Raw genomic sequence first — 72,089 nt, 5'->3', positions numbered from 1 at the left:
GGTAATGCATATTAATCTTTGCATTAGTTGCACATCATTATGATCTTAATCTTGCTCATTTTAATCTTGCAATAGTATCATTTCATGATCATTATTATCTTAATCTTGCATTAGTATCATTATCATTGTCATGTCATTCTTACATCTCATAGCATACATCTCATTTTCAATAAACATCTCATTTTCAAGATACATCTCATTTTTAAGATACATCTCATCATCATCATCTAGTCACATTCATCATTGCATCCATCATGTGCATATCTATCACATCATCATGAAATCTTTCTTCACTTTCGTATTTTCATCATCCATCTATCAACATCAACTTTAACATGTCTTATGCATGATGTATCTTTCCTGAAACTAGACATTTTGATAAGGTCTTATATAGGATATATCATTCCAAAAACCAGATGTTTTGATCATCTTTGTCTTATACAAGAGGTTTCATTCCTGAAACCAGACTTGATCCCAATCTTATCAATTTTATTAATCCATTTTATCTGATCCATTCTATCATGTCTTATACTGGATGTATCTTTTGTGAAACTAGACATTTTGATCAAGTCTTATACAAGATATATCATTCCTGAAACTAGACGTTTTGATCATCTTTATCTTATACACGAGGTGTCATTTCTGAAACTAGACTTGATCCCAATATTCTAAATTATATTAATCCATTTCATCTGATCTATTCTATCATGTCTTATATAGGATGTATCTTTCTCAAAACCAAAATGTTTTGATGAGGTCTTATACAGGATATATCATTCTTCAACTAGATGTTTTGATCATCTTTGTCTTATATAGGAGGTGTCAATCCTAAAACTAGACTTGATCCCAATCTTATCAATTCTATTAATCCATTTCATCTGATTCTATCATGTCTTATATAGGATGTATATTTCCTAAAACCAGACGTTTTGATCACGTCTTATACAGGATATATCGTTCCTAAAACTAGACATTTTTTATCATCTTTGTCTTATATAGTAGGTGTCATTCCTGAAACCAAACTTGATCTCAATCTTATCAATTCTATCAATATATTTCATCTGATCCATTCTATCATGTCTTATAGAGGATATATCTTTCCTAAAACTAGACATTTTGATCATGTGTTATACAGGATATATCGTTCCTGAAACCAGACGTTTTGATCATCTTTGTCTTATAATAGGAGGTGTCATTCCTGAAACCAGACTTAATCTCAATCTAATCAATCTTACAAATCCATTCAATCTTATCAAACCTATGCATGTCATCAACTATCCACTCATCTAGCTTTCAAATATTATTCTTTGCCTTTCAAGAGATCATTCATACCTTTAGTGCATGAACAATCTCCTAAGGGGGCATTATCGAATCGAATCCCCATATCAATTTCATATCAGTCTCATATCGACACCGGCTTCATATCCACTTTTCATATCAAAATAATTTTTTTCATATCTGGGGCATAATATCGAATCTCGACATCAATCTCATATCAACTTTTCATATCGAATCAATTCTTCATATCTAGGGAATCATATGGAATCTCGGCATTAGTCACATATTAGCTTTTCATATTGAATCAATTCTTCATATCTGGGGCTAATATGAAAATGTAGCTAACATGATATTATGCAAGATATTGATGATATTAGCTTAGTATAATCATCTAGTTTTAGATCTAAATCTTTCACTATGATCTTAGTTGCATCAATTTTGATCCTAGAATCATTTAAATCTCGTTCTCTAGGTTGTCATCTCGAGGATCAAGTGCTCTTCCAAGTGAGGGCCACCTTGAATCTTAGAGACCTTTAGAGATAGAGGAGCATGGAATGATTTTAAGAGTTTTGATTCATTAACTTGCTTTGTTTTGTTTTTATTTCTAACTCCAATGCAATGTTCCATGTTTATGTTTGAAGTGTTCTTATCGATTGCAGGCTAATACCACATTCCAAGCATACAATAGCAGTTAATCATTTTACTAAATTCTTGTATTATACTTGTTGGTGTAAATAAATATTCATTATGGATATTATTACACTTTACTTAAGTTAACTTAGGATAATGCATTTCTTCATAGTTTGGATTTGAGACACTTAGGGAAGTGTGCACATAGGGATAGACCTTGTAGGAGAAATTTCACCTTTTGTGGTCTTGTTTTGTTGTTACACTCCACATTCGGTGGGTCATCCACCTCTTGTGGAATATTATATTATTTCTCCTACCTACCCTTGTTTCACATTGAGCCACATGTCATGATTGTGTGCTCGTACATCCATATGGCCTTGCCTATATAAGAAGGCCTATATTCATTGTATTGGGAATCCAGTTGATCATTTTCATATTGATGAGAATATAGTTTGTTCTTGTCATTCTTTTGTCTCTATTTTTATACTTTTCATTGTGCCCTTGATCTTTGCAAAATCTCACATGGTATTAGAGCCATTGGGGCTTCATTGATTGGTTTTTGGAGACATTGTGGAAGACTTCTATTTTTTGGATATGAGAAACTATGCTTTTTTTAGGCATCTTGGAGTGTTTCCGACCTCACCATTGCGTCTGGGAGGCCATTTCCATAAAATTGAGTATAAATTCAACCTATTTTGGTGAAAATCTATTTTTGGGTGTGGAGGAAATTTTCTACCCACTTAAGGCAGTATGGTACCGAATTTTCGGATTTTTTTCAAAAAAATAAAAAAAAAATTCTAAAAATTATTTTCTAGTTTGAAATTTTATTTTATTTTTTAAAAAAATTGAAAAATATTTTTTGGGATCCGAACCTTCTGCCCAGTCAGCTGCACCTAGTCAGCACCTAGTCAACATTTTCTTTGGAAATTTTTAGACCCCTCTCCGTTGAGCAGTTTGGATTTTTGGGTCAACTTTGGAGGCCCATAACTTTCTCAATTTTGCTCCTTTTTGGGTGCAATTTTTTTTTTATTTGGGCTAATTTTTCGTGCTCTTCATAGTGGTGTGGTTATTTTCGGGCTTTGGTGCATAGGGTTTTCAGAATTTTCAGATTCTCTCAGCTGTACTTGTCCAATCCTCAATTCTGCAACTTCAAAGGCCTTGTTTGAGCTTATACGACCTCCTTTTCAGGTGCCATTTTTTTGAAAGTGCATGTTTTTTCATCTACTTTCATAATCTATGATCAAATTTTAGAGATTTTAAGTAGAAATTGTACTTTCAGATATTGGTCTTATTTGGCCTATTTAGTACTTGTAAATTGCTTGGATCTTGGTTTAGATCTCTTGCATTATTAGTTTGAGTCTCTTTTGGCCTTATTGAGGTATTTGTAAAATTGAAATCAAAAGTCCACTTTGCCATTTTTTGCAAGTGGCCCATTGTACATGCACTAAGTATAAAGTGTCAAATCATCACTTTTCGGGGGTTTCTTTGATTAAGTGAATTTGGGGGGTGTCTTGTGTGATTGTGCTTCTCTTTCCTTGTCCTCTTTTATTTTTGTTGCAATGAGTCCTCATAAATTTCCACCTTTAACTCCACATAATTATGCATCATGGAAAATTAAAGTATGGAGCAAATTAATGGAAAAAGGTCTCACACATTACATAGATGGAACAATAGAAGCACCACCTGATCCTAAGGCAGATCCTAATGCTTAGTTAGAATGTCTCACTAAGAATTGCATGGCTCTTGGAACTTTGTGCAAGTATGTATCAAATGACCTCATCTTTCATATTGAAAAGTGTACTACAATCAAAGATGCTTGGGATATGTTTCAGAAATTGTATGGTCAAGTTTATGAAATCAGAGGTTATAAGATTGACAATGAGCTTTGTAACTTAGATCCCAAGAGTTTTGATACAATCCAAGATTATGTCACCAAAGCAAATGAGCTAAGAGCAAAGCTTTAGGATCGTGGAATTGACAAAAAGGATGCTCAGTTGATATTCAACTTGTTGGACAAGCTTGCACCAGAATATGTAGCATTTGTGTCTAGCTTCCAAAATCATCGTTTGACAATGGGGAGTTCCTATGGTATGCCTTCATTTGATGCTTTCACAGAAATGTTAATATTGGAACAATCTAAGTTGTTGAACATGGGGTTTCTCAAGTCTTCAAAGTCAAAGGCTTTGGTGGCTAATCAAGGGAATCAAGGAAGTCAAGGCAAAGATTCCAACAAGAAGAAGAAGCAATCTAAGTCACAGCCACAACGGGAAAAAGGACAATCATCCTCTCCATCACAAGGAGATTTTTCATCCTCTTCCAAGAAGGGGACACCACCTAAGAAGGAGAAGCCAACTTGTGCATATTGCAAGAAGTATGATCATGATGAGCATCGATGCCACACAAAGCAAGTTGATGAGTTAACTAATCTTCTTAAGAAAACAACATCAACTTGCCATCTGCCTACACAAAGAAGGATTCATCTCCTTCCTCTTCCTCACAGTCTAAGGGAAAAGGGAAAGCATTTGTGGGCACAACAAGTTCTTCATAGTAGTGGATACTTGACTTAGGTGCCTCATATCACATGGGTTCTACAAAGGAGCAGTTTTCTTCATTGGAGTCATCTAAGGTACCTCACATTTACATAGGTGATGATACACAAGTAGAGGTTGAAGGGAAAGGTTCAGTTGACATGGATGATGGAACATTTGAGAATGTTCTCTATGTTCTTAGCTTGTCTACCAACCTTCTCTCTATCTACCAAATCACTCGCTATGGGAATGGGAAAAAGGTTGAGTTTACACCAGATTCAGTTGTGGTAAAGGAACTTGATGATGATGCCTTGGTAGCAGTGGGACAAGTCAATGACAACTCGAGGCTTTATTCATTCTCCCACTTTATGCCAAGTTCACCTTCTAGGGCCTTGCTTACTCATTCAAATTCAGAAAGTAAGCTATGGCATGAGCGGTTTGGTCACCTCAACTACCGCTATCTTTAGTAGCTTAGCACTAAAGACATGGTCACAGGTCTACCTCGAATCAGTTTTTCAGAGGGTGTATGTTCAGATTGTTCCATGGGCAAGCATCCCAAGGAAAAGTTTGATAAAGGGAAAGCTTGGAGAGCTTTGGAAGTTCTTCAACTTGTTCACAATGATGTAGCAGGTCCATTTCCAACACCTTCATTTAGTAAGGCCCGCTATGTCCTCACCTTCATTGATGACTACTCCCTCTTCACTTGGGTCTACTTTCTTATTCATAAGAGTGAAGTATTTGACAGATTTTAGGACTTCAAGACTCGCGTGGAGAAACAATCCGGGAAAGTGGTGAAGATTCTTCGCATAGATAATGGAAGGGAATATGTGAACAAAAGACTTGAGGATTTTTGTACATTTGAGGGGATTGATCTTTAGCATTCAATCGCATACACTCCACAACAAAACGGAGTTGCAGAACACAAGGATAGAACTCTCAAAGAAATGGCTAGCTGTATGATACATGCACGTTCTCTTGATCCCGCCTTTTGGGCCAAGGCTATCAGTTGCGCCACACACATCCAAAATCGGGTTCCTCACAAAGCTTTGCAAGGTATTACTCCTTTTGAAGCTTGGGCTAGTAGGAAACCGATTGTGAGACATTTCAGAGTCTTTGGGTGTCCAGCATGGGCTCGCATACCTCCACAGAAATGCAAGGCATTGGAACCTCAGAGTCGGCCTTGCATATTTGTTGGATATCCTGAGGGTGTTAAGGCATATAGATTGATGGATCCTGAGACACATGAGGTGTTCATTGAGAGGAGTGTTCACTTTGAGGAAAGATCTCCTAGCTTAGCCTCTCTATCTCCTCCACCTTACTCCATTGTGGATAGTGATGCTAGTGATTTAGATGATGAGACTCCTTCAACTCCGACTCGCAGGGTTACACCTCTGCAGGGTCCACTTGCAGTTGAGGAGCCTCATTCTCCACCTCCACCTAGACCTCGTTGGGCTCAACATACACTTGAGTTCACGGGTTCTCTTGTTGGGGATCCTTCAAATACATGGAGAACTCGATCACAACATCAGGATCTTGCACATGCATTCATTGCTACTGCTTCCGATCCATAGACATTTCGGGAAGCATCAGGGGTTCCTGAGTGGGACCAAGCTATGGAGGAAGAGTATAGTTCCTTGATGAGGAACAAGACATGAGATTCAGTCCATCTCCCTAAGGGGAGAAAGATGGTTTGATGTAAGTGGATCTATCGGACCAAGTATGTTGCGGATGGTAGTGTGGATAAGTATAAGGCTCGGCTTGTTGCGAAAGGTTTCTCTCAAGTTGTAGGTGTTGACTATACTGAGACCTTTGCGCCCATAGCCAAGATGAACTCCATTCGCTTGACACTTGCTATTGTTGCAGCTCATGGTTGGGTTGTACATCAAATGGATGTGAAGAGTGCTTTTCTTCATGGTGACCTTGATGAGGATATTTATATGGATCAACTATAGGGTTTCATCCAGGATACTTCGTTTGTAGACTAAGGAAATCTCTCTATGGCCTTAGGTAGGCCCCCAGGGCTTGGTATGCTAAGATGGATTCCTTTCTTCTCTCAGCAGGGTTCACTAGGTGTCATTCTGATCTGAATGTCTACATTTTGCAACAGGATGACTCTCACTTGATACTTGTGCTCTATGTTGATGATTTGATCATTACAGGGAGTACCACATCCATCATCAGCAGGGTCAAATCTGCTTTGCATGACAGATTTGCTATGACTGACTTAGGTCTTTTGCACTACTCTCTCGAGATAGAGATTTCACAGTCACCTTCTGAGATTACACTATCGCAACCCAAGTATGCTCTTGATCTACTTACATGCTTTCATAGGGCTGATTGTAAACCTACACTGACTCCCTTTCTTTCAGGAGTCAAGCTTGAGGCTCAATGTTCTTCTCCACTAGTTGATGCCACCTTGTATCGTCAACTTGTGGGTACTCTCATCTACTTGACCCATACACGCCCTGATATTTCATTTGCAGTTGGCATGGTTTCCCGCTTCATGCAGGAACCACATGAGCTTCATTGGAAAGCCGCCAAATGCATCCTTCATTACATCCAGGGTACACATCACTATGGGATTCACTATGCAACAGGCACAAGACTTCGCTTGGTTGGCTACATAGACTCCGATTGGGCTGGCGATCTTGATGATCATAAGTCTACTTCCGGTTATAGTTTTCACCTTGGTTCAGGCCCCATTTGTTGGCAGAGCAAGAAGCAGCATGCTATTGCTCTTTCTTCGACTAAGGCTAAGTATCGAGGTGCTATTAATGTAGCGACTGAGACCATTTGGCTTCAGCAGATTCTCACAGAGTTTGGGTTCACCACTCCACGACCGATAGTTCTACATTGCGACAATCAAAGTGGTATTGCTATCTTGAAGAACCCAGTCCAACATCAGTGGACCAAACACATCGAGATCCATATGCACTATATCCGACAGTTGATTTAGGAGCAGGTCATTGATTTGCAGTATTGTCCTACAGTGGAGTAGGTTGCAGACATATTCACCAAACCTTTCACCGAGAGTAAGTTCTAGCAGTTGCAAGCTCTCTTGGGGGTGCAAGATGTGTCATTAGGGGGGGTCAGCTAACTTCTCATTCCTCTCTTATGGGGGGACTTTTTCCTCTTTGAGGTTTTGTCCTTCTTTTTTGAGAGTCTTTTGTACATTCATCTCTCTTTTGGGGGGAAGTTTTTTCCCCACTAGGTTTTCTCCTTTTCTCCGTTTCTGAGAGATTGCATTGCATGGTTTTGATTGCATTTGCATATTGTACATGGGTACCTATCATGGCCTAGTAGCCGAGACCCATCTTGTATTGTTGACTTGAGTCTTCATTCCCCTAAGTTGCACTTAAGGGGGGGTGTTGGTGTAATTAAATATTCATTATGGATATTATTACACTTTACTTAACTTAGGATAATGCATTTCTACATAGTTTGGATTTGAGACACTTAGGGAAGTGTGCACATGGGGATAGAGCTTGTAGGAGAAATTCCACCTTTTGTGGTCTTGTTTTGTTGTTACACTCCACATTCGGTGGGTCATCCACCTCTTGTGGAATATTATATTATTTCTCCTACCTACCCCTAGTATTTCTTGCCTACCCTTGTTTCTCATTGAGCCACATGTCATGATTGTGTGCTCGTACATCCATATGGCCTTGCCTATATAAGAAGGCCTATATTCATTGTATTTGGAATCCAGTTGATCATTTTCATATTGATGAGAATACGGTTTGTTCTTGTCATTCTTTTGTCTCTATTTTTATACTTTTCATTGTGCCCTTGATCTTGGCAAAATCTCACAATACTCATTCAAAGGTAGAAACAAAGTTGCTAAACCACCAATGCTATAGAAGTAGTAGTATGAGGTGGGTCATAATCATATTATTTCTACATATACAAAAAAACAATCCATTCGGGAAAGGCTCTTAGTTAGTAGGGACACCATCTAGATTATCCTTGTTATTTTGTACTTTTCAAGAGGTACAAAATTAGTCATTGTAGGAGAAATGACCAAGGTGCCTAAATATATTTTTTATTGGTTGGTCAACTTGAAATAATATTATTTATTATGGGCATGCATATGTATATGTATAGATATGTACGCAAAACAATCTAGTAATAGTTTAAAAAATATATATTAAAATTTAATATCCATATGGAAAAACTCTTCAAATAATATATATTTGTATATTGGAATGCCATATCAAGATTAAATAGAAAGTGATGGATTCCAAAGTGGGGTGGGTGGGACAAATATTTATTGGTAAGGGGTTAGTGGAAATAAGACATGTTGTATTGTTTCAGTTCTATTAGGTGTTAGCTTAGTCTTGGATTTAAAGATAGGTAGGTAGGTCAATGGATCAAGGGGTACTCAACAACCTTTCAATCGTATAAGAAGTAGTTATAAGTCTATTATTCAAGAATAAGAGTTTCAACTATAGAGTCAATATTTTAATGTGTGTTTCTATATTTCTTATGTAGTAGTCATTGTCATAAGATTAGGATATGAGAGATATGTTGGTCTAGTTTTTCATTGCATCAAAAGGCTAATATGTCAATGCTTGATACAAACTATAGAGATATGGATCACACGGGTGGTAGTTAGTCACTTGTCACGAATCCCAAGGGGAGTGCTGACCATTTTGCCAACAATATCCCCCTCATCGTTACCCGACAGGATTTGAACTCGTGACCCAATGCCCTGATAGGTCATTTGTTGGTCCAGTTTGTTGTTGCGTCAAAAGACCAATCTGTCAACGCCCGATACAAACTGTAGAGATATGGATCGCACAGGAGGTAGTTAGTCCCTTGTCATGAATCCCAAGGGGAGCGCTGACCATTTTTCCAACAAGATAATATTAGATATAGAAAATGTGAGTGTATATATGTAACATATATATAATGCACATATGTATATATAATAGTTTAGTAATTTTAAAAATAATTATTAAAGTTAAATACTCATGTTTAAAATAATTATTTAAATAAAAGTAAATTAATCTTAAAAAGGCCACTAAGGATTTTCTCACCTAACCTACTTTCAAGTTGAAATATAGGCTTTCTAATCATGACAATGAGACTTACTAGTTGGTTATCGATACTATCCCTTCTTATATGCATCACAAAAGTGTGATTCCTCAAACCTTGTTGGAAGGATTGGAAGTGGTATCCAAACACCCCCTTTTGGATATATATGCCCTCTCAAGGTTATTCTTGGTTGTCTCCACATTTGCATATGTTAGATCAACTCAATCTTCATTGATAGCTGCAATCATCTCAAGGGATATCCAAAAAAAGTGATTTCGAGGCATTTGGGCAATAGTGAGCTAGATCCCAAGTTGGTTCACTTTGTCTAATGCTTATTGTAGTAAGGTCTTCCTCTAGAGACTTGCCTTACATGGGTATTCCTATTCTTACCTGTTCCTTCATGGTCAACTTGACTCTCTTAAACATGTATTTTGGTTCTATACCCTAACTTAAGAAGCTTTGAATTGGATTTATGATTTTTTAGACCTTTGACTCCCTTCGCTTGGCACAAGGTTTTGCTTAGAACCTAGTCTTGTCTTCTACACAAGTATACCAAAATTGGGCATCCTTTTAGAGTAGAAATTCTCTTTAGTATTTGGAAAGATGAGAATGCTACTCTTTTTTCTCCCTATGCTATAATTTATAAACATTTTCATTTGTATACTAAAGAAATCATTTCCTATAACATTCTTATGTAGATTCAGGTGCAAGCCAGAAAGGTTGCAATTGAAGTTGTCCATCTCTAGGAGTTGTTAGACCACTGGTGTAATGCCCCTTGCACTATTGCTTGAGTTCCTCTTAAATCCATCTTCCCTCAAGGGTGGATTGAATGTAGTTACTCATCCCAAAGAATTCAAAATAGACTTGGAGATCGTGGTTCTCATTCCCATGGTCTTCTGATGGTCTCAAGTTTCATGTTTTCCATCTCCAAGGTGGGGCACTGGTTGGTTAGACACCAACAAGTTCCACTAAGTGTCACTCACTATCTCTCTAGTCCACACTCAACAACCTCTAGAAGACAATGAAAAATATGCTTCTACTCCCATTGGTTGGGAGTCAATTGATGATACCACCCTTGATGATGTTTGGGAGAAGTCTAATGATATTTGAGAGAAGCTTGATAATCAAGACCCTCCTCCTCTACCTAACATTGTCAGAACTACTGAATTATATTTTTGAACTTGACCCTTTTTATGATCCTTTTGTTAGACATGTAAATATGTCTATATCACTCTCTTTTTTTAATAGAATACAATTTAATTTTCTAATTATATAAAACTAAATAAATATATATATAAGTTGAAAACAATACCTTGACCAATTATATAAAATCGTGTATAAACCGAATTTTACTACTTTAACAAATTGTAAAATTGAATAAACCGGCCCAACGCCTACGCCCACAAAATTACAAAAGTTATGGCATTGGCTTTATCCATTCGTATTCCGGACTAATAATAGACGATAGTCACTAATTGAAGAAAAAGCATTTTTAGTTAGAAGAATATTCCCAAAAATATCGTCATACCATAATCCCCATTGGTCATTCCTCCATTATTGTAAGGGAATCTATCTGGACATCCAAATGTATTTGGTCATCTCAAAACCTAAACCTAATTATAACTCCACTAATTTGGCAAGGTAATGTATCTGGCCAATCTTATCATACCAGATACATTGTCCAACAATAATAGCAATTACCAGAAGCCAAGAGAAACTATTTATTCCTCCATAGCCACCCATGAAGGGCTCATCTCAAGGATGGCAATCACAGAGCAGTGTGAAGATAAGGAGGTTTCCTCACTGAAGGAGATATTTGAAAAGCTTGAGCCAACTTCCATGGCTCACACTCATCCTCTCACCACTCCCATCCAATCTTGCTTCAAATGGGATTCTCTCTTCACACTTCCTCCATTCACAAAGCAAAATATCAAGTTCTATGGTGTAGCATTCAGATCAGTCAGGAAATCGGATGGTGTAGATGATGATACTTTGCTCTATGCAGCAGATGCGGCAGCCTATCAAGAGGCCCTCACATCTGGAAAATTAATTCGGGTATCAATTCTTATGCAAAGTGATCTTATCTATCATCTACTCAAAACCTAAACTAAATCTCCTCAAGGTAAACTATTTATTCCTCCACTAATTTGACAAGGTAATGTATCTGGTCAATCTTATCATACCAGATACATTGTCCAACAATAGTAGCAATTTTCAGAAGCCAAGAGAAACTATTTATTCCTCCATAGCCACCCATGAAGGGCTCATCTCAAGGATGGCAATCACAGAGCAGTGTGAAGATAAGGAGGTTTCCTCACTGAAGGAGATGTTTGAAAAGCATGAGCCAACTTCCATGGCTCACACTCATCCTCTCACCACTCCCATCCAATCTTGCTTCAAATGGGATTCTCTATTCACACTTCCTCCATTCACAAAGCAATATATCAAGCTCTATGGTGTAGCATTCAGATCAGTCAGGAAATCGGATTGTGTATCAAGAGGCCCTAACATCTGGAAAATTAATTCGGGTATCAATTCTTGTCTATCATCAACTCAATTCTATCGTTTTTATTGTATTAATGCAGATGCTTCTGGATTAGATGCATCAATGTTTCTATTATTAGAATGAGAAAGAGAGCATAAAAAGATAATAGTGATATTTATTTGAATACAATAGTAATATAGAACGTTGAACGAAATGACCTGATCCATCAGCAATTCTATTCTACCGTTTAATTATAACCGACTTTTCCAATATACTAAATAGTGGTGATATTTATTTGAATGCGGTACTGGTATGGTTTAACTTTATACTCTTATTAAACATTAAATGGTTGGCTGTTAAAATGGTGAAAACTAACTCTTGAGAAAGTTCTTAAATCAGAAAATTGTGCAAACACGATTACAAAATTTATACTGATAGAGAAATTGAGGTGGAGTTTGGCTTCTCTTAGTTTAGCCTGCAAGAAACAGGTGATGAATGGTTATGGGTAAGCATCATGTAAATTTTTGGATAATGATAATAATAAAAGAATTAAAAAAAATCTTATCTCTTAGAAACACAATTTTTTACTTTTTTAAGAAAAAAATCTAGTTTTTTCCAAATTTGATGGTGGTTGTTATCTTCAAGATATTCTATATATCTTTTTTTGTGTATGAGATAAAGTTAATTGTAATACCAACAACTACATAATAACTTGGATATCTTATCTTGTGGATGTTTCTTTTGCATATTGTGAAGGTTTTACCACATAAACATTTGTCTTGTTTGATATTATGTTATTCCATTTTCTTTTATTCATTGATTATTTACAATTAAATTGTGTTTCTTTCATGCTTTCTTTTACAAAACACAACATGAATAAATACTTGATATATTTTTATATGATAGCAAAACAAACAAATAAATATAATGCTTTTACATATGTGGTAAGTAGCATGAGAAATCATACCTTGATCTAGCAAGCACCTTGAGATATAACTCATAAAGGATTTAGTACTAGTCAACCAAGGATGCCCAAAAGTTAAGGGATTTACCCCTAACTTTATTTTAGACTACAAAAATATGAGGTAATTGGGATAATAAAAGATAATAATACTCTTAGCCTTGTTTAATAAATAATCATCTAGCTTTCATTTGTTTGGAATGGTACTTAATGTATGCAAACTCATATTTTTTATAATTGTATTCATCATAATATTCATTATTGGACTAAATCAATATGTGTGTGAGGAATACATATTTTTACCATGGGTCTATAAGGATCTAGATGTTTAGGAAACAATATGTTTATAATAAAAAAATCTTGTACTTTTTCATTCTTCATATCACACAATTCTTGAACTATTAGTGTGTTAAATACATCTCTTATTGCATGATAAAGTTTAAGACACACATCTATGAGGTCAATGATAAAAATAAACTTATATTAGAGTGTTTCTTTCAATGTGTGAGTTCTTCCTATAGGTTGTGATAATTTCCTAGGCAAGCAAGAAGAACTAAGTTCAATATCTTTTAATTGATCATGTGATTCTTCTAATTCAATAAAAACACATCCTTCAGTTGTATTGGCATATTTTACTTATTAGGCATTATAATTTCTCTTGGTTACCATGTTGAAGGAGATGATTCAAGATGATATAAATGAAATAATGAAAATTGGTAGATTTTGGTAAATGTATAGATTAGGTGGTATTAAATACAATGCATATAGTGGAGGTGATGTAATTTTCCATGATTGTTTTCATGGCTAATATTATGGTTGATGTGAATATTCATTTTGCCATTTTTGGTAGAATGGGGGTTGTTTCTCTCCACCATACCTAGTAGTTTGAGAAAAATATTATTCCCATAATACAATAAATTATAAGACATTAAAATCATTAGGCATGTACGTAGATATTTTTTATTTAATGCTTATAGGTTGTGGTTGAGCTAAATAGAATACTTGTTCACTTCCATCTTATTTTTCTTGATGGTCACCTATTGATTATGTCTCTTTTTCTTGATAAATTTAATATCTCCACTTAGTTTCATCTTTTAGTTGCTTTTCAAAAATCAATTATCACTCTAAGACATTGAAATATTTGTTCACATTCAGTATCAAGAACATATCCGGTACATTCATTGGGTCAAGGGGTCATGAAAATGATGCTTTGTAGTAGTGCAATTTTATAGTCAATTTCTTCTTTAGGTTTAAAATTTGAAAGTGGGAGATTAGGGTTAGTTTGGGTCATTTTAAAATTTGAATTTGAAATTTTGGAACATAAATATTCAAAAAAATATTAATTTAGATCATTTTGAAACTTGTAGATTTGAATTGAGAATAAAAACTAATAATTGAAGAACCATACAAGTTTTTAGAACATGTTGAATTTTGTTTCTAATGATTAAATGTGAATTTGAGTAAAAAGATGTGAAATTCAATCAAAATTATGTAATTAAACTAAAGACTTAAATATTAATATTTATTTTATATTATAAATATTCACATAATAAATTATCTAATTACTCTGATCTCACTAACTATTTATAATTAGTAGTGCCTATCTTTAGCTTGTTAGTTCCTGCCATGACCATGGAAGTATTGCGAATTTGCGAGGGTTAAAACTTAAACAGTGATTAAATAATATGCCAACATCAAATCAAAATTTGTTTTTTTCAAGATTTGGTTTGCATCTACTAGTTCCTTGGCAAATTGCTATTCACCTATGTTTGCAATTGTAGAAGTTATGTAGGTTTTTAGAAGAAAATTGTTAGAAGTTATGTATCTTGTTAGAAGAAAATTGTGTCAATGGGCCCTTGGTCTAATGGTGAAGTTGAATGGTTCCAAATGAGCCCACCAGGGATCAAGTCTTGTTGAGTGCAAGACTCTGCAAGGCTCTGACATCATAAAGGATGAGGCTAGGATCGTGCCCCCATAGGTCTCAACCTCCATCAAAAATTGTATTAATAAATGTGTTGGCTAAATGCTCATTTGCCAATTTTTGCGGTGGTTTCTAAAACCAAAAAGGAAGGTGGCAAATTAGAATGAGAATTATTTAAATTTTGTGTGTTGTTATGCTAGTACAGTTATGAGATTTTGTTTAAATTAGGGAGCAACAACTACAATCCATATAATATAGTATTTAATAGGCTGCAATTATTGCTCATCAAATATGAACACTATGAGCTACAAATACTTCAGAAATTTCCTTTCCATATAGGATAGGATTCAGACTATTTAAAACAAATGGTTAAAAGCTAAGGTTTAGAGATCCACGATTTTAATGGGCGACTATCTTGTAGATACTTCAAAAATTTCTCTTTTATATGGAATTTAAAATATTTTTAAAAAATGGTTAGGGTTTAGAATATTTGAGTTCATTTTTATTTTTGACATAAATTTGCTATGGCTTGTACGTGTAGATAAAGAAGCTCTAGCATTTGGCTGGGTTAAATTGGTTCCAAAAAGTCACGATTTCTACATAACATGAAGCTTAGTAAACAATTGCAGATCTTGGTCATGCTCAACAGAACTAACTCTATCTTTCATTTTTTGGAAAAGTGTATAACACTAAGATTAGTGAACTGTTTTGGAGTCACATTAACCATGTCCTTGACATTTTATGAATTTGTATATTTAAATATTTTATTGTTGCTATTAATTCCCATCAACATCATAATCTTTGAGTACTTAGAAATTTCCTAAATATTACAAGGGTTTAGAAATTTGCATTAGAGTAAGACAATGCTATGCTACCCTTTTTTATTCTACGCTTTATTTTTTTTTCTTAGGTTTGTGTATTAATTTGCTTTCAATTTTGGTAATATTAAAATAATAAATATTTTGATAAGTTCTTTAATATTATAAGATTGGCTTATAATGGTGGGCTAGTGGCTCGTTTTCATTGGAAATATCCTTTTGAATGGTTGCTTGGAGGTTCTGCAGAAGATAGAAAAGAGTTGACTCAAATTCTTGAGTCTCGTGAGTGCACCACCTTGGAGGGGAATGATGATTTGGCTTGGGCAAGTAATGATTTGTCTGGAAAGTTTTTTGTTTCTACTCACTATGTTGAGTTGGTGCAGCAGACTTTTGGGGACATTTAGGTCCCTTGGTGGAAGCATGTTTGGTATAAGTTCTCTTTGCCAAAGTGTAATTTTTTCATGTGGTTGGTAGTCCACAACCGGTGCCTCACCTGGAATAATTTATGTAAGCGTGGTTTTCAGGGCCCCTCGATGTGTGTGTTGTGTTTTAATAGTGAAGAGAGTGTCTCTCATCTCTTGTTTCAATGTTCCTATACTAGACATATTTGGCACTTTTGGTGGGAGCTGTGCAACCAATCATGTTGGCATGTCTCTTCTTTGGCTGAGGCTTTTGCTCGTTGGAGCAAGGCCCCGACCAAAACCTCTTTTCTTAAAGTTGCTTGGTCTCTTGGCCCTTTTTTTTAATTATTTGGCATATATGGTTGGAGAGGAATCTTCAGATTTTACAAGATGTCTTGTTGGTGATGCACCCCTTGTGGTGGAAAATTCTCCACTCTTTGGGAGAAACTATTTCTACAAAATGTGATTTGTCTGAGGTTGTGGATCCAGGTGATGTTAGCTACTACAACCAGTTCCATCTTCCTCCTCCACAACACCCACTCATGATAAATAGATGTAGACACCCTCTTTGGAAGATAAATCAGCTAGGGAGGTGGTGTCCTCCTCAATAGGACATTCTAAAAATTAACACGGACGGGTGTTCTTAGGGAAACCCTGGTCCTGTTGGTATTGGCGGCATTGGTAGAGATAGCTTGGGGACCATTTAGTTTCTCTTTTCTATTTATAAAGGTTGTCACACTAATAATTTGATGGAGGCTCTCATCATTTTATTTGTTGTGGAGCGTGCTTGTGCTCTTTACTGGAGTAGGCTCAGTTGCGAATCAGATTCTCGGGTGGTGGTGAATTTGCTGACTCGACAACATTCTACGGATGTTAGCTAGCAATTGATTTTGGTTGTTAACCATATTCTTCATTTGTGTGATTCTTTGGTTTCTATTTCTTTCACGCATATCCCTAGGGAATGGAACGGTGTTGCCGATTGTCTCACCAAATGGGCTTCTAAGCACATGCATAATTGGTATATCGCACAGATAAGGGTCAATTACCTCTAGATTTGTCTCATGAGTTAGATCACCTAGTGGATCTTGACAGGGTTGTTTGATGCCCTTGCTTTGTACTTCTTCTACTTTGAATAAATGTTAACCCCTCCTTTATTTTAATCTTAGATTTGTATTTAAAATGAATATAGACTTGCTATTTCCTCTCTATTTTTAAAGATTAGATAGCTTTCTTGAATGAAACCCATAAGTCTCATGTTTTTCTTTGCTTTTATTTTATTTTTGGAATATTATATTTTAGTGCTCATAATTTTTCCAAATAAACATGTGCTATTTTATTTTTTATGTCTAGGATTTAAAGTATTTTTAAGTAACATGTGTCCTTTTTGTTTCATAGTTTAGGATTTAAAGTATTCTTACCAAAGCATCCACCTAAATAGGAACATTGGAGGAAGAACACCTACCAAACAAGAGATGGTCACAAGACAAAATAGGGAAAACACCGATACAAATAGGAACTAAAAAAGCACAACCAACTAGAATAAAAAGGCCACCAAAGAACAACCTCTAAGATTCTCCAACCCCTTGAGAGACCACACAAATAGATCCTCCAAATCCATTGAAGGGGCCAAAAAAGAAAGAATCAAGGAAACCAAAATCGAGGAAGTAAAAAGGCCATGAGAAAGACCATAGCCAAGAACCCTAAGGCACTCACACCCCTAGTAAAACTCAGCAACTATAGAAAAAAGGCCTTAAACTAGCACCAAGCTAGAAACCCTTATGCAACACCCTAAGAAAATGGTAGACCAACCAAAATAGAAGTCTCCTCTCCAATGACTGCATACACCCAACAACCTTCATGCAAATCCTTGAACTTACTCTCCACAAAGAGCATAGGAGAGGAGCCCACAGAACCAATGGAAGCAAGAGAAGAGCCCCTATCTCAAAATTCCCCACCATTCAAAACCTCCTAGGGCACACAAAATGACCAATAAACCCTCCACACATAACCAGAGCAAAAGAAAACAAAACCCCCATCATCATCCTCTTCATCTACCTTTGTGTCCCCCTAAAAAACATTCATGTATATATATATATATATATATATATATATATATATGAATGTTCTAGCCTTTCATTTCGTGTAGTTTTGTGGGAATTGCATATTTAGCAATAGTTACAAAGATAAATCAAATATGGATATGAAGAAATCATAAACAAAAAAGTTAAACAATATAGAAACCCTAGTGGCAAGTTCACTAAATTAAAATGTGCAACTTAAATTTCAAAATATTATTAGAAAGAATTAAAAATCAGAAATCATGCTTTGCATTTTGTAATTAGTTTGGAAACTTCTGTCAATTTGTCTTGTTGAATATTTTGTGATAGTTTTTTAATTATTGGGTATAGCTATAGCATCATAAATTGTTTATTCTAACAAAATCATGCTATATTTAGTACTTGTTTTAGTGTGCATTCACCTAGTTCATTTTAAGACCATTTATGCTCTATGACATCCTAAACTTTACTAATGATCCTATCCTTAATTCTTAATTAAATGCAAAATCCAAGACTAGGTCCCATGTTAAGGGGTTTGATACTTGGTTCTCCTTGTTGGAGGACCATTTTTGGGTGGACCCAAGCACCTAACACCCTAGTCCTACCAAAAGGGGTTGAAATTTGGGGTGTTGTAAGTGTTGGACTTTTTTTTATGATCCATTCTTGATCACTATATTTGATCATTCTTGTCAAGCTAACCTAAATTAACCTTATGATTCATATATAAATAGAATCTTTTATCCTTCATTATATCTAACGTAATTTAGAGATAAATCATATAGGAATTAGTTACTAAACTATATAGACCAATGGACTAGAAGCACTTAACATCTAGAATTTTATTATAGAAAAGATACACTCAAATATTGATTCATGTTTCTCATTTATTAACTTTATGTTATTACACTAACATTTGTAGGAATTTAGAAAGAGAATTGCATCAATACCATTATATTAAGCTCTGTGAGTGGGTTTCAAACCTAAGATACTCTTGTCATTTTAGAATTTATCATTTACTTAGCCTTTATCTCTATAGAGATAAGATTTCTCTTTCATTATTTCTATTTGTGGAGATGGAAACACGAATAGGGAGGCTGGCATAGGCAAGCCCTTATACGACACAACCTTTTTTTCATATATTTTTTCTGTGTGGATTTAGATCCAATTGCAATAAATTTGCAAATAGTTAGAGTAGACATTGACAGACATTGCTAGACTTTGGATCACACAAAACCTTAATACTAGGTCACCGAATACCCCTCTCTTGCTAAGTTGACCCAAATTTTAAAGAGATAGGTGCACATAGCTTCCTGATTTCATTTTTAACTATCCCCTAAGCATCCATTACCTTTAGACACAGGCACCTACTACTTATATCTAGTATACTCAACTCCATATTTAAGTGCTAGTTTTTTCTTTGTACCTACATTATAGATTTGTCTTACTATTTCTCTATTTCATGTTGCATTTGTTGTACTCTATCATACTTATCCATTTTAGCATTGTTATCTTATGATATTGCTATCAGGGTTCAATTGTGTAGTTTTTGAGTTTGAAATAAATTTATTCTAATATTATCTATTAATAATGAAATAAATTACGTTTTTGGTCATGTGTGAAAGAGTGGAAGTAGGAGTGGGATTCTCTTATAGTCCACAATTCCTAGTGACCTAATATGTAGGTAGCTTGTACCATACGAGACTACCTTATATGTTTATTGGTGTTGAAGGACACATCTTACTATGATTCAATAAAATTATTATTGTTCAAGAAGGGAAACTAAAAGTATAGTTGTTTGACACTTGAGGATATACATTTTATAGTACATGTGAAAAATGACCATTATAGCATATTTTTTGACATGTTGTCCATGTGATATTAGAGTACATATTTAGAAATGAATATTAGACTCAAAATTAGAAATATCAAATTCATGAGTTTTACTTTATCTTAAAGAAAAATATAATTACAAATCCATCTCTTGCTAATGGTAAATTATACTAACATAAACCACTTAGCTATACTTACATTGATCTAACAACATATGTGTGTGTGTGTGTGTGTGTGTAAAATCGGTCATATAAACCTAACAAATATCCATCTATCTAAAGTTGAAATAGAAATGATCTTGAACTTTTATAAATTTAACTCAACACTCTATAAACTTGATCTCTTATCGTCTAGTATTGATTAACCTAGCTTGACATGCATATGGATCCTCCTATTATTGGGACCAAATTATAATGATATTAAAATCAATAATTTTAAAAAGAATGTCTTAGAGCGAATAGAATTTTTCTCCAATGTATTCTTGGTAGTTAGATTTGTTTTATATTTTTATGATTTAATCTTTTTTTTTATGCATCTATGGTTGGATAGTTCCCCTTGGTGTCTAATCCTCTTGATAGTACACTAGAATAATCTAATTTTACAAATGTTGTAGTAGGAAAGAGATTGGCCAAATCATATTGCTTAATGTGGAAAATAGTAGAATACATGTTTCTATTATTTAATAAGTATGGGAACCATTAGAGCAAGGATTTGGCCTAATTATTCAAAAAAAAAAATTGAAATAAGAAAATTCTTATTTTTTTTATCAAATAATTACATCCATATGATACATTATTATATATTGCACATAAAATGGAGGGGGAAGATGAATGAAATATGAATCAAAAAATGAAGATATTTATGTTATCCTCTTATATTAATATAATATATTTTTCTAACATCATTCATGACCATTTACATCACATTTTGTTATGAGCAATATTTACAAGTCATATACATTTAATTATCTATTTCAAGTCAACTAACATAGTCTAAAAAGCATTGTCTCTTATTGACATGATTAAGCTAAAGTTCATCTAGTAGCACACCTTTGACCACGTGTTCCACATGCAATATGAGATAGATCTATTATTACCTAGCAATAACTACCATTGTCGCATTCATCCCTTATATACACAACTCTTAGGTGGATCCACAATTAGTGTCCAATTTTGTAGCCACATGTCAAGTAGTCACACTTTTCCTTAATGAGATTTTTAGAAGTATAAAACGACTCACTAATAAATCATGAAAAAACCACCCTCGCCCTATAAATTAAGAGGAGAATCCAAGGATATTATAATCTCATTGAATATGTTTGGCATAAAATTATTTCTTTAGTTCAAGAGACTCTTGTTGTAAAATGCACTTTTGATCAAACTCTTGCTCCTATTGATCTTTTGGTCATCCAACATTTGGATTTAGGTAATTTGCTTGGTTCTTCTAGTTCTATATATTGCACTCATCCTTATAAACAACCTTCTTAACATAATATTCATAGAGATGGTCATTGGGAACCTCTAAACAATGATGTTTTTTAAATTAACACTGATAGTTCCTCTCGGGTAATCATGGACCAGCTAGGATTGGCAATGTTGGTCCTAATAGTTTTTGTTTTGTGCAGTTCATTTTTTCTATAGCTATTGGAGTTGGGACTAATAATCAAATGGGAGCTTGTGCCCTTCTTGTGGCTTTGAATAAAGCTTGGTAATTAGGTTGGAAGCATGTTATTTGTGAGATAGACTGTTTGATTGTAGCCTCTCTTTTGAATAATTAGCATTCTGCAATTTCTTTGTGGCATTTGGCTTCTTTTATGCTCAAACTCATGATTTATCTCAACACTTTAATTCAATATTTTTGTTCATATTCCTTGGGAATGGAATGTTGTTGCTGATTTTCTTGCTAAATGGGCTTTAAATGCTCCCAATAAATGGAATGGTTGGATTGGGATTCTCTTTCTACTGAGCAAGTTATCCAATTCTTACATCTTCTTCATAATGGTGTGGGCTAATCATTGTTATTTTTCTTAGTTTTTCATGGGTTCATGAGCTTTCAGACTTGTTGATTTTTTGAGTCCTTTTTGGATCCTACTTGTTTTTCTTGTTGTGATAGCTATGACTATCTAGAAATATTTATGCATTCTCTTTGAATCTTTGAATTAATATATATTTAGCCCTTTGCAAAAATTTTAATAGGAAATGCAAATTCTCTCACCCACACTCCCTCTAAAGAAATGCATCCAATCTTTGGACCACTACAAGCTAATTAGGGATGAGAATCCTTCTTTTATGGGACCTTCAACCTCCTATTAGCTTTTAGAGTTCATGACCATCTTCAACAAAAATGTTGTCCTCTTCTTACTTCAAGAAGTAACATAATATGTTTAACAATTTTTTTCTTTGATTTCTTCTCTTATATTCATATACATTGAAATCATTTTATATACATAAAATAAACTAAATGGATCTTTTATTTTGAGTCTTGTTGTTACTTATACTAGATAAAGAATAATCTCTAAGATCATTTGGGTAATTGTGATGACAAAAATTCTTATATTTTGATCATTTAGAAGATTGTGTTTCTTTCTAAAAGGAGTAACATGTTCTCTTATAATTATGGAAATGCTTTTTTCCTTTACAAGTTGACATTCATGCTAGATAAGAAGGCCATAGACAATATCAAATTTAGCTTGAGATTTTTTGTCTATTTGCTAACATCTCTAAAAAAATTAATGTAAGTGGAATTGAAACCACTTAACACAGTAGTCTTTTTAGGCATTTTAAATCGAGAAATGTAATAAAAAACAATCCTCTGTCATTCAATTTAGTATTCAAACTTGAATCAACAAATCAATTTTATTGTGTGTTGGATGTTTATCATGTAATTTTTTTAGTTTTTCAAGCTTTCCATGTTTTTTTTAGTTTGATTCAATATGAACAATCACTTCAAAAAACTATACAATTTAATCAAGGTAAATGTTTCTCTATAGTTTTAACAAACAAATAAAATTTATCAGCATCTCGATAGATGTAATATAAGATTGAACTAAATCCTTAAAAAAAGTTAGAAAATAATATTAATTTTCAATACTCCATTCTTTATAATTTTAAATACTTAACCTTCTAATATCTAAAACAAAGTTGAACAATTTGACCATAAAATTTCACACTTTAGTGTGTGTCATTGACCTTTTGATTAACCACTTTTATAATAAATTCCCAACTAGTAGAAAATTCTCTATAATAAAACCTTTATATCTTTCCTTGCAATAGTTTCACTGTGTATGGAACAACAATCCAAATTTTGTGGAGTATAATAGAATAATTTAGCAAAATGATTTTGTGTCTGATTTTTTTGAATTATTATATATTTTTCACTAAAAAAAATCACTGAAATTTTGTAGCCACCATAGAAGCATCTTGAAGCAATTAAGTTTTTATAAATTAATAATATAGCTCTTGCACATAAAGCATACACTAGAGTACAAAACTCTGATAATCTATGTTGGAACAAACCAAATGGTATTACTACTAAACCACACAATTTCCAACTGCTAATTATCTATATTCAAACCTATTTGCAGAAAATATATAGATATTTGGGCATAACATAAACTCCTTGCATATACGTAGAGATATTCTATTGCAAGATGGTGTGATATATAGCTGAGAGTAGGCTTAATTAGAAGGAAGAGTGAGCGGAGGATCCAAGTGAAGCACAAGTGTCATGGCTGTAGTTTTGTTTGTCACCACTCCTCTATGCAGAGCAATTCTGTACTTACCTCTACTCACTTTCTACAACATCACAAATGTATTCAATCATCACTCTCCTTCAAATTCATAACTTACAGTACAATCAACTCGGAGCATTTAAAAAAAATAAAAATTAACTCACACTCACCTCAAGGGACTCGCCCAGATTGATAACAAGAGCTCCAGGAAAAGGAGCAACGGAGATCCAACCTCCACTTTTTTTCTGAACTTGTAATCCATCACACAAATGATCTTGAACAAGTATAGTGAATGCACCATGGTCTGTGCGTGCATGAGTGCCCAGCACCTTATCTGGATTGTAACCTGCAAATTCCTTGCCCAGACCCTCAGTGAGCATCCCCAAATCTTCCGATATTATACTCAGCAAATGCATCATAAGCTTGTTAGATTCATTTCCAAGCTCTTCTATTGTTTCTCTACAAATCAAAACCAAAAGAGCAAAGTAGCAAAGTAAAGTGAGTTGTTTACATGGATATCTGTTTATCAAGATTTGGCTTAAATGATATATTGTAAGCTTTGTCTGAAATTATACTAAATTTTATCAATAGGATTCACTTATGAATGCAATTTCAAATGATTGATTTCATTCATCCCTGCCAGCATCGATGCTTAGTGACTGCCATATCTATAGTTGAGTGTAGGGCTCCATCAGACAACTGAATATGGCTTGACTTCATAGTCACCATTCGATCTATTAGACTGGGTTATAGATAGTGTGGGCAGAGGATATAATTGATGGGAGGGATAAAGTACTGGGTGAGAGGAGTCACCTAAATAAATTAAAACTTAAAGTATGGTGTTTAAGTCTGATTGATGATCAATTAGAATTATAATTTCTATAAATATGATATTGAAAAGTTTCAAACTTTAAAAAAAAATATACTACCCACTAATATCTAAATACATATTATCATGTCTAACTGTGAAAATCTTAAAATCTTCAATACCATCATGAATTGTTAGTTTAAACTATTGCCTAACCTATAGTTTGTGGGAGTTGAGGGCCACAGATGGGGAGCTTTGAGTGAATCAGGACCAAGGAAGGCATAGAGCGAATCCATCCAATCAGTATGCTGCCCTCTGAAGCCCTCTGTACGTCCATAACCAGCAATCTGATCTGTTTTCCCTTCATCTCGAGCCCATTTCAATTTTTCTTCTACTGGAAGCTCAAAGAAGCTCTTGCTACTTTCCTTGTATTCTCCACCACATCTAGAGGAATACCATGATTCACCACCTGCAATCAATACACATGAATATTAAACTAAGCAATTTATAGCTCAAAATTTGTTGAGTAAACCCAACTGGTATTGATTATGTATATCACCTGGAAGAATCCCCATTCCTGACAAGCGGTAGAAATTTTCTGGATTATTTGCTCTGGAGGCTCACTCATGTCAACCAAGGGCAGCTCCTGAAACACACCATGTTGAAACAAGGGCCTCTCTTTGCCTTGAACAAGAAACTCCCGAGGCACTTGAGTGAGGTTGTGAACATAATGCTCTGCTATACTTGCCATCTCAGAAACTCTGTGAGAGCTATGAATTCTATAGGGTTATATATAGATGAAGAGTGTAATATTTAATCAATATTTAAGTAGAGTTTAGAAATAGAAATTAATTTTCCACTGTTCATGAGATATTAATTGATTGTTTCTAGATTAGATTGTGTGAATTTTTTGTAGATCAATGATTCAGATCACATTTGTGATCTATTTTTAGGATGAAAATAGATGACATGCAAAGTGAAAAATGTCCAAGAAGCAAACTATGGTTGCTAAAAAGAGGGAGCGAGGAGGCACAAAGATCATCTTGCCAAGGAAGAGTAAAGGGAATATCCAAAGAAAATGAAAAAAATAAAAGAAAAAACAACCAAAAAACCAAGAAGAATGAAGAAGACACTAAAAAACTACAAAAAACAAATATATATATATATATATATATATATATATATATATATATATATATATATATATATATATATATATATATATATATATCTGTGTGTGTGTAAACATATATATAAACATCAGTAAAACATAAAACAAAAGCAATTAATAGAAAATATAACAAAAAAAAACAAACGACAACAACAAAGATATATACTAAATATAAAACAAAACCATGTTTGTTTGTTTGTTTGTTTGTTTTCTCTTAATTGGTTTTATTTTATGTTTAGTTGAAGTTGTTTCATACATACATATATATTTATTTATTTATTTTTTGTTGTTGTTTTCTTTTTGTTATATTTTCCCTTAATTGATTTTGTTTTATGTTTTGTTGATGTTGTTATATGTGTGTGTGTGAATATATAAATATATATTTATTTAATTGCTTTGTGTATATTTTAGTGTGTATTCTTCATTCCTCTTGGCTTCTTGGTTGTTTTTTCTTTTATTTTTTTAATTTCCTTTGGATATTCTCTTTGTCTCTTCCTTGGTTTTTATTTTGGTTTGTTTTTAGTTTTTAGTTTTTATTTTTGTTATATTCTCTAGCTTCTCCTCTTTCAATGTTATTGGTCTTGTCATCCTTCCTTGATCTTTGTGCCTCCTCCCTCCCTCTTTTTAGCAACTATGGTCTGTTTCTTAGACATTTTTCACTTATGCATGCTTTCTATTTTCATCCTAATGATGGATCACAAATTGCAAAAAATTCACACACAATCTAATCCAAAAACAGTTGATTAGTCCAAAAAAAGTTGATTAGTAGAGTTTAGAGTTTGTATAAGAATTTTAATGACTAACTAAGAATGTGATATTTGAGTAGAAAATATAAAAAGATTTATGCTGAGTAATCCTAAAAGTGATATGATCCAATAAAAATAAAATAACTATCTATCATTCTTGAATAAGAAAAAAATATAACATTTTATATTTAAATAAAATCCTTGAAACAACAATGTATACCTTGATGAAGTTTTGTTTGACCTTCACACCAAGGTTTTAGGGTTTCATGTAGGATGTCTTCATAAAATAGTGATCATAAACTTGAACTTGACTTCACTTCTGCTTCAAAGCTTGATGAATGACTAATTTCTTGATCACTTGAATTGAATTAGGATCATAATTTTTTCTCTTGAAGAATTTAGGTTTCAAATGAGAGGCGTAGACCTCCTTTTATCCTCAAGTTCGAAAAAAATCTAAATTTCTGGAACAAGATGACATGAGATCAAATTTCCTACTCAAATCAAATATGACCATTGTGAGGCCCCAATTTAGGGCTTGATTATGAGGACCGAGGCATGGGACACCCCAGTATTGATTTGGGATCAGGGCGCCCAATGCCTCAGTCCTGCAAATTAAGACTTGAGAATGAGAGGGGAGATAGAAAGGTAATGAAAATGTGAGTTTGGAATGCGGTGTAAGCAAAATTAGCATTGTAATTAGGTATCAAAAGCTGAAGCACAAACTAAGGCCTAGGGGAGGATGAAATTGTAAGCGAGTACAATTTATGACGCTACACTAACTAAAAACAATTTACCATAAATATTTTTAGCATAATACATATATTAATGCTAGTACTACATTTCCATGTCTATCTAATTACATATGTTATTTTTAGTTATTTATTAAAATTTTATGTTGTACTATCACATGTCTTGAATTGTTGATTTGAAATTCAAAAACAAATTATATTTCCAAAACATACGCATGTCTTGAATCGGCTGGAGATTTTTGTTCATAAATTGGAATTCTTGGTCAAAACTTATAATTATGGTTGCGTTAGAGATTTATTTAGAGAAATATTGTATGATTAAGTTTAAGTATTTTGTTTCAAAAGAAACATTTCTTTTTCATTTTCTAGTCTTGTTGGCCTTCTTTAAACATATTGAACACTTCTAAAAAAATTATATTACGGGATCTTTCTATCCTTATTCTATATTAGAAATTAGGATTGACAATGTTTTCATATCAAAGAAAAAAAAGAACTTAAAGGCATTCAAAGATGTAATAGTCATAAGGCATGCATAGAGGATCAGTAAAATGGTGATATAGTGTTGCAGACCAGTAATGAGGAGTGAAGAATAAGGATTGTGATAGAAATCAGGGTCTAAATACAAAGGCACATGACATTAAGTTTGAGATTAGCCAATGCAACATGGAGATATGATCACCTTCTATGAGAAATGAAAGTGCAGTCATGATAGTATTTTTTAGTAGATTGGACTACCATAAACATGCACATGGAAATGACTAAAGGGTGGGAGTTTCAGTTAAGTGAACTTCAAGTTAGAATGCAAGTTCTTAGATTCATCAATTGAGGCATTATTTTTTAGAGAAAATGTGGATTTCTAAGTTCATCATCAGTTTGAGGCCTGAAAAGGTGGAGTTTTGAGGATAATTTCATTAGTTCTACATCAGTTAGAATACCCTCATAGGTCATACATGAGACAAGATGACTTTTAGATAATTTAACAACTAAGTTACTAATTCGGGTATGCATACGGATATGGAATCGGGTATGAATTCATGAAATCGGCACAAAAAAAAATCCTTGGGTATGGGTATGGGTACATCCGCACACACACACACACACACACACACACACACACACACACACACACACACACACACACACACACACACACACACATATATATGACATAAAATCTACTCCAATGATATAAAAGAAGCCGAGAGAAAATGTAATCTTGAATTTATTTAGTTTATGACAGACTGAAATGAAATCAAAGTAAACACTCATATAGTGAATTGCATAGATGCAGAAACTGATTTGATTAATGATGCTCAATTAGGTCCCGAAACCCTCAAAAAAATATTGACAATACTAGATCTAGTCATCAAGATAGTAGGATGGAAAAATCTAGTAATAAATAATGCCACTATAACTATTGTAAGATCTTAGAGCTGATTACTAATCAATTTGATAACCAGTTTACCAATAACAAATCACTAATAGCAGTTTCACATCCTTATGACAGTATGAAGAAATCAACAAAAATAGAAATAAAGATCAGATTGCACAAATGATGATAGGTTGTGTATTTATGTCAATTTCAATTTGAGTAGTAGTTTGGATTAGATCACACCCCTTACAAAAGGTTGCAACGTATATGAGATAGAAATTTAAATTGTACACTTTGCAGCCATCACTACTTTATTAATTTGCCCCAAAATTAGGCATAGCAGATGATGAATAATTACTGAGGACCCAACCACCTAAGAAGGACCTTGGAGGAATCCAAAGGGAATCAGGCTCGGACCAGGACCCAAGCCGAATCAGAATCAAGATCCAAGGGTTTTCATGAAGAATCAGTAACTTAGTTTAACAGTCAATTTCTAGCAATTCCACCTCCTTTTATGCATGCTCTTTCTTCAAATTTGACCCAAAATAAACTCAAAATGAACAATGAATGAACAAAATGAGGCATTGTGTCTATTCTAAACCAAAATGAACAAATATTAAGGAATGAATAGAGAAAGTATGTCTATTCTAGAACAAAATAAACTCACAAAACCAATGAGGCATGCATTCACTTGTAATGGGGAACTGTCTCATAAAAGCATGTTCACAACCTGCAACACTAAATATGTAACCTATAAACAAGATGCTTAGGATCAATATGATTAATAGTGGAGCATAATGAAATATTTAAAAGTGTGTTACCTTATTGAGCTTCTGTTTCTTTCAAGAATAGTTTAATATTCTCTACTTAACAGGGCCAATCACGTGAAGGTGGAAGCTCATTTGGGGCCTCCCAAACTAAGAAAAATGATGTCGCAAGTACAGAAATCTTCTTATAACTACTTAGAAAGAACTTGAAATGTTAGTTATTAAATGATGTTTAAGTATAATATACCAAATTGAAATACTTAAACATGGACAAATTGCAAATGGAACAAAATTCATTGAACATTTAACACAGTATCATCATGAACAACAGTCATTGACAGATCACAAGAGCAATAACTTTATTAAAACAATTTCAAAGCACTTTGATAAGATCAAAGTAGTGATAAGGTCAGGAAGGTTCACAAATATTTGAGGGATCCTATAGCCTCTCTATATCACCAAGATTCTCTAGAGTTTGCAAACTAGGCCAAGGAGTAAGTCAAGAGTAGCTACAAATAAAGTACCTTGAAGGTGACCAGCCGCCATTCATCTATCATTTGGCTCCTGTAAACCAACCATCAGCTAGGCAACTTGAAGAAACTAAAAGAAGGATATAGAAGTAGAATTGGTCATAATGACTCCACGGAGAGGGAGACAATTTGGTGCAAGGCACCTAACACTCCAAGTATGAAATTTTTGTTTTCTTTCAAGTTATTGAGTTATCTTTGTGATGTAATAATGGACCAACCATTTAGGACTCAGTAGATCCATGATTGAGGTGTCCAAGTTTTGGTTTGAGTCAATTGTGTTTAGGATGCTGACAACTTGAGAAGTGAGATGCTTAGGTAGTTCACATGTAAAGTACTCCAGATGATTATATTCATGTATTAAGGGTCAATTATGTTGTGTTTAGGTCTTATAGGGTGTTTGAGGACCTTCAGGAATCTTAAAATGCATTAGAATGCAAAAGTGCATTTTGGAGCCAAAAGATGTAAAAAGTTGTTGAGCAACATTTTGCAATTCCTTGAAAAAGTTGCATTTTTGGTTTAAGGCATTAAAAGTTGGTTGAACCAATTGAAACAAGAGCATAAAATCCCAAATTCACTTCATTGTGTGGGTTGGCAGATTGGAAATGCAAGAGCAAGTTTTTGGATTGTGAAACAAACTTATTTTCATTGCTTGTAAAGTCCAGTACAGACTAGATGGTGTAAACTCATTGTAGTTCATGAGTGTTCAGTGTATTTGTCTTCATTAAGTTTGATTTGTAGGTTTGATTGACCTAGGTTGTAGAGATTTCTTTCATTCTTTGCAACTAGGTGCAAAACCCTTGCAAGTAGGGTTTAAGAGCAAGAAAATGGCTCTAAACTAGGCAATCTTTGATGGCACCTGTTGAAATAATTAAGAATGCTAGGTTAGGGTTTGTACATAGATTTAGGATAGGATTTTTGGTTTTTCAGGTCCATGAGGAGGAGAAACAATGAAGCCCTAGGCTCACCATTGGGAGTAGGTGAGTTAGGACAACAAGAAAAGTGTGATTTATGAGCACATGGGGATTGGTGCAGGAACAAGTGACACATGAATGGAAATCCCTCTGAGTTCCCTTGAATATTACCAAATTGTTTTGAGCAGGAGTCTTGATTGGTGAAGATTTTTAGACCCATCTTGCCAAGTCACCCGATGAGGCCTAAACCCTTCAAAATAGTGCAGAATTGGAAACCCCACTTGTACAGATAACCCAAATGCACTTTTCCAGTATTGTCTGTAACTTCCAAAAGGGTACTTGAATCCATGATTTATTTCTAGCCTTTTTTGGTAATTTTACAAACTAAGACCTAGGAAGGGTAGGAAGCCCAAGCGATAGGTTTTATGACCCAAAAGCCTCAAAATTATTTAAAGACACCTGGTAGAAGCATTGTGAACCCATTAGAAGTGGTAGTGTGTTGAGATCCTTGCAGGAGTGGTTGGAGCCCTGGAGTGAAGTGTGTGAGATTGAGGTGGCAACCTCAGGGGGGTGGAGTTGATTGTCCAAAAAACATTGGCTATACCTAGGAGGCAAGCCAAAGAGGTTCAAACATTGGAGGTCTGATTAGCATAACACCTACTAAGTGCCAACGGATGGACTTGAGTAGTTGAAGGGTTGAGTAGGACAGGTCACTCAAGAAGGTGTATTGAACCAAGCTCCAATACTCTTTCCATTAGAGTGGTATCAAAGCCATTCTTTGAAATATTTGGTGTATGTCAGATTGTGAAGAATCAGAAGCAATTTCAATGCCTCCAAAGGCAATGACTCTAGAAGCCATCTGGCAGTTGGTGGTAGAGATGATAGAAGGATTGAAGGATGCAGAAGGAAGTAGAGGAACCAGATAGGTTAAGAAGGAGAAGGGGAAGGTTAAGACATAATGGGGTGATGAGACTGATGAAGAAGTGGAAGATGGAGAGGAACCAATAGCAGTATCCATTCCTCAAGACCAAAAACTATTCTTGGATGCAGTCAAATCCATTTCCAAAGACAACTTGGATGGATTACCTACCTATGGAGGAAACCTCAATGGAGAAGAGTTGCTAGATTGGATAGAGGCTCTCAATAATCATTTTGATTACAAAGAGGTAGCAGAAGAGAAAAGAGTAAATGTGGCCAAATCAAGATTGAGAGAATCAACATTAGTTTGGTGGAATATGATGCAAGAAGAAAAGATAGAAGAAGGCAAGAAGAAGATAACCTCATGGAAGTGTATGAAGATCAGACTTAAGGCACAATTCCTTCTAGGGGATTATGAGGTTCAAATTCATAAGAGATTGCAAAATCTAAAACAAAGGGAGTTAGATGTCAATGTATACACTGAGGAATTCCACAAACCCAGTTTGAGGGCTAGGAAGCATGAGAATGAAGTGGAGAAGTTGGCTGGGTACATGAATGGCCTTAGATAGAACATACAAGATGAGATAATTATACTCACACCAGAAACTATCGATAAGTGTTTTCAATTGGCCCTAAGGGTAGAAGAGAAGATCAAAAGGAGGAGTGAACAAAAGCAGAAACATAGGGGAGGTAATAATTTCAGACCTAGAGGAGGTTTTGGTAGAAGGAAGCAATCACCAAGAAATGAAGAGAAGTAAGGCCAAGAAGGTAGTGGGGACTCTCAGAGAGGAGCATTTAGAGGATCCTATAGAGGAAGGAGTAATTTTAGGGGTAGGTTTGGAAACTCAGGAAGGGGGAAACACAGTCTTCACTAGTAGGTTTTATCATTGCAATCAAGTTGGGCATACCATGAGTAAGTGCCCGGGAAAAGCCTCAAGCTCAACAAGCTTATACATGGGGGAAATAAGAACTCAATTGTTGCAAGAGGAGGATACTTAGAGTGTAACTTATTCAATAAATAAGGAAGGGCTAGTGATAGATGGAGAAAACTTAATGATGAGGAGAACAATGCTCAAGATACCCCAACAGCAAGAGCCACCATAGAGGAAAAGTTTGTTTAAGACCACTTGTAGGTCACATGGGAAGATTTGTAAGGTGATTGTAGATTCAGGTTCCACTAATAATATTGTCTCATTTGAAATGGTGGACAAACTCAAAGTGAAAGGATTACCTCATCTCACTCCTTACAAGGTATCATGGCTCAACCGGGGTCAACATGCCTTGGTTGATGAACAACCATGGGTGGATTTTGAAATTGGTGAGTATAAGGATAGATTAGTGTGTGACATATTGCCTATGGATGCTTGTCATTTTTTGTTGCGCCATCCATGGAAATATAATGTGAGAGCTACTCATGATGGAGAAAAGAGAAACTATCTTATCACCAAGAATGGGAATAAGTACCAAATGGATCCACTACCTGATCCAAAGGAAGAAAACCAAATAGGCTCAAGTGTGATGCTGATGAGAGGTAAGGAGTTTATCAAAGTGTTGAAACAAGAAGGTCATCAAGGCCATGCTATAGTGTTGAAGCCTAGAGATGAAGCTAAGGCAAATCCAATGAGTGAAGTACCTCAAGAGGTGCAAGGTCTACTCAAACAATGTGCAGAAGTGATAGGGGATGACATGCCTAATTCTTTGCCTCCAATGAGAGATGTGAACCATCAAATAGACTTATTACCAAGGGCCAATCTGCCAAACAAAGCTGCCTATAAAATGGCACCTAGTCAAAATGAAGAGATCGCCAAACAAGTACAAGAACTCTTGGACAAAGGGTTTATCAAGAAGAGTTTGATTCCATGTGTTGTTCTTACTGTGTTAGTGCCTAAAAAGGGAGACAAATGGAGAATGTGCACAAATTCTAGAGAAATCAATAAGATTACTATAAGGTACCAGTTTCCCATGCCAAGGATTGAGGACCTATTGGACAATCTAGGAGGTGCAAGCTACTTCAAAAAGGTGGACTTGAAGTCTGGTTATCATCAGATAAGAATCAGACCTAGAGATAAATGGAAGAAAGCCTTTAGAACCAATGCAGACCTATATGAGTGGTTGGTGATGCCATTTGGCCTCAACAATGCACCTAGTACCTTCCAAAGGCTCATGAATGAAGTCTTAGTTGAGTTTATTGGTAGATTTTTTATTGTGTATCTTGATGACACTTTGATCTTCAGTAGGTCCAAGGAGGAACACCTCAAGCATATGGAGATGGTTTTGAAGAAGTTGAAGGAGGCTCAACTCAAGATTAACCTTGAAAAATGTGAGTTTTTGAAAACAAAGCTTGTATACCTTGGTTTTGTTATTTCTCATGGATATTTAAAGATGGATCCAAGTAAGGTAGAAGAAATACTTAATTGGCCTATCCCTAGCCCTGTCTTGAATTAGCTTGAGATTTTTGTTCATAAATTGTAATTCCTAGTCAAAACTTATAATTATGGTTGTGTTAGAGATTTATTTAGAGAAATATTGTATGATTAAGTTTAATATTTTTGTTTCAAATGGAAAATTTATTTTTCATTTTCTAGTCTTGTTTCCCTTCTTTAAACATATTGAACAGTTCAAAAAAAAAATATTTCAAGATCTTTCTATCTTTATCTATCTTATAAATTAGGACTAACAATTTTTTCATAAGGAGTGGTCCATAATTTTATTTAGGCTATCTCTCAGTGGTAACTATCTGAAGCCTCTCCTCCACCCTAACCACTACTTCCTATAGGGATTGGATTCGTGTAGCCATATTTGGAGGTACAACTGAGCCCTCTCCTCTCTCATCCCTCTTTTGCATGTGAGGTCGCACTTGTCTCAGCATTCTCCTTCGTAGTCTATGTCCCTATGTGGGTCTTGGTGTAGATGTTAGGGCATCAACATCCATCTCCTAAGTCCCTGTTGTCCCTCTCCCTACCCTCTCACCTCCTTCCTCCTATCCCCTTGTCATGTCTCCTCTTCTAACCCTCCTTTGTCTCCTAGCTAGCATAGCCAGTGCGGTCAGTCTCCCCTAAGCCCATCTTAAAACTGTCATAGTTATTGCCTCTACTTTGCCCTTGGCTGGTTTATATGCATCTAATTTATTTCCTCTCGCTTGTGCTTATCTCCTCCTTCTCCCTAGTGGATCCAATCCTTCTCTCTCGACAATAATGGACCTATGTTATATAGGCATTAGTAACCCCTAGATCTGCTACTTATTCCCTTGGACCCCATGTTGTGGGCACCAATCTTGTCCACTCATCAATAAGAGTTTTCCTATCCTCTAAAAGTGCCCCCCACTCTACAAATTTCCCTCTCATGATCCTCCTAAATCTATGAGGCACCTCAGGAACGTCTTATAGAAAACCAAACTATCGTTGGATCCTCTCAGGTCTTTATCAATCTATCACATGCTCCCTCTTATTGATAATGTACATAGGTGTAATAACATAAGGAATGTGGCGAGGATCCTCTGGCCAACCTACTAATGCCATATATGGTCACCATGTAATATGAGCTACATCTAACCTATCAAAAAAGGCTCTCCAATAATCAGCATCCTTAGTCTCCTCATAATGCAATCCATCTCTATAATTATATACAACAAGTAGGTCTACTACCCTATCTGCCCGCCTTATTGGTCAAGTCACTACAAAATGCTCCAATGCCCATACCTGAAGCAAAGTCACATAACCAAAACTACGACCTCCATGGTAACAAATCTGATGGAGCTCTCTATATATCTCAGTCAAAATGAGTGTGCCCCAAGCCATCGATCGACTACCATATACATCATCGATGCATATCTGTATCATATTGAGTACAACTGATTTCCTTCCTCTATCCAACAAAATGAAGCTGCTAACCAATACACATACAAAAAAGTAAATATGTCAATCAAGTGATGCATGTTGTAGAGCCTAATCTAATGATAACTTCCTGTGGCATAAATGTACCCCTCTCCCAACCAATCTCTACATAGCATCATCTGGGGATGCTTTCTCTACGATCACCAAAACTCCTCTAATTGGCAATCTCAAAATGCAATATATGTCCTCGCCAATAATAGTAATCTCCCTAGGCGGCCGGTGGAAAGTGGCAGTGTCGCTCCTCCATCTCTCTGATGCTGTAGTCAACATGGTCAAATGAGATCTAATATGAGGCATGCACACCAAATGACCCAAACCAATTGCATCAATATGAGCCCACTCTACAAGTCTCAATCCATCAACTACCCTTAGAACCACTAAGTGCCTCTCTTGGCTCACCAAGATGTCTACACTCCACCGCACCCAAGAAAACCATCATGTTAGAGTCATTTCTTCTATCTATCCTATTTCCTCTTGTTTTCCTAATCCTTCTTTTTTCCTCTATTTTCCTTCAATTTTGTCATCTGTGGTAGTCTACTTCTTCCTGGATAGCACTATTGCAATCCCACTAGTCCTTAGATAGAGGGATCACAATCCCACTATTATTCTCCATAAACTCACTAGTGTGGGATTACGATCTCACAACTCCCTCATCTATTATTCTTTCCAATTCCCTTTTTTGGTGGCAAGATTATGATCTCACCAGCCTAATAATAGTGGGATTACATTCCTTTTATCACCTTTGGTGAGCTTGCTTTTGCAAGATCACGATCTCATTTCTACTTATTTTTAACCTAACCCTACCCAATCACGCTCTTGTGCATAAGCGGTAGGAACATGTTCCCGTCACTTTAGCATGCAATCCCACAGTTCACAAACTAATGGGATTATTGTTTTAACAATATTAAATGCTAATAAATGCATAAAAAATAAACCAAAGCTCAAATGTTTTGAGACAGACCTCACAATTGGGTCATCGGTTCTACCTGACACTCGCCACCATGTCCATGTGATGCCTCAGGATCTCCCTAGATGCCATTTCATCTAATGCTCTCAAAGCTCCCAATTACGTGAGGTAAATGAAAGAGGGCTCTAAATTTCTCTAAATTCTCTCTCATGCACAATAAAAGTGAACAGTGATTTTCCAAATTTGCTAATATAGGAATTTTCAAAGCCCTATTTTTCACTGTCTCAATCCCTTTGGGATTACTTTTCTTTCTATTTCTTCCTTCAATTATCTTTTTGAGCATCGTTCTCACATATTGAGTCATTTTCTTGTCCTTCTCTCTACCTTTTTGTTCTTCAAGTTGTTGGTGTCTTACTATCTTCGCACTGATGAGCTATACTAGCACCACTACAAAGACGGTAAAGTGTAGGCACCTAAATTTGATTAATTTAATTAATTAAATCCAATTATCTCAAGCACCTTTAATTAAATAATTACACATTATTTAATTAATTGGTTTCTCTTACCTCTAGCTAATCAATTCTATTGATTATGCTATGGTCTCTGCTTTTGATTAATTAATTGGTAGTTAAAATCAATTAATTAATTGAATTTGACCCTTCTTCTATTAAATATGTCAAATTTTACAATTTGATTATTTAATTAATGTTGACCTTTTCCTCTCAAGTTCTCTCATTGAATTAATTAATTAATTCGATTCCCCCACATGTCTCCTAATCTTAACCCCCCATCTAACTCTTCCTTTGACCTAACCTGTCTAGCTAACCAAGGGTTTTAGTCAACCCTATTCCTTTACCCTCACCATATGTGTGCACATTCCCAAAATATCTCAAATTTCCTAAAATTTGGGAAAATATCTCAAATATCCTAAAATATGGGAATATCTCTCTTTTGAAATCTCTTTTGGAGTAGAACCTTCCAATTTGGATGTCTCATTCCAAAATAGGCATGTGTCCTCAAGGACACATGCCATTCCTTCCAATGACACATGTCCTTCTCAAGGACGGATGTCATTCTCATCCATTACACATACCCTTCTCAATGACACATGTCTCCTCCTCATGCCTCTCCATCTCTCATTCAAGCCTATTTAAACCCCTCATTTTCCTTCCAACATCCATCCACTTTAATTTTCATACCCTCGTAATGCAAAATTGTTTACTCACTATTTTTCACATCCATCTCAAGCATTCCATTTTAGCTTAATACATCTTGTATTCACTGTCATGGAGCAAAATTAAGTATCTACAATATAGCTCAAGCACACATCAAATCAGGGGATTATCAAATCAAAGTATGAATATAGAGTTCCTTTCAATTTCTTTATTATATATAGATATATATATATATAGATAGACACCCATTTCTATCCACTTAATTAAATGAATATTTGATATTTATTTTTTTATTTAACCAACGTTCAACTATTAATTATATTAATATTTAAGTCCTAAATTATGTCATAATAGGTCCTATTATGACATAATTTAGGACCTATTATGACATAATTTAGTCCACCTATTAGGTCATAATAGGTGCTAAATTATTTCATGAGACCCCTTAAGAGGATCTATTACATGTCTTAACGGGTCTTATGACATGTAATGGAACCTCTACCTCTTATATCTATTATGTCTTAAAAGGGGTAGATTATTTCATTTTGGTTTTGATAAATTGGTCTTTTCAACATTTGCATTTTCATTTCAAGGTTTTGGTTTTAGTTTTTATACATTTTGGTTTTGGTTTTGGTTTTTGTACATTTTTGTTTTTGTACATTTTGGTTTTTGTTTTTGTTATAATTTTGGTTTTCATTTTGATTTTGGTTTTAGTTTTTGTTTTCAACATTTTCATTTTCATTGAATCAACAAAAAAAAGGAATTTTCCAAAAACAAATTCTTAATCATTAATTTTACCTAGATTAACATTTTAAAAAAAAACCTATTCTAATCAATTCAAAAAAAACTATTTTCATAATCAATTAAAAGACTAATTTTTAAACAAAAAAATTAATTTTAAAACTAAGAAACTAATTTAAACTATGGAAAATTGAAAAAAAAATACTAAAAACTAAAACTTCTTGAGAAAAATAGCAGACGTCATACTTATAAGGCTTGGTGATGGCTGGCTAGACACTCAAATCGGGATCCCACTTAGAAAAAATGAACTAGGTCCCATTTTGAAAAAAAAAAAAATTGAAACGAGATCACATTTCGAGGTTTAGGCTTGGGATCCCAAAGGTCACAAGATCCCATTAAGTTCTTTTGGCTTGGGATCTCGTGGCTAATCAAGATCCCATTTCACCTCCTATGCGCTTCGCCCAATTTCCACTTTTTTTTAAAGTGTAAAACTTCCACATTAAGTGGGCACAACTTCCTGCACTTACCCTAACATGCAACATTCATCAATATTAATTAACACGTATCATTCATAACCATTCACTAGCACATAATTACATTCGTTAACACATAAAAAATCAGTCATTATCAAATAATGTAGATTAAAATCATTTCTTTTTTTGTTTTTTATTTGAAGTTGTGTAAAGAATAAGTGGAGCATCGTGTTCTTCATCATTTCCCCCCTCTTCAATTGTTCTTCCCTCTACTGGTGATCTCAATGTATGCCTATTCCTAAACTGAGGACGAGGACACTAAAGTGAAGGGGGGTCCTCTACAATAACAAAGAAATGGGTTAAATTCAAAAAAAAATTATTATTGTTACAAGTATTTCATTAATTTAAAGAACATAACTGTGGTGCTCTTTACCTAATGGGGCCACATTATTTTGTCTAGCCTCCACCTCAACATGTTGAACACCCTCTAGATCCTCTGGAGTTGAAATACTAAAGGTTACATTAATGCTAAACACCAATTGCAATTAAATTTTTTGAAGGAATAATAGTGGTCCTCTTTACCTAATTGGGGAACATCACGTCCTTGATGTTGTGTACTTGGATCATGCTCCACTTGGTCACCACTGACTACATGGTCTAAAATATTAACAAAAAAGGTTACATTAATTACTACACTAATTACAATTTAAGATGTTTAATTGTATTAATAATTACATAAATAAATTTGAATCACAAATGAATACCTCCACTACTGGGATGCACATCTGGACCTTCATGTGCAGGTCATGTTTCACAATCAATAGGCTGCATTCTAATGTCATGTGCATTGTTATCATTGCTTGCTTATTTAAAACAAATATAGTCACTTTATGTTGGAACTCAACATCAATTAGATTATTGGTAAAGTATTCAATTTGAAACAATTTTCATTTAGCTTATTTACCTATGTGACAGATGCACTAGAATCTTGTGTTTACCCGGTCAATTCTCGTAGTCGTTCAGCCATTGCTGTATAGCCTTTCTGGTAGGCAATTCTCTTGTCATCTTCTGTGGGCACTCTATTGAATTCAAAGCCTTGCATTTTTGCTTGCATTGTTTGATAAAAAAAAAAAATCATTTGCAATTTATAAATATTTTTATAAGATATTTCATTTACTAATACTTACAATTCTTGCGACAAGTTTCATATAACCACCAGAGCCGAGTTTGTGTTGCCCGTGCTTTTCTTGTCTTTCCTTGGTTGCCTTTGACGTGCCACTCAGTCTATGAAAATTTTAAAATATGTTAGATTATATAAATATAAAGAGTAATTAATTAGTACATAATTACATTCTTAATAGTATCCCATACCTTGTTTTGGTGACTATTGGTGTATTTCCTTTTTTTCCTTTCAATTCTCTCCTTGGCATCCAAAATCAAGTCCTTCCACTCCCTCTTTGGAATCATGGGGGGACGCTCGTACTTTATGTTCTTCTCTAACTAGCTCCTGTATTGGTCCCTCACATACTTTAGATACGTGCCAGCTTTTTCAAGGAGCTTGGTTTTGTCGAATGTGTCATTTTCAAACAAATCAACCATATGGTTTGTCAATTCATCTTTTAACCTTTTTTCTTGGTCATTCCATCTTTTAAAGCAAAAACAAAACTGTTAGATTCATAAATGAACTAAAGCTACCTTTATTATGGTTCAAGAAATGGATCAAAGGAAAACTATTCTAGCAATGATATGAAATCAAAATAGTGGAATGGGTTAGTTCACATATGATGTTCCACCTTTTACATATGGTGGGCCCAAATATCTGCAATGCAATGACATTAATATTCTTATAAAAAATATCATTTCCTACAAAAAATCTATGGGATCATTAGTCCAAAACAAGTGATCAGTAAGTAAATTACAATTACACTATATATAATAATAATTTTAAAGTACCTGGAACCTTCTGTATCTTTAAGGGAATCAATTCTTCATCGCTCACTACCAATGTGGCCTGCAACGTTCCTGTACTAGAAATATGAGAAGATCCAGGAAATGATGGTATGTTATCAGTAGTAGTCTCCTCTAGCACATCCTCATGTGCATCTCCTACTACAAAAAATGAATCCACTATGAAATTCCCCCAAGAAAGAACGCTTGAAGGGAAATAAACACATAACAGAAGATAGAGAAAAAGAAGGATCTACCAACAGTGGGCGGGCCAACATGACGTGCAATAGAGGATGTCTGGATGCTGTATGTTGTCGATATTATAGTTGGCAATATAGGTGGGGCTCACCTTTGAGGAGGCAACATTTTCATAGGAACACTGACAACACCTGAAGAATAATACATTAAATATATAAAACATTAAATATATAAAAACTACAAGAATTGTAAACAAGGATGAACCTTTATTATGAACATTGACAGTATCAAGTATAATGTGTTTTGGGTACTCAATATCATAAGCCAAGGAAGTGATAAGCCAAGAAAATCGTCTACACCTGAACTACATGCAATACCCTGATCATGGCCACCAAGTTGATGAGGATGCATAAAATCCTGTAAAAACAACACGTACATATTTTAGTTAATGACATAAAAGAGAATAAAATATAACCATTATTGAACTTTTTTTATAATTAAAGATTTCAATATTGCTTACTTGCAAGTTTTGTATTGTCTGCAGCAAATGTTGCACCCTCCCTTTTATTTCATCGATCTGATGGCTCATGGATGTCAAAACAAGAATCTCTCTATTAATTTTTCTAATAGACATTTTCATCATTTCTATAGGGTTTTTGGTTGATGTGATGTCATCATTGCATAATACTGTTGAGTCCACATCCCTATAGAGGTGTTGATGTACTGCAGATCCCTTTTCCTTTCCCTAAACATCCATCTATGACAAGAATATTATTAACACTATCAAAATTACCCCAAAACACTTAAGAAAAGAACATAATAATGTAACAGTTTTCTTCTATCTAATTTGTACAATTACAATGAGGCTTACCTGCTTGGTAGAAGTGTCATGACCTACATCCCTATATGTGCTATGTGATAGATCCATGTCGCCCTGTGACAAAGAAAAAAAATAAAAACATTAGCGAAATGAAACCAATAGACTTAGCAAAAAAACTTAATAATAAAATGGTATATTGGAGTCATTAATTGGAGGTTGGTTAATTTAAATGGTATATAGTACATACCACCCCCATGATAGTAACTTTGTTTGTATCTATATGACTCAAATTATAATCGATTAGCAGCTCTTCCCCTACACTTATTGATTTTATTGTACATACGAATACATGATTTTCCTCACGTACCTCAAATATGCAATTGGGTTGCTTATTAGTTGACCCAAGTCACATGCTCTTTATAAAACCTGCAATATTCCCTATTGCTTTTGGCCTTCCATCAATTTATATAGCCACTCATTTACTTTGATCATTGTCTTTTTGTTGTATATAATTTGTTGACAATGCATACCTACGCATACTTTTTTATATCGAACAATCTGCATCCAACTTTTGTAATTGTAACAAGGTCTGACATACTCCATCAATTCAGAAACTTTGTTGTAATAGACCTTTATATCGTCCATGGAATATAGGCCCAAACCATGTAACGACGAAGGTGCTATGCGATATATCCTCTCGTTAACACAAAAATCGGTGTTTATTGGAGGAAGTTCCTTGGGCACCCATTGTTTCTCTAGATGTTTGTACATCAAGGGCACCTCGATGTCGCCTTTGGTCTCATCATCATAAGAACATGACCCCCTTGAGCAAGGAAAAATTCCATGCATTTATTGCACATTCTTCTGATCTTTTGACCTCTAGTTGATCTCCCTATTTTAGACCTACTACATGTCTCACTTTCATCGACTATTCCTACATTTCCCTCACTCGAGGAAGACACATCTAACAAATACCTATTTGGTGGTACTTGCACTCCATCAAATGAGAGAGTTAGTTGGTCATGAGAGATATTTTGCAAATTATGAGGGTGATTTTGATGAAGAAGTTGGCCATGAAGTTGACTTTAAGATTAAAAATTGAATAAGTCCAACTAGGGCCTCAAGTGTTGATAACTGTATTAGATTTGCTACTAATTTCGAGGTTTGAAGAACTGAGGAAGTTTGTTTTCCTAGTAATTTTTTTAAAATAAACTATTTCTATAGGGTGTATTAGCTTATACATGTCTATCCATGAGACTATGCGGGATCCTCGTCAAAGGAGTTCATGTTCCTGCACATGTAATTCAATTATCTTATGATAGATAAAAATTACATGATACGTATACTAAAAATTAAATAGTACACAACATGAACAACATGAACTTTGTAGAGAAGAAGAGTATTCAAAAAAAAATCTGATGTCATCATAATCATTGTAAATTTTTTAATTCCTTACCTTTACTTTATGTAGACTATGCATCATCCTCAATGAAAGGGTTGATGATGTCTGTAGTCAATTACCTATTTCCACCAAGGGTGATAATGTCACACAAAATATATACATGAAATCAGCACCATCAATTGAGCATCATAAGCATTACATTTATAAATTGGTAAACAATAAATACATATGTATCATAAGCATCACATATGTGTCATCATAAACATGTAATACATCACATATGTATCATAAATCACCATCCATCACATAGGTAATAAACAATCCACATTCTATAAATAAACACAAAGTTCAAAAAATGTCACATGTATCATCATAAACATGTAATCCATCATATAGCTAATAAACATACAAAATTCTATAAATAAACATAAAGTTTAAAAAATGTCACATTAATAGTCACTCTCCCTATCTCCATCTCCTTGGGGTGACATTGTTCTACAATTAGGACCTGCTAGAGGTCGACCATGAATTAAAAACATTAAAAGGTGCATCATGAATTAATTATGTAATGGTATTAGAATTATAAAACATAATGAATTAATTATGTAACCATATAGGTGAAATAAATTTCTATTAATAAATCAATATTAAATAGATAATATACCAATCGCATACCTCATACATTTCATTCATGTCATTAATCTTCTTCTTCATCCACCTCATCATCATGATCATCATGGTCATCATCATCATCATCATCATCATCATCATCATCATCACCACCACCACCACCATCATCATCTTCATCATCATCATCACCATCATCACCATCACCATCACCATCACCATCACCATCACCATCACCATCACCACCACCACCATCACCATCACCATCACCATCACTATCACCATCACCATCACCATCATCATCATCATCAGCTTCTTCTTCTTCATCATCAATGAGTAACTGTCAATAGTGATCATCATCTACATCATCTTCTACTTCTTCAGTATCTTCTTATTCCATCATATTATACTTGATCGACCTTCCTCTTGGATCATGTCTAACAACAAATGACCAACCTAGTTTATGTGGAACCTTTGAGTAAAATACTTGCTCACATTGGCTTGGAAGAACATAGGGCTCATCCCCAACTGGTTCAAACAGCCTTGTATTAACCATTGTAAAACCATTATCATGTTCAATAACAATTCTATTAGGATCATTTTTATTCAATCGTAGCCTGTACCATTTGATGACGAACAAAACTAATTTGAAGGAATTAAAGTCAACTCAAGTATATCATCCAAAATGTCATAGTGTCAATTTTGACACTCTTGAGGATGTATGTCATCGCCTCAAAGACTGTAGTTATCCCAGAATCACAATTTTTCTTCATGTCATCTATCTCAGAGCCCGTGGCACATATGGATGAACCATATGAACCTATGGGGTCGTGTGGTGCATGAATATAAAAACCTCTCTCATTTTTGGACAACTCAAATCCATTTGCTCATGGTCACATGTTTTCTGTCGCATAAAAAACTGTCAAATGCATTCAGTGCAAGATGGCAAAATAGCACAAATTTCATTCCACTCATCATGGAAATAAACCAGTAGCACGAGCGCATGCATGTGGCTGGGTTTATGCTATTTATGCCCTTTTTTCTCTCTCCAACTTCCTGATCATTCTGAGCCACACCTTAGTGACGCTTTCCTTTGAGCGCTCAAAGTGTGAAAACTATCAAAATTTGACATCGCGTATCTCGGATTCCATGGCATGTATGGATGAATCATTTAAACCTACGGGTTCATTGGGTGGATGACTACAAAAACCTCTCTCATTTTTGGACAACTCAAATCCATTTTCTCGAGCTTACACTTTTTCTGTCGCATAAAAAACACTCAAATGCATTCAATGCAAGGTGGCAAAATAGTACAAATTTCATTATGCTCAACGTGGCAACAAACTGCCAGTGCGAGAGCATCCAGGTGGTTGGGTTTATGCTAGGTATGCCCTTGTTTCTCTCCCCAACTTGCCTGATCATTTTGAGCCACACCTTAGTGACGCTTTCCCTTGAGCGCTCAAAGTGTGAAAATCGTCAAACTTTGACATCGCGTATCTAGGAGCCCAGGACATCTATGGACAAACCATTTGAACCTACGGGTCATGTGGTGGCCAACTACAAAAACTCTCTCTTTTTTGGACAACTCAAATCCATTTTCTCTTGGTCACACTTTTTCTATTGCATCAAAACCTGTCAAATGCATTTAGTGCAAGGTGGCAAAATAGCACTTTTGTTCCGCTCATCATGGCAACGAACCATCAGTGCAAGCAGGTCTAGGTGGCTAGGTTTACACTGTGTATGCTCTTCTTTCACTCTCCAACTCGCCCAATCATTCCAAGCCACACCTTAGTGACGCTTTCCCTTGAGTGCTCAAACTCTGAAAATCATCAAACTTTGATGTCGCGTATCTCAGGGCCTATGGCACATATGGATGAACCATATAAACCTACAGGGTCATGTGGTGGATGAATACAAAAACCTCTCTCATTTTTTGGCAACTCAAATCCATTTGCCCATGCCTAGACTTTTTCTCTCACATAAAAAACTGCCAGATGCATTCAATGAAAGGTGGTAACATAGTGCAACTTTCATTATGCTCATCATGGGCATGAACCATTAGTGTAATTGCATCTAGGTGGATGGTTTTACGATAGCTATATCCTTTGTTTCCTCCCCAAGTCACCTGATCATTCTGAGCCACACCCTAGCGACATTCTCTTGAGTGCTCAAAGTGTGAAAACTGTCAAACTTTCACGTTGCGTATCTCAGAGCCTATGGCACATATGGATGATCTGTCTAAAATTATGGAGTCAAGTGGTGGGTACCTACAAAAATCTCTCTCTCTTTCGGACAACTCAATTTCATTTGCTCATGGTCACACTTTTTCTATCGCATAAAAAATCATCAAATGCAATCAATGAAAGGTGGCAAGATAGTGCCACATTCGTTCTGGTCATCTTGGGCATGGATGGTCATGTGATTGCATCTAGGATGCCAAGTTATCACTAGGTATGGCATTCTTTTAGTCACCAAGTTACCCGATCGTGATTTTAATTTTTTTTAAATACGATGTGATCATTTTGTTTTTAGTGTGAATGGGTATCAATAAAAATTATTTGAATTTTGAAAGTAGTTTATAGGGTCCATATTTAATGTAAGATTTGACATCTAGCTTGTACTTGAAAGAAAAGGAAAAACCTAATTAAAAGAGTAATTTCTTTCTCAATCATATATGTAGACTAGTGCAAAATAAGACTTTCTAACTTAGTCTAACACTAATAAACCAACTCTAACTAAAGTGAAGAGACTAGTTATTGAAACTAAAAATGTAACTAGGATAATGTTACTACTGTTTGTCTCGATGAACTATGACAAAATAGAAATTCTACGCATGAAAATAAATATATGTACTAGTTACCAGGTTATGAAGTTGAATTATCGAACAAGAATTGATTTCAATTAATAAATACATAATAAGAATTGTAGACAAAACCTATACAATATATAATATTTCACATACAAGAATATTTCTACAATTAGAGAAACTCAATTTCAATCATCAAATTTATATGTGTGATTTTGGATAATAGTTGTAATATGATTTGAATTAACCAAAATAGTCATAAAGTCATAAAATGTTTCATATTGATAAGAGTATACCATATATATCTAATACAATGAGACGAGCTTGCCAAAAGCCATATGGCAATAAAATGTCACATATACATAATACGAAACATATGCTCAAAAATGCCATTCAGACATACAATAAAGGCGCCTAGTCTACTCATTTCCCACTAGAACCAGGAAATAGATCATGAGCTGCCTTCAACTATCGAGGGGATGGAGATATACATGATGTTGGCGTGTCTTTCGAATGCACTCACTAGTCCTCCTTTCTAGACTTCTCTGGAGCTCCAACTGATACAATCAAAACTATAAACATCAATATATAATACATATAAAAAATGAATTGTAGAATGACAAATATTAGAACAATTACTTACTGCAAATATATAATCACTCTGTTCATCCACAATGGGGGATAATCGGGCTGAGGAGTGACAAGGCCCTACAACAAGCATTATGATAGAAATTAAATTACATACAAGTATCATTATAATTGTCAATATAGACGATTAAAAGAACAATTGAAATGTACTAATTTGTCTCATACCTCTGTCAAAGCTTATGAACTTGCTACTGTTGCAGCAACACCATGATCCAATGTAGCTCAGACATCAGGAGGAGTATTTGATGTCAACAACCGAAAATGAAACAAAAACTATTATTCAATTATCAAAACTACTAAACTTGTTTCATCATATTGTCAATTAATAAAGGTTACCTCAATGTAAGTGCCTCAACAAACTTCAAGTGTTGTGAGGTATCAATGTCAAAGCTCTAGCACCAAACTATTTGACATCCAAAGTGACTTATGAGAAAACCATTCATATAATGTTGACTATTCACATGTAAAATTTGAATTATTTACAGGAAAACCTACTCGATCGCTCGATGGTGTCATGTAAAACGTGGTTGGGGGAATGTCATAGGTAGTAAAAACACTTTGACCCTACATTTTTATCACAAATATTGTACTAATTTAGTTATTCTAGCACTTCAAAATAAAATTTAAAAAACAAAATTAAATAAAGTTGTAAAAATTTACCTGGGTATCAATGTCAAATGTCTCACTTAGCAGAGACTTTGTTATGGCCATATTCTCTGTAGCAGATGGATGTTGTGTCTAGGTGCATGCTAACTACTATCAGGATGATATGTGCAAAGGGCCCCACATGAATGAAAATAGTGAGATGGAACTCAAGGCCTATAAGATTCATCTACATCAACATGTAGTAGAGGCTCAGCATTCTGTATGAGGGTCCGAGTCAATGAGCTAATGGACTCTAAGGTATCCACCTCGACATTTTCCTTCACAATGGAAGGAATAGTCACGTGCACCACCATAGGTCTACCCAAGGGTCTCGATGCTAGGTTTGGGTCATGTTGTGCCCCTGCTCTATCATGTGACGATCCCCCACCCCTACCTTAAAAATTTAGATAGTCAAAATAGTTAGGGATCTCATTGAGGACAAACTCACAATAGAGTTTCCTCAAAAAGTAATGAGGTATCTCATCATTATTACATGGCGCCTGATAAAAAACCATACACCACCTATCCCAAAAGTTATTCCTTATCCCTTGATGGTGGCACCAATGGATAGGGAGCCTCCTCACATCCAAGTCGTAAGGGTTGATTGGTCTCCTAGGGTCTATGAAAAGTGCACACAAGTCAACTTTGTTTATCTTATTTTTCTTTACTGCAACATATGATAACTTGTTTGCACAAAATTGTTTTTTCTCTTCTCTTTTGTTGGACCATATATAATTTGACCACTCACTGAACCTACATGAGCTACAATAGATTCTAGTGACTCTGCAAGGCTTGTCCTATGAGAGGTTGTGGAATTAGGATCTTTCAGCCTATTTATCAACTCCTCAAGTTGTTTTTTGTTGTTTTCAATTTTCCTTAATATGTTTTCTTGTGTTCCTGGGGGATGTCTAAGAATTGGGGGAGGGGTTCGCTATGCCTCTTATTCAAAAGGTTCTTCATGAGGAGGTGGTGGTGGGTTTTCAACATTTTTAAATGGATTTTGATTTCCTAAAATTTAAAACAACTTTCAATTTAAATACCTAATTTAATTCATATTTTAAACAAAAATTAGAGAGCAAACAAATAGAAATACATACCTCTTCAACCCCCTCGATATCATGGTGCCATTTTGATGAAGATCTAACACTACTGGAAGCCAAAACTACGTCTTTATTTAGCGTGTGCAATCTGGAAGGCGAGATATGCAAGCCAAAAAGTGGGATAGCAAAAAATGGTTTTCAAAATGCAAATGAATCAATGATAAAACTTTTCATTTGCATTTGGTGCACACCAAATAGGGCATGCACCCTATTTGATGTGTGCCAAATAGGCTTGGCGTGTCGATCCTTGTGTGCGTTATTTGGCGTGCACTAAATGGGCTTTTGGGGACCAAAAAGATTTTTGGCATCTTTTTAGTCCCCTATCTTAGAGCATACACCCTTTTATGAGAATTTAAATGGATAATTTTTTGAGTTGTTCTTTCATATAATTATATTTCACTAATCATCATTCAAAAGAAATTCAAATCATTTTTTCTTTACATTACTATATATTTTGTAAATTTCAATAAGCACATTTTCTTTCAATAATTGATAAGTTTTTAAACTTGTATTCCCTCTAAATTGTAACTAGTTATTATTATTAGTGTCACAAAAATTGTACTCCACCATAAATATTTATAGTTTATTTAATATCAATATGTTTGTAAAATCTATAGTTTTCAAAATTTATTACTTTTTAGTTAAGGTTGTAAAAGTTAGGTAAGATTATTTTAAAAATCTTTATGGACGATCAATTTCTAAGTTGATAACATCATATGATTTATTTCTTTTTGTGTGACTTATTTTAAAGAATACACTTTATTTAACTATTATTAATTAAAGTTACTACTTGTCCACATAATAATTGAAAAATAAATTATGAGAAACAAGCTTATTGAAGCAAGTCTCCTTGTAACACTTTTAAACTTAATTGTGAAGGCGCATCTAAAGGGGGTATAGGATTTGTTCTCCCTATTGGAGGCCCATTTTTGGGTGGACCCAAGCATCTAACACCCTAGTCCTACCAAAAGGGGTTGAAATTTTGGGTGTTGTGAGTGTTGGCCTTTTTCTTTGATGATCCATTCTTGATCGCTATATTTGATCATTTCTTGTCAAGATAACCTAAATTAACGTTATGATTCATATATAAATAGAATCTTTTATCCTTCATTATATCTATCATAATTTGGAGATAAATCATACAGGAATTAGTTACTAAACTATCGAGCAATGGACTAGAAGCAAGTAAGATCTATAATTTTATTATAGAAAAGATACACTCAAATATTGATTCATGTTTCTCATTTATTAACATTATGTTATTGCACTAACATTTGTAGGACTTTAGAAAGAGAATTACATCAATACTATTATGTCAAGCTCTTTAAATGGGTTTCATACCTCAGATACTCTTGTCATTTTAGCATTTATCATTTACTTAGCCTTTATCTCTATAGAGATAAGATCTCTCTTTCATCATTGCTATTTGTGGAGATGGAAACACCAATAGGGAGCTTGACCCCTATATGACACAACCTTTTTTTTCATTATTTTTGTGTGTGTGGGTTTAGGTCCAATTGCAAGAAATTTGCAAATAGTTAGAGTAGACATTGTTAGACATTGCTAGACGTTGGATCACACAAAACCTTAAGACTAGGTCCCAATACGCCTCTCTTGCTAATTTGACCCAAATTTTTAAGAGATAGGTGCACATATCTTCCCGATTTCAGTTTTAACTATCCTCTAAGCATCCATTACCTTAAGACATAGGCACCCACTACTTATATCTAGTACATAGTCAACTCCATATTTTAGTGTTAGTTTTTTATTTGTACCTACATTATAGATTTGTCTTACTATTTCTCTATTTCATGTTTCATTTGTTGTACTCTATCATACCTATCCATTTTAGCATTGTTATCTTAGCTCATTTACACACACTCAATAAAATCCTAATCACATACAATCAATAGTAATGTGATTCTAGGATAGCATGACTCTTACTTGTGGGCAATAAGCCAAGCCCAACCATATCTCTAATTTTTTATGAGAGAAGGAATTGATCCAAGATTAATGAACATGTTGCTATATGATCATTTTTCCTACACATCAAAAACTTGTATAAATATATGCCTATTTGTTGAACATCTTGTGATCTCAACAAAAAATTATTCTAATATTATATTTTTAATAATGAAATAAATTATGTTTTTTGTCACGTGTCAAAGAGTGGAAGTGGGAGTGGGATTCTCTTATAGTCCATAATTCCTAGTGACCTAATATGTAGGTAGCTTGTAGCATATGAGACTACCTTATACATTTATTGGTGTCAAGGACACATCTTACTATGATTCAATAAAATTATTATGCATCAAGAAGGAAAATAAAAAGTATAGTTGTTTGACACTTGAGGATATATATTTTATATTACATGTGAAAAATGACCATTATAGCATATTTTTTGACATGTTGTCCATGTGGTATTAGAGTACATATCTAGAAATGAATATTAGAATACAAATTAGAAATATCAAATTCATGGGTTTGACTTTATCTTAAATAAAAATGCAATTACAAAGCCATGTCTTGCTAATGGTGAACTATACTAACATAGAACACTTAGTTATACTTACATTGAACTAACACGTGTGTGTGTGTGTGTGTTTGTGTGAAAAGTTTGTTCATATAAACCTAACAAATATCCATCTATCTAAAGTTGAAATAGATAAATGATCTTTAACTTTTAAACTTGATCTTTTATCGTCTAGTATTGATTAACCTAGCTTGACACGTATATAAATCCTCCTATTATTGGGACCAAATTATAATGATTTTAAAAAGAATGTCTTAGAGTGAATAGATTTTTTCTCCAATTTATTCCTAGTAGTTAGAGTTTTTTTATATTTTAATGATTTAATCTTTGTTTTATGCATCTATGGTTGGATGGTTCCCCTTGGTATCTAATCCTCTTGATAGTACACTAGTATAATCTAATTTTACAAATGTTGTAGTAGGAAAGAGATTGGCAAAATAATATTGCTTAATGTGGAAAATAGTAGAATACATGTTTCTATTATTTTATAAGTATGGGAACCATTAGAGTAAGGCTTTGGCCTAATTATTCAAAAAAATAAGAAATCTTGAAATAAGAAAATTCTATTTTTTTATCAAATAATTACATCCATATGATACATTAATATATATTGCACATAAAATGGAGGGGGAAGATGAATGAAATATGACTCAAAAAATGAAGATATTTATGTTATCCTCTTATACTAATATAATATATTTTTCTAACATCATTCGTCACCATTTACTTCACATTCCTTTATGGGCAATATTTGCATGTCATATACATTTAATAATCTATTTCACCAACTACCATAGTCTAAAAGGCATTGTCTCTTCTTGACATGATCAAGCTAAAGTTCATCTAGTAGCACACCTTTGACCATGTGTTCCACATGCAATATGAGATACATTTATTATTACCTAGCAACAATTACAGTTGTCACATTCATCCCTTATATATTACACAACTCTTAGGTGGATCCATAATTAATGTCCAATTTTTTAACCATATGTCAAGTAGCCACACTTTTCCTTAATGAGATTGTTAGAAGTATAAAACACTCACTAATGAATCATGAAAAACCCACCCTCACCCTATCAATTAAGAGGAGAATCCAAGGATATTATAATATCATTGAATATGTTTGGCATTAAATTATTTCTTTAGTTCAAGAGACTCTTGTTGTAAAATGCACTTTTGATCAAACTCTTGCTCTTATTGATCTTTTGGTCATCCAACATTTGGATTTAGGTAATTTTATTGGTTTTTCTAGTTCTATATATTGCACTCATCCTTCTAAACAACTTTCTTACCATAATATTCATAGAGATGGTCATTGGGAACCTCTAACCATTTATGTTTTTTAAATTAACACTGATGGTTCCTCTTAGGTAATCATGGACCAGCTAGGATTGGCAATATTGGTCATAATAGTTTTTGTTTTGTGCAGTTCATTTTTCCTACAGCTATTGGAGTTGGGACTCATAATCAAATGGGAGCTTGTGCCCTTCTTGTCACTTTGAAGAAAGCTTGGAAACTAGATTGGAAGCATGTTATTTGTGAGATGGACTCTTTGATTAATTGTAGCCTCTCTTTTGAATAGTTAGCATTCTGCAAGTTCTTTGTGGCATTTGGCTTCTTTGTTGCTCAAACTCATCATTTATCTTGGCACTTTAATTCCATTTTTTTCTTCATATTCCTTGGGAATGGAATGTTGTTGCTGAATTTCTTGCTAAATAGGATTTAAATGCTCCCAACAAATGGAATGGTTGGATTGGGATTCTCTTTCTACTAAGCAAGTTATCCAATTCTTACATCTACTTCATAATGATGTGAGTTAATCATTGTTATTTTTCTCAATTTTTTATGGGTTCATGATCTTTCGGACTTGTTGATATTTTGAGAGTAGTTTTTGGCTCCTACTTGTTTTTCTTGTTGTGATAGCTATGACTATCTAGAAATCTTTCTGCATTCTCTTTGAATCTTTGAATTAATATATATTTAGCCCTTTGCAAAAATTTAAATAAGAAATATAAATTCTCTCACCCACACTCCCTCTAAAGCAATGCATCCAATCTTTGGACCACTACAAGCTAATTAGGGATGAGAATGTTTCTTTTATGGGACCTTCAACCTCCTCTTAGCTTTTAGAGTTTATGACGATCTTCAACAAAAAAAAATGTCCTCTTCTTACTTGAAGAAGTAACATAATATGTTTAACAATTTTTTTCTTTCATTTCTTCTTTTATATTCATATACATGAAAATTATTTTATATACATAAAATAAACTACATTGATCTTTTATTTTGAGTCTTGTTGTTACTTATACTAGATAAATAATAATCTCTAAGATCATTTGGGTAATTGTGATGACAAAAATTCTTATATTTTGATAATTTAAAAGATATTTTTTCTTTCTAAAAGGAGTAACATATTTGCTTATAATTATGAAAATATTTTTCTTCTTTACAAGTTGACATTAATGCTAGATAAGAAGGTCATAGACAATATCAAGTTTAGCTTGAGATTGTTTGTCTATTTGCTAACATCTCTTAAAAATTAATGCAAGTGGAATTGAAACCACTTAACACAATATAGTTTTTTTAAGCATTTTAAATCTAGAAATGTAATAAAAAACAACCATCTGTAATTCAATTTAGTATTCAAAATTGAATCAACAAATCAATTTTATTGTGTGTTGGACGTTTATCATGTATTTTTTTTTAGTTTTTCAAATTTTCCATGTTTTTTTTAATTTCATTCAATATGAACAATCACTTCAAAAAACTATACAACTTAATCAAGGTAAATGTTTCTCTATAGTTTCAACAAGAAAATAAAATTTATCAGCATCTTGATAGATGTAATATCAGATGGAACTAAATCCTTAAAAAAAATTGAAAATAATATTAATTTTTAATACTCCATTCTTTATAATTTTAAATACTTAACCTTCTAATATCTAAAACAAAATTGAACAATTTGACCGTAAAATTTCACACTTTAGTGTTTCACTCTGTATGGAACAACAATCCAAATTTTGTGGAGTATAATAGAATAATTTAGCAAAATGATTTTGTGTCTGATTTCTTTGAATTATTATATATTTTTCACTAAAAAAAATTCACTGAAATTTTGTAGCCACCATAGAAGCATCTTGAAGCAATTAAGTTTTATAAATTAAAAATATAGCTCTTGCACATAAAGCATACACCAGCGTACAAAACTCTGATAATCCATGTTGGAACAAACCAAATGGTATTACTACTAAACCAGACAATTTCCAACTGCTAATTATCTATATTCAAACCTGTTTGCAGAAAATATATAGATATTTGGGCATAACATAAACTCCTTGCATATACGTAGAGATATTCTATTGCAAGGTGGTGTGATATATAGTTGAGAGTAGGTTTAATTAGAAGGAAGAGTGAGCGGAGGATCCAAGAGAAGCACAAGTGTCATGGCTGTAGTTTTGTTTGTCACCATTCCTCTATGCAGAGCAATTCTGTACTTACCTCTACTCACTTTCTGCAACATCACAAATGTATTCAATCATCACTCTCCTTCAAATTCACAACTTACATTACAATCAACTCGGAGCATTTAAAAAAAGAACAATTAACTCACACTCACCTCAAGGGACTCGCCCAGATTGATAACAAGAGCTCCAGGAAGAGGATCAACGGAGATCCAACCTCCTCTTTTTTTCTCAACAAATTATCTTGAACAAGATTAGTAATTGCACCATGGTTTGTGTGTGCATGAGTGCCCAGCACCTTATCTGGATGTGGGCATGGCGGGTAATAATTCGCCCTGTAGAACAGATTGTAACCTGCAAATTCCTTGCCCAGACCCTCAGTGGGCATCCCCAAATCTTCCGATATTATACTCAGCAAATGCATCATAAGCTTGTTAGATTCATTTCCAAGCTCTTCTATTGTTTCTCTACAAATCAAAACCAAAGGAGCAAAGTAGCAAAGTAAAGTGAGTTGTTTACATGGATATCTGTTTATCAAGATTTGGCTTAAATGATATATTGTAAGCTTTGTCTGAAATTATACTAAATTTTTTCAATAGGATTCACTTATGAATGCAATTTCAAATGATTGATTTCATTCATCCCTGCCTGCATCGATGCTTAGTGACTGCATAGATAATAGAGCCCCCACGCCATATCTATAGTTAAGTGTAGGGCTCCATTAGACAACTGAATATGGCTTGACTTCATAGTCACCATTCGATCTATTAGACTGGGTTATAGATAGAGTGGGCAGATACTAAAACTTTAAGTATGCTGTTTAAGCCTGATTGATGATCAATTAGAATTATAATTTCTATAAATATGATATTAAAAGTTTCAAACTTAAAATAAAATAATAATACCTACTAATATCTAAATACATATTATCAATACATATTGTCATGTCTAACTGTGAAAATCTTAAAATCTTCAATAGCATCATGGATTGTTAGTTTAAACTATTGCCTAACCTATAGTTTGTGGGCGTTGAGGGCCACAGATGGGGAGCTTTGAGTGAATCAGGAGCAAGGAAGGCATAGAGTGAATCCATCCAATCAGTATGCTGCCCTCTGAAGCCCTCTGCACGTCCATAACCAGCAATCTGATCTGTTTTCCCTTCATCTCGAGCCCATTTCAATTTTTCTTCTACTGGAAGCTCAAAGAAGCCTCTTGCTACTTTCCTTGCATTCTCCACCACATCTAGAGGAATACCATGATTCACCGCCTGCAATCAATACACACATGAATATTAAACTAAGCAATTTATAGCTCAAAATTTGTTGAGTAAACCCAGCTGGTATTGATTATGTATATCACCTGGAAGAATCCCCATTCCTGACAAGCAGCAGAGATTTTCTGGATTATTTGCTCTGGAGGCTCACTCATGTCAACCAAGGGCAGCTCCTGAAACACACCATGTTCAAACAAGGGCCTGTCTTTTCCTTGAACAAGAAACTCCCGAGGCATTTGAGAGAGGTTCTGAACATAATGCTCTGTTATGCTTGTCATCTCAGAAACTCTGTGAGAGCTATGAATTCTATAGGGTTATATATATATATATATATATATATGAAGAGTGTAATATTTAATTAATATTTAAGTAGAGTTTAGAAATAAAAATTAAGATTCCACAATTTATGAGATATTAATAGATTGTTTCCGGATTATATTCTGTGATCCATCATAGAATGAAAATAGATGGCATGCAAAGTGAAAAATGTTCAAGAAGCAAACTATGATTGTTAAAAAGAGGAAGGGAGGAGGCACAAAGATCAAGGAAAGATGACAAGACCAATAAAATAAAAGAAGAGAAGTTAAAGAATATAACAAAAATAAAAACAAAAAACAAACCATTTAAATAAAACCAAGGAAGAGCAAAGGGAATATCTAAAGAAAATAAAAAAAAATAAAAGAAAAAACAACCAAAAAAATCAAGAAGAATGAGGAAGACACACTAAAAAAATACAAAAAGCAATTATATATATATATATATATATAAAACAAAACCAAGAGAAAATATAACAAAAAAACAAACAGCAACAAGAAAGAAAAATATATATATATTAACACAAAACAAACAACAAGAAGAAAGAATATATATATATATACATATACATATTTACATACACATACATATATATGTATATGTATACATATACATATACACTAGAAACATAAAACAACGATTTTGTTTAATGTTTAGTTAATGTTGTTTCATACATACATATATATATATTTATTTATTTCTTCTTCTTGTTTGTTTTTTGTTATGTTTTCCCTTGGTTTTGTTTTATGTTTTGTTGATGTTGTTATGTGTGTAAAAACATATATATATCTTCATATATATTTATTTAATTATTTTTTGTATTTTTTAAGTGTGTATTCTTCATTCCTCTTGGCTTCTTGGTTGTTGTTTTTTTTTTTTTCATTTCCTTTGGATATTCCCTTGGTTTTATTCTGGTTTGTTTTTTAGTTTTTAGTTTTTATTTTTGTTATATTCTTTAGGTTCTCCTCTTTTTAATTTTATTGGTCTTGTCATCCTTCCTTGATCTTTGTGCCTCCTCCCTCCCTCTTTTTAGAAACTATTGTCTACTTCTTGGACATTTTTTACTTTGCATGCTTTCTATTGTCATCCTAATGATGGATCACAATAAAAAGATATTTGACAAACTAAGAATGTGATATTTGAGTAGAAAACACAAAAAGATTTATGTTGAGTAATCCTGAAAGTGGAATTAAAAAAACTATTTATCATTCTTCTATAAGAAAAAAATATAACATTTTTCTTGACTTTTTAACATTAAAAGTAATATATTAAAATAAAATCATTGAAACAATAATGTATACCTTGATGAAGTTTTGTTTCACCTTCACATAAAGGTTTTAGAGTTTCATGTAGGATTTATTCATAAAACATTGATCATAGACTTGAACTTGACTTCACTTCTGCTCCAATCTTTGATGAATTACTAATTGCTTTCTCACTTGAATTGAATTAGGATCATAATTTTTCCTCTTGAAAAAGTTAGGTTTCAAATGAGAGGGGTAGATCTCCTTTTATACTTGACCATTCAAAAACAAATTGAATTTCTGGAACAAGCTTACACAAGATCAAATTTCCCGCTCAAATCAAATATGACCATTGTGAGGCCCCAATTTAAGGACTTAATATGAGGACCAAGGCATGGGATGCCCTGGTCTTGATTTGGGTTCAAGGCATCCAATGCCTTGGTCCTAAAAATTAAGACTCAAGAATGAGAGGGGAGATAGAAAGGTCATGAAAATGTGAGTTTGGAATGTAGTGTGAGCAAAATTAGTATTGTAATTAGGTATTGAAAGCCGGAACAGCAAACTAAGGCCCAGGTGAGGATGAAATCGTAAGCGAGTACAATTTATGATGCTACACTAACTAAAAACAATTTACCATAAATATTTTTAGCATAATACACATATTAATGCTAGTACTAAATTTCCATGTCTATCTAATTACATATGTTATAATTAGTTATTTATTCAAATTTTATGTTGTACAGTCACATGTCTTGAATTGTTGATTTGAAATTCAAAAATAAATTATGTTTCCAAAACATGCACATGGGCATAAGTGAAGTTAGAAGCTTTCATGGAATGACATCTTTTTATAGAAAGTTTGTTAGAAACTTTAGCCATGTTTGTGCTCCTATTCTCAAAGCCATTAAAGGAGGGATTAAGTGTCACTTTAAGTGAAAAGAGGAAGCCAATAAGGGGTTTGAAATGTTGAAAACCAAGATAGCAGAGCTGCCAACCTTTAGATTGCCTAATTTCAATTAGTTGTTTATAGTAGAATGTGATGCAAGCCAAAGGGTGATAGGGGCAGTTTTAAGCTAGGAGGGACATCCTATAGCTTTCTTCTCAGAAAAGTTAAATGAAGCTAAGAAAAGGTACTCCACATATGATTTGGAGTTGTATGCAATGGTTCAAGCATTGAAAACATGGCATCATTACCTAGTGCCCAAAGAATTTGTAGTCTTCACTGACAATCATGCCCTTAGTTTCCTCAATGGGCAAGAGAAGTTGAACCAAAGACACCTAAAGTGGGTTGAGTACTTACAATCCTAAACATTCACTACCAAACACAAGAAAGGGACAACCAACAAAGTAGTTGATGCACTAAGTAGGAGAGTCATGACTATGCAGGAGATACAATTGCAAAGTGTGGGTTTGAGTGAGTTAAAAGACCTCTACAAGGATGATAAGGAATTTGCAGAAATATATAATGTTTGTTCTAATTTCTCTAATGCCTCACATGTCTCTTATTCAGAATACATGTTACAGGGGGGTTTGTTGTTCAAAGGACATCTTCTTCGCATACCTCAATGTTTTGTGAGGAAAAATATTATCCAAGAGAAGCATCAAGGAGGTCATTTTGGCATTGATAAGACTTTGGAGCAGGTTGGTAGGTTTTATTGTTGGCCCAAGTTGAAATAAGAAGTGAGAAGGTTTGTAGAGAAATGTACCATTTGCCAAAGAGCAAAGGGAACATCAAGTAATGCAGGTCTATATCAACCCTTGGTCACACCTCAAAGGCCTTGGGAATGTTTGAGCATGGATTTTGTGTTAGGCTTGCCTAGGACCCCAAGAGGATTTGATAGTGTGTATGTGGTGGTAGATAGGTTCAGAAAAATAACACATTTCATACCTTGCAAGAGAACCAATGATGCCACCTATATTTCAGGCATCTTCTTCAAGGAGATAGTTAGAATTCATTGTCTTCCAATCAGCATTGTTAGTGATAGAGATGTGAAGTTTTTAAGCCACTTTTGGAGGACACTTTGGAGGAAGTTGAGCACCAAGTTATCTTTTTCATCTACCTATCATCCTCAATCAGATGGTCAGACAAATTTTGTCAACCAATCATTGGGTAACTTGCTAAGATCTCTTACAAAACAACATGGGCAGACTTGGGATCTAGTACTTGGACAAGCAGAATATGCATATAATGACTCAGTGAACCATAATACAAGTAAAATTCCTTTTGAGATAGTGTATGGATTCCATCCTAGGGGCATATTAGAGCTTAGAAATCTCAGTTCAATGGCACCCAAGAGTGCACAAGGGGAGAACTTTGCAGTTGGTATTAAAGAAGTACATGATAAGTTAAGACAGTCCTTACAACAAAAATCCGAGCAGTATAAGGTTCAAGTTGATAAAACAAGGAGGAAAGTACAATTTAAAGTAGGAGACTTAGTGCTAGCATACATTAGGAAGGTGAGACTTCCAAAAGGGAAGCCTAGCAAGCTCATGATGAAGAAAATTGGGCCTCTCAAGGTGGTGCACAAGTATGGGTAGAATGCATATGAGGTTGAACTTCCCCCTACCTTGGGGATATCTCTTATTTTTAATGTATGTGATCTCTATCCATACAAGGGAGAGTCACCAACAAATTAGATAGACATGCCAACACCGGTTCATTAAGATTGAATAAAGGATTTGTCACCTAGTCAACCGGTTAAGTTGGAGAGTATCTTGGATACCAAGATAGTAAAGAAGACAAGGAAAGGAGTCTACAAGCACTATATTGTCAAGTGGGAAGGGTTACCTAATTAAAATACAATGTGGATTTCAGAGGTAGATATACTTCAGCATGGAGTGGAGATTGCAAACCTTATAACTCAAGAGACTTGAGTTCTTTGTCCCAAGGGAGTATGGTGCAAGGTACCTAACACTCCAAGTATGAAATTTTTGTTTTCTTTCATGTTTGTGAGCTATCTTTGTGATGTAATAATGGACCAACCATTTAGGACTCAGTAGAGCCATAGTTGAGGTGTCCAAGTTTTGGTTTGAGTTAATTGTGTTCGGGATGCTGATAGCCTAAGAAGTGAGATGCTTAGGTAGTTCACAGGCAAAGTACTCCATATACATGTATTCATGTATTAGGGGTCAATTGTGTTTTGTTTAGGTCTTCTAGGGTGTTTGAGGACCTTCAAGAGTCTTAAAATGCATTAGAATGCAAAAGTGCATCTTGGAGCCAAAAGATGTAAAAAGTTGTTGAGCAACATTTTGCAATTTTTTGCAAAAGTTGCATTTTTGGTTGAAGGCATTAAAATTTGGTTGAAAAAAATGAAACAAGAGCATAAAATCTCAAATTCACTTTATTTTACAGGTTGGAGGATTGGAAATGCAAGAGCAAGTTTTTGGACTGTGAAGCAAACTTGTTTTCATAGCTCATACGGTCCAGTACGGATTGGATGGTGTAAACTCATTGCAATTCATGAGTGTTCATTGTATTTGTCTTCATTAAGTTTTATTTGCAAGTTTGATTGACCTAGGTTACAGCGATTTCTTCCATTCTTTGCAACTAGGTGCAAAACCCCTACAAGTAGGGTTTAAGAGCAAGAAAATGGCTCTAACCTAGACATTCTTTGATGGAACCTATTGAAATCATTAAGAATGCTAGGTTAGGGTTTGTACATAGCTTTAAGATAGGATTTTTGGTTTTGCAGGTCCTTGAGCAGGAGAAACAATGAAACCCTAGACTCACCGCTAGGAGTAGGTGAGTTAGGACAACAAGAAAAATGTGATTTATGAGCACATGGGGATTGGTGCAAGAACAAGTGACACATGAATGGAAATCCCTCTAAGTTCCCTTGAAGATTCCCAAATTTTTTTGAGCAGGAGTCTTGACTGGTGAAGAATTTGAGACCCATCTTTCCAAGTCACTCGGTAAGGCCTAAACCCTTCAAAATAGTGCAAAATTGGAAATTCCACTTGTACTGATAATCCAGATGCACTTTTCCAATATTATTTGTAACTTCCAAAAGGGTACTTGAATCCATGATCTATTTCTAGCCTTGTTTGGGAATTTTAGAAACTAAGACCCTAAAACCATGAAGGGAGGGCTAATGCAATTAGGCCTATTTTGGAACTGGTAGAGACCTAGGAAGGGTAGGAAGCCCAAGCAATGGGTTTGATGACCCAAAAGCCTCAAAATTATTTAAAGACACCTAGTAGAAGCATTGGGAACCCATTGGAAGTGGTAGTGTGTTGAGATCCTTGCAGGAGTGGTTGGAGCCCTAGAGTGAAGTGTGTGAGATTGAGGTGGCAACCTCGGGGGGGTGGAGTTGATTGTCCAAAAACCATTGGCTATACCTAGGAGGAAAGCTAAAGAGGTTCAAACCTTGGAGGCCTCATTAGCATAACCCCTACTATGTGCCAATGGATGGACTTGAGTAGTTGAAGGGTTGAGTAGGACAAGTCACTCAAGAAGGTGTATTGAGCCAAGCTCGAAGACTCTCTACATCACAATTACTAATAAAGGCCAGAGTAATTCTTTTTCCATGATGGTACCTGAGTGCCTCTTTTATTTTTGATAGTTTATTGCACTCTGATAATAAGGAATTCAATTTGGATATTCAGGGAGTTAATGACTTTTTTATTGGGTCAAGGTTTGATCTAGATGTGGAAGAACTAATGCTATGGGCATTGTATCCACCAAACAAGAGATAAACAATCACTGATGTGGGTAGGTATTTTGGACACATGATGAAATTAAATGTGGGAGAAATTGATCCTATTGTCTTAGCAGATATAGGAGTAGATATTTCCAAATTCAACAGGGCGCAGATGGTTAGAGTTGTAAGGGAAAGGAATCAATACAAACCTATGTATGAGGAGGCCATCAGAAGAAGTGGATAGTCTAAACCCATGTTGATTTCTCCTAAAAATTCAAAATGCAAGAAGAAATGTGAGGAATTGCAGCAGGAAAATCAAAGAATTCTCAAACATATGAAAAGTGCAAGAATTGATATTGATTCTTTCTTATTGAATAAAAGATTTGAAAAGTTGTAGGGTCACTTGGAATACTTTTGGGTTGTGTTTTAGAAAAATGTGGACAATGTAGTATCACATAACAGGATAAAAAATAGACTAGAGGTCAAGCTGCATGAGAAGAATTTGGAGGGAGCAGATGCCAAAGAGATTGAGAAAATTGAAAGTCTACTTGAAAAGCAAGATAAATTCGATGCAGAATTACAAAATGAATATGATGAGTGTAAAGATGTAATCCAACATGGTATTCCTATGTTATTTAACTAGAAAGGTGAAATTAAGGATAAGGATGAATGGATTGCTGAATGCCAAAGTCTCCTCTGCTTTTCCCTTGATACTGCCCGAGCAGATGGAATAGAGTTAAAGGAAACCACTGCACAGATGGAGTGGTTTGTCCCATTGGAGATCATTGTCAGGGACGTGATTTATGATGCAGATACCTTTAAGTCAGAAAACTATTTGGAGAATATTAAGAACTATGGCAAAGTGCTTGGAAATTAGCTCTTGTTCCGAATGTTTCAAATTATTGTTTTTTAAAGTCTTATGTAATATGTTTGTTATGTTGGTAGTTGTGTTAGGGTCAATTAGTTGGTTTTTTTTAGTTAAGATATTAGTTAGTGTAATTTTGAATGAAGGGGTATGCTCTTTCATTTTGAAACTGAATCCTCATCTATATATATAGAGGATCTTTTGATAAAATGAGAGATAGATTTGGAGATGCAATAATTTACAATACTCTCGAGGTTTATTTTCTAGAAATGCCAAACTGGTGAAAAGACATTGTGCTATACGTAATCAGTTGATTATCTTATGTTTATTTCAATACAAAGATCAAGTGTTTTTCATCTCTAATGGTATTTATATTTTTGATTGTTTGATTAGTTCCCTATGATAAATCTATTCATTTAGATTGTTTCAATGTGTAGTATATGTTGTTATAGTTTGGGTTAAGTTTCAGTTTGATTATCATTTTGAAGGATTGGATGTCAAGCTTCATTCTATCTTATTGGTCTTTCAGAGAAAACTTAAATTCAGTAAGACTAACCGCAACATTATGTCAGGGGTGAAGGAATTGGTCTACTATTGTTTGAAGATAATTTAATCAGGTGTTTTCAGAGTAATCTCAATTAAGAAATCTATAATGTCCCCACTTTGAAATAGGATTCAATAATATATAATAATAATAAAATTAAAATACAAAAGATTTAAAAAATAACATTTAAATTAAAATATAAATTAAATATAATTAAAATTTTATATTAAGTTAATGAATGATCAAAAGGCTTAAAATGAAAAGGTGGGACTCCCTCAAAAAAGAGATATAAAAGGGAGAAGAGAACCTCATTTGAAAGGGGGATGATTGGGGAATGAGAGGTGTAGATCTTATTTAAATAAGAAGTGCAGATCTAATTGTAAAAGATTGTGTCCCTTTCAAAGGGCAGAAAGAATGAAGAGGTGCACTCTTTCAAAGGATGCTAATGGTGAAAGCGTGTGTCTCTTGCCAAAAGGCATACATGAAGATAATTTGATAGTAATATTAATATAGAACATGGAGGAAACTATAGGTGATTGTAATCTGGTATGTGCACATGATAATCACATCCAAGCTTCTGCCCTTTTTCTGGTATGTATTTATGTTTAGCAATTGCATATACTGCAACCCCCGTATTAATATCTATACATTTTTGGTCCAATAATTCTACAATAATAAGTTCTTACAATAGTAATAATAACCTTTATATATAAATATATATTAGAACAATCACTGATATTCAGTGGCCACTGTCACTTGAAGATTAAACTGGAATTTAATAACCATTCTAATTGTTGGTAATAGATTAGATAACTGATGATATTTTTAGCATTGATAACAAAGTAAAAAACTGATAATAATTTGATTATTGACAATAACTTCAACAACTGATAATAATTCAAACAACTGATAATAAATCTGAATGTTGGTTATGATTCAAATATTGATAATCCGAATAAACTAAATCAATTCATATGGAGTAGGGAGAACTTCTAAAGGGAACCCTACCTAATAATATGGGTAAGGAGAGCTGCTAAAGGGCACCAAACATGATAATTAAGTGGGGAGAATTGTTAAAGGGCACCCTACCTGATAAATGGGCAGGGAGAACTGCTATAGGGCACCCTACAAGATCATTAAGTGGGGAGAAATGTTAAAGTGCACCCTACCTGATAAATGGGCAGGGAGAACTGCTATAGGGCACCGTACAAGATCATTTGGGGGAGGACTGCTATAGGGCACCCTACATGACAATATTGGGTAGGGAGAACTGCTATGTAAGGTACCCTACATAGTTATATTGGGTAAGGAGAAATGGTCAATCAAGACTCCTCACCAAATCTGGCATCATAACTCACTAACATAACTTATGATTATATCTCTGATATTATTACAAGGATCCCTCTTTATGTTATATGTAGTTAATTTCATATATAGTCATTTATATGACCATTCCTTAATGAAATTTGTAGCACCTTCTGAGTTTATTTTTCCAGGTCTTTTACTACAATAAAGGTAAGGTATTTTCTCTTAACCCCTACACTAAGAACTGAGATCCATAACTGGGATATTTTAAGGCATTTTATTAGGGGACATTACAAAATCATACTTATAATAAAGTAGCCTCTTATTTAAAGCATTCATTTGCAAGCAAGCAATTCAAAGTTTTTAGTAATTATTTAATTGAAGTGACAATCTTAGAAATAATTTGCCCTCTAATGCACTTAAACCTTGGAAACATTCAATTCTAATCAAGCATACTTGACAACAATGGGATTAATACCCATCAAAAGTCTCTTCTCAATCTTCAAAACACCATTACAAGACAACAACTTAATACACACCAACTATACTTTGAGGAAGACAAAAATGACAAAGGCTACCCTTACCTTGTAATGAAGCCAATCACTCTAGTCAGTCTCTTGATATCATTGTTACAGACTTATCCTGCAATTTATAGAAAGATCCTGTAATGGTTGGAAAATGGTGAATGATAGATCAAGAAGGAAACTACCATTTCCCTCAAAGAGATGATATTTTTGCTATTGATTACCATTCAAGAAATTTTCACCATGTTACATTAGAAAGAGGAGAGGAAAATTCACTAGATTCAATCTCTCCACATGAAGATGGTAGATTGAATTCTGAATGAATTGGGAATGTTAAGTTGATCCCCTCTTCCTTGCTTGAAATGGAAAGGAATTGATTGAATTATGTGGTGCAAAAGTGACAAAGAATAGATTATCTTTAGATCGGACTATGGGATGAAGTTGTGCACCTGGAGCTAGTAGTAAAATGTTGAGATGAAGTCGCCCTGTGAATTTGAGGAAAAGTTTTCCGGACCATGGCGGGAACGTACATGGTCCTCTGAAAAATCCATGAAATGAAAAGGGTTTTTTTGCCTCTGCAAATGGGGCCTGAATCTGAAAGTATAGTTGCACACCTACAACCTACATACAAAAAGGAGAGGGAAATGGGTTGGGATTGGGGGTTTTCCCTTAGGTCAAACCCTAGTTTTGGAATTAACCAAGTAATGAAAGAAAGTACTTGAAAATAGATGTAAATGAAAGACTAAATGTAAATCACCTCAAGGGAGGTTGTGATAGAAATGTTGATAGAAATGCTTGTGTGGAATTGAATGTTGAAATTAATCTCCTCTTCAATGGTTGAATCTTTGAGTTGAATGCAACACATAGCCTTGAAGGGAGAGTAGAGAATGCTCAATGCTAGAAAAGAATGCTTGAATGCTTGAATGCTCTTGAATGTTTGATCGCTTATGCAACTTGACACACTCTGATCTTATCCAACTTCCACTTACGCAAATGAGAGGATGAATGTCCCTTAAATACATGTTAGTGGATTTTATTTTCGTCATGGGCCGACATTGGGGGAGTTTCCCACCTAATGCACAACCAATAATGCAACCCTAGGAAGGGTCCTACCCCAAAATAGGGTAGGGATAGGGGTACCACGTCCCTATCCTACCCCTTTTTCCAAGGAAGAGTGCGGAAGGGTGATGTAGAGGCCAAGGAAGAAGTTGTTTTTGAGGGCTTATCAATCTACGATCTTTGATCAGGATAGAGGATTCGAACTCGTGTGCGTGTGAGGACCCTAGTGCATGTCAAAAATTGCTAGGGTTGCAATTTTATGACACTATAGATCCAACGGCTCCAATGAAAGTTATGATAATTCTTCCAAAACTACTATAGGATACAAGAAAGACAATATTAAGATAAACTATAGAAGATACAAATTATGAAGAAAACTAGTCAAAATTCTTGATAACATCAAATGAAATATAGTGTTTGATTAGATTGTACTTTCTTTTAAATTTCTATACAATTCCTAGATTTCTATTAACCCATAACAAAATACGCAAATAACAAATAAAATGAGAAATTATTCATATTTCAAGCCTCCAACTCAAAATGATTATGCATGATAGAACCAATATCTATTAGGACTCATTTCACCTTGTGTTTTATGATGATGAATTCAATGTGTAGGGAAAAATTTATGGGTTGGATCACTTTGTAGCATATCATTTTGATTTAAGGTGAGTTGTTAAGAGGATGATAGATGGCATACTAGTGCTTGGAGTTGGGTAGGATGAATTTTAGTAGGCACATGGGCATATTTTAACACTTTAGTAAGGATCTCTTGATGGATAGATGATAATTTTAAAATATCAAAAATAGATCAATCAATCCTTCTGGGAGAAGAACTTCTACAACAAGGATTGTGAGGCGTGTTATGGCTCTTGGTTGGTATCTTCTAAATCCATTAGCCATGGTTACAACATTATGTGGTCCTAGAAAAGAGAGACTATCATTGAAGCTTCATTCACTAGAATATTTCCTTAGTCTAGATGACAAGTATGAAGTTGTTGAATAGGTAATGGTTATAGTAGCCAACCAAGTTGGTGTTGACATAAACCTAGCAGCATCACATGAATGGATGTTTTCTCCTCCGCAATTTGTAGCTGGCCTTGGAGCTAGAAAAGTTGCTTCCATACAAAGGGCTATTTTGAGGGTTGTAAGGGTTTACAATCACAAAGAATTATTGACCCCTCTAGAAGCTATGAAGCGACTCATATTTATAAATGTTGCTGGTTGTTTAAGGGTTAGAGGGACCAGGCAAGCAGCTTTTAGGAACCATGTTATGGATCCATTGGATGATGCTAGAATACATCTAGAGTCATATGAACTAGACAAGAAAATGGGTGAGGATGTATATTGTGAAGATGGAGGACATGATATAGATGATATGGATGAGGAAACATAAGAAATGGTAGTTGAACATGTCAAAAATATCCCCATTTGTTAAAGGCCCTTGATATTGATGAATATGCTAGAAGTGTGGAACAACGGACATCCAATAAAAAGCGGGAAACTCTTGCTGACATAAAGATTGAATTGGTACATGGATTTAAGTATTGACAAACACCATAAAGAGCCATCCCAGGATGAGGAATTTTATCTACTAACTAGAGAAAACAAAGAGACCCTTTTAGTGTGGAAAATTGTACAAGCAACTGCCCATAGAGTCCTAAATAATCATATAAAAGTTGCTTCCATACAAAAGGCTATTTCGAGGGCTGGAAGGGTTTACAGTCGCAGAGAATTGTTGACCCCTCTAGAATCTATGAAGTGACTTGTCTTTATAACTAGAAGTCACATAATGGATAGGGTAAGAAGGTTGAGGATCCATATTTTGCCAAAGCGGATACCATTAAACAAAGTGAACAAGAGAATGCAAGGAAAGCAAAGCAACTTGCAAAAAAATCTTGATGACAAGAATGAAAGGACCAACCTCTTGTACAGTTGTTGTCGAGCATCTATCTGCAACAATTATGCCCGCTTCCTCCTAATTTTCACACCTTGAGCCCACGTATAATGATGGCGCGTAATTACATTTTTTTTTAAAATACCACATGTTTGTCAAAATTCTGACATGAAATACGAAATCTGCACTATCAACAAAAGTCAACCTGATGGTAACACACAAGTAGAAGCATGTGATCAGGATAGAATACACTGATGATGTCCATCGACAAAATGCACACTAGCGGCAATAGAGAAATATTTGTATCGCCAATAGCCGATGATGCTATCGGTAAGACTTATCCTGCTAGATACTACTAAAAGTAAAATGCATCGGCAAAGGTTACAGTGATAAAGGGTCAAAGCTTATGATGAGGAGACATAACGTATCAAGAGGAGCCATGATGAGGGAAAAGATTTGGGGAAATTATGCACATCGCCTAAAAGCATTTTAAGCTATCCTGATGCCCGATGAGACTAGCGGGATAACTCACACTGATCAGCAGGAAGATAGGTCATCGGCTTTTGTTATCCCAATGAGTAAGAAGAAATCAAGAGGTTTTGAAAATCATCGGACCAACATATGTCGATCAATAGGTAAAATCCATGTTCGTCAGGATGCCGACGTGAAATTTCAACACGTCCAAATTCCGACGAACACGGGGGGACTTTTAAAAAAAAAATTAATCCAACAAAGCAAAAGAAATCCCATAGCCAGTCGAAAATGTTCGTCGATTTTTTGTCTGAATTTCGACGTGAATTTTTAACACGTCGGAATACCGGCAAACACGAGGTAATTTTTGGAAAAAAAAAATTAAACCGACAAAACAAAAGAAAATTCGTAGCTCATCGGAAAACCGCTCCAAATGTACTAGTGTATATGTATGTATACATACATACATACATATATATATATATACATATGTATGTATACATACATATGTATACATATGTATGTATACATATATATACACACACACACATATATACATATACATATATATGTATGAATGTATGTATATATATGTGTGTGTATGTATATATGTATATGTGTGTGTGTGTGTTTATATACATATATACATATATATACATACATACATATGTGTGTGTGCATTTATATACATGTATATGCTGGCATTTGATGAACCGGTATGTTGGCAAATGATGATATGATAATAATGTATGTTTTCATTGATGTCAATAAGTATAGGTCAACCGGTATGAAGATTGGGAGAAGTTGTTATTGATGATCAAGTTGGAGAACCTGTATGAAGAGATGTAGTGAACTAGTGTCGGGGTTTCACTAAGTGTGACTACTGGTTGGTAGGCCTAGCTCTAGGGTTTCTAGTTTGGCAATCTAGCTTGTGTGATGCAACCGATGGTATTTTGTGATGAGTTAGCTAAGAGATGAAGATGAGATCGAGATGCCATGTCAGTTTTGTGCACGTGAAGGATTTCCTTGAGGATCTTGCATGTGAAGATCAACTGCATTAAATGTCTACCTCAGGAATGAACATTCTTCTTAATGACATGAGAAGAAAGTGTGATGGGTTACGGATTTCTATGTGCGGTGAAGAATGGACAATGCAAAATGACTTGTGATCTGTTTGAGATTGCTTCATTCTATAAAAAAGTTTGGATGGTCAGGATTGGACCACCTGTAATTGTAAACCTAAGATGCTCAGGGTTTAGGGTTTATGCTACCAACCTAATTGTTGTCTATAAGGTTGATGATGTTTGTTATTGTAAGTTGTTGGCAAAATTTGTGTGTGTATCCGAGTGATGAGATACTTGCCAGACCAGTGAGAGAAAACTGCTAAGTGTGATTACAGAGTAGAGGAACTGAAAAGGATCTGCCTTAGCATATAGTGTTGTTATCAGGTCAGAGTTTTACCTATTATCTTCTAACCATTTCAACAGAAGGAAAATCCCTTTGTCGAGTAGCTTTAAAAGGCTTACTATAAATCCCAAAACCAAGTGACTCAAGTTCATTGAGTTCTTTAAATCCTCTAGCAAGGTAACCTTTAACTGGGTTTCAACCTTTAACAGGGTATATAGCCATCCCTTAACTGGGTGATCTTTAATAGGATCGGTTCCTAGCAAAACCTTATTGTAAAGTCTTTAACCGGACTAGGCTCCTAACCAAGCGAGCTTCAAGAGAGTTCAAAACAAGCTTGTGGGTATTCATCCCCACCGTGGTTTTTACCATTTGGGTTTCCACATGAAAAATTTGTGTGTCATGAGTTGTGCATTTTTCATGTGATGATTAAGTATTCTTTGTTTGAGTGATTATGCATGTAGAGCTAATTGTTATGGTATTTCTGATATACTGCATGCATATATTTATGGTTGAAGTAGTTATCAAGTATTGAATGCATTTGAAGTATTCAGTTTTACTAATTTATGTTGTCTGAAGTCTTACTATGTTTAACTGGTATTGTCATGGTTAAGTTCAGTAATGAAGACAATCGGTTAGCATTGTTTTAACTTGACAAGTTGCTGAGAAGTTTTTGTATGTACTGATTCACCCCTCCCCCCTCTCAGTACCATTTAGGTATTCATTGTTCATCATTATTCATCAATTGGTATTAGAGCTACTCTAGGGCCTCAGTGATATAAGCTTAACCACTTGAGGAAAAATATCCTGCCTTAATGATGAAGAGGGAAGGTCCTAAGTTCAATAGAGATAAATTTAAAATATGGAAGGATAGAATGAAGATCTATATCAAGAGTTTGGGTACTCAACACTGGAGCTATGTTGAGAATGTCTATGTAATCCCAACTGGAACTCTAACCGATGATCATAAAAGAGAGATTCAAGAAAATGGGCAAGTCATGGAAGCCCTTATTAGCAATTTGTCTGATATTGAGTTCATTGATGTACAAGATAAGGACACTCCTAAGGATGTATGGGACACAATAGAAACTATTTATGGTGGTGATGAGCATGTCAAGAAAGCTAAGAAAGAGAGCCTTAGAGGAAAATTTGAAGACATGAGGATGGTTGAAGGTGAGACCATTCAGCAATATGGCATAAGGATCAAGAATGTTGTTGGAGATATCAAGAGCACTGGTGGAACAATTGATGATGCCACCATTGTCAGTAAAGTTTTGAGATCATTGTTACCGGTCTATACAATCAGAGTTGCTGCTATTTAGGAACTAAGGTCTATTGACAAAACCAAGGTATCCTTAGACTCTATCATTGCAAAGTTAACTGCATATGAGTTGAATAGCTATAATGGCAATGTTCAAAAGATTAAGTTATCTTTTAGACAATCTGTTGCACCAACCAGAAAAGGAAAAGAAGTAAGTACCAGTTATGAATCCATGCAAAGAAGAGGTATGGATGATGAAG

The 72,089-nt window shown here is 34.5% G+C and overlaps 2 protein-coding genes across 2 annotated transcripts; both read right to left on the bottom strand.

Moving 5' to 3' along the window:
• Positions 1 to 24,678: 24,678 nt before the first annotated feature.
• On the bottom strand, positions 24,679 to 25,235 carry LOC131038821 (flavonol synthase/flavanone 3-hydroxylase-like). The gene is made up of 2 exons (XM_057971379.2): positions 25,067 to 25,235; positions 24,679 to 24,953 (listed from the first exon to the last, which is right to left on the bottom strand). The coding sequence occupies exons 1-2, from the start codon at positions 25,233 to 25,235 to the stop codon at positions 24,679 to 24,681; spliced, it is 444 nt and encodes a 147-aa protein (XP_057827362.2).
• Positions 25,236 to 54,746: 29,511 nt separating this feature from the next.
• On the bottom strand, positions 54,747 to 56,583 carry LOC131038817 (flavonol synthase/flavanone 3-hydroxylase). Its single transcript, XM_057971375.1, has 4 exons — positions 56,387 to 56,583; positions 56,041 to 56,294; positions 55,183 to 55,494; positions 54,747 to 55,077 (listed from the first exon to the last, which is right to left on the bottom strand). Exons 1-4 carry the CDS (start codon positions 56,576 to 56,578, stop codon positions 55,071 to 55,073), a joined length of 765 nt encoding a protein of 254 aa, XP_057827358.1. The 5' UTR covers positions 56,579 to 56,583; the 3' UTR covers positions 54,747 to 55,070.
• Between the last annotated feature and the right edge of the window lie 15,506 nt (positions 56,584 to 72,089).

Source organism: Cryptomeria japonica, chromosome 9 (assembly GCF_030272615.1).
Source record: "Cryptomeria japonica chromosome 9, Sugi_1.0, whole genome shotgun sequence".
NCBI lineage: Eukaryota > Viridiplantae > Streptophyta > Pinopsida > Cupressales > Cupressaceae > Cryptomeria > Cryptomeria japonica.
This window is presented reverse-complemented; position numbering and strand designations above follow the sequence as displayed.

Bases quoted from the DNA above. Each gene is read 5' to 3' on its own strand.
- LOC131038821 (XM_057971379.2), bottom strand. From the start codon at position 25,235: ATGGCAAGTATAGCAGAGCATTATGTTCACAACCTCACTCAAGTGCCT. The intron at 24,954-25,066 runs GTCAGGAATGGG...TATTGATTGCAG, and splicing joins CCAGAAAATTTCTACCGCTT to GTGGTGAATCATGGTATTCC.
- LOC131038817 (XM_057971375.1), bottom strand. From the start codon at position 56,578: ATGACAAGCATAACAGAGCATTATGTTCAGAACCTCTCTCAAATGCCT. The intron at 56,295-56,386 runs GTGATATACATA...TATTGATTGCAG, and splicing joins AGGAATGGGGATTCTTCCAG to GCGGTGAATCATGGTATTCC. The intron at 55,495-56,040 runs GTTAGGCAATAG...TTTGATTTGTAG, and splicing joins TCAACGCCCACAAACTATAG to AGAAACAATAGAAGAGCTTG.